Consider the following 72,089-nt stretch of genomic DNA (forward strand, 5'->3'; position numbering starts at 1 on the left):
CACTTATGCTTAGCGCAAGATTTGCTTTAGTTGTTAACTCAAATGAAGTTGCTTTAGTTTTATTAGACTTAGTGATAGTACTTAGTAGAATCTTTACCATGGATTTAATTATGTCTTGCAATACATCTAAGAGTTGGTTTAGATACCTTAGCCTAGTCCAGCGTAGAAATGAACTTGGATTGTATTTTTTGGTATTTAGAAGTGGGTCTTTGACCCATCCTAATCCAAGAATGATGTAGTCCTCTTGAGACCCATAGATGCTTATAAAATTCCTAGAAAATGCCCCTTTGAGGCAATATGAAGGAACCATTATAGTGAATTATTTTGATGATATTAGAACTAATCTTTGTGGTCTAATTGACTAAATTATTAATGATTCTATGAAGAGCTATTGATTATGCTAATAAACAAGCCGATGACTATGTTATTGAATAAGCCATTGGATAGTCTATTATTTGGTCCTTTGAATATGTTATTGCTCATATGTATAATGTTATATTATATGCTTGTAATCATGCTAGTAATATTATTGATTATATGAGAAGTTAGGTTGCAAATTATCTTTAAATCATGAAACTTCTTTACATCTTTGTTTATATTATCGATTTTACCACCGATTATGATCATATATATATATACATATTGATACTCGACATGGTCAGAAGACATTACGGTGATGATATTTATACCCATCAAGGCCGGGGGATATTATGGTGATGATATTGATACCCAAAAAATCCAGAGAATATTATGATAATATGATGATACACAAAAGGGCCGAAGGATGAGTATGATGACATACTCGACATAGACGGAGGATGATTATTTGATGTGTCTATGTGTACATCTACTGGTTTGAATCCAGCTAGCCTTATGTATGGAGATTATATTCTTGTATATACTTTTTATATTTAATTTGGGTATGTCATTGATATTAGAGATATCAGTTGTAGACCACTAGTGGTAAATGGCTACAAAGTGGTATAGTTGATAATTAGAAGGTGATGAATGGTTAGAAGTAAATGATGTTAGCTAACTAATGAGGTTAGTTGATGAATGATGGATCTTAGCTAATACTGCGATGGATAATGATAAAGGATGCCTAATTGATAGATACTGGGTTTACATAAATATTCCATCGTGTAAATTGGTAGGAAATATGGTGGATAGTTTTCTATGTGATGATTAGTAACTTGACAATTTTGTTAATGAGAAAAGATAAACTAATGAATAATGGTTAATGAATTAGTGATGATAAAGTGGTTAATGATGGTAATAGTATGGAATATGGTACATGGTCAATATTGGTAATACATGAAAGTTCAGTAAAATGACCGATTGATGAAAATTGTGGGAAAATGATTAAATAATGATAAGGTTTGGATATGTTGTTGGTTAAATTACTTTATGTTTCTCTTAGGTGTACCCTCTAGTAGTATTGGATGTTGTGTTGAGTTCCTTAATTTATTCACCAGTTGGCGTATGGGAGCCAACTTTGTACTTATGCTTGCTTGTGTCGAAGTTTTATGATGTGTTATGATTTTGAATTATCTATTGCTTATGCCTGGTGATATTGGTATAAGTTGATGCGTTATGTTATATTGTTATCTTAATTTAATTAAACATTGTAAAAAGTAATGATAGTGATGATTCACGTTTGATTTTGTACCTTGACTTTGTTTTGATTATCTGCATTATATCATCTTTATATCATGACTTAGCTCAGTTGGTAGATGATGCCTACTGAGCACCTACTGTTTTGGTAGTCATACAATACTTTTGTACCTTTTGGTACAGAATCGAGTACTAGCTATCATCGTTGACCGTTGTTTGTCCAGTGCTGATCTTTTGGAAATAGGGTAAGCTCTTGGACTTTTTAGTTACCCATTTCTTTTTATCTTATTTTTATTCAGTCTTTTGTATTAAGACAGATGTATTGACTATATTCTATGTCTTTTGGGTTATCCTATTGACATTAATGCTCTTGTACTGACTATAACAGGCTGTGGTATTGGTGTATAGAATATGTTATCTATTTAGAACAATTTTCTAATTGCATGCTGTGTTCTTGAAATTTGGCCTATGTTGGGCATCTCCTACCGAATTAACCCATTTCATTAGCTTTGGGTTATGGTTTGGCTTATCTACTTGGTGGGATTTAGTAGGTGCCATCATGACTCATAAATTGGGTCATGACAAATTTGTATTAGAGCCTAGGTTTCATCGGTATTGTTAGTACAAGAGAAAGTTTCTAGTAGGGTTCTTTAAATTAGAATGTTGACGTCTGTTTCTTATCTTTTTGAGGGTATGGGATATTCTTAGAGTTCTTCACTTATTTCACTCTTATCGTTCTAAGATTTTGAGTTGGTTTGTAGAGTATTCCTTTGACTTTACTCTTTCAGAGATGGCCATGACACGTGCTACCTCAATATAAAATAAGAGTCCCGAGACCAAGCCTAGGGATTCTACTCCTATTCATGGATAGCCTAGAGGTTGTGGATAACCTCGTGGTGTTTCCCCAGCCGTCTTTCCTAGACCCTATTTCCATACCTGAGCCAGAGATTCTTTTGCTATAGCCAGTGGTAGGCCAGAGACCATCCCAGTCTCTACCAGGGTTTATTTTTTTCATTACTCAAAGATGTGTTAATTCAGCTTTTAGGGATAGTTGGTGGTATCCCGTCTGGTGGTGCCCAATCTACTAATCTGAGTGGTACTAAGGCAGGGCAGTAACCTGTACTTGTGGCTCCCAAAGTTAAGGTTCCTCCTTTATCGATAGTTTCTCAGTTGTTAGTTGCTCATCTAGTGGTTTCCCAGCCTGCTATGTCTTCTGAAAAGTAGAAGATGTTGGGTAGATTCTTAATATTGGCTTTACCTAGGTTTTTTGGTGCTCTGGAAGAGGATGCAAATAAGTTGTTTATTTCTTTTGAGGATAGGCTTTGTGGTTTGGGCCTTGTTAAGACTAGTGGTATGGATTACACCATATTCTAGTTGGACTTGTCTACTCATCATTGGTGGAGAGGTTATATGGTTTCTATACCAGCTAGATCTTCTCCCTTAACTTGGACTCAATTCTATATGCCTCACGGCCTTATATATTATTTGAGGGATTAGTTCTCTAGATTGGAGTAGGGCTCCATGGTAGTCATAAAGTATGAGGCTTATTTACACGAGTTGGCTAGGCCCGCAACTTTTATTCTGGACACTGAGTATGAGAGAGTTTAATGCTTTGTCATAGGGTTAAGACTATCTATTTGTATGTCTACTAAAAGTTTAGTTGTTGATGGTAGATCTTTTTTTGAGGTTTTAGATCATGATAGGGTGGTGGAGAAGATGTATTGTGAGGTTTGTGAGGGCTGTAATAAGATGCCTATGTTTCAGGGTAGATTCAGTAGGAGTCACTGTAGTTTCTAACCTAGAGATGGCATTTCTCAGAGTAGGTATCCTTCGCATCCATCCTATTATACTTAGAGTCAGCCTAGTCAGTTGATTTAGGCAGCTCTTTAGATTACTAATGGAGGTTAGTCTAGTGCTAGTGATCGCCCTGGTAAGGGCAGTAGTCGGTCTTTGAGAGGCTCATCTTTAATTTGTTCTAGTTGTGGTGGTTATTTCAGGTGAACTCATGTTTTCTATTTTGCTTATGTACTTTTTGGTCACTATTCGTAGGATTGCCTTAGTCGTGGGGCGATTATTATTTTAGCATAGGGTGATTTCCCTATTAGAGCAGTTCATCCCTCAGCTCAAGGTAGTTCTTATGGTCATAGAGGTAGTTCCCAGGGTACTCGAGGAGGTTCTCAGATAGGTAGTACAGGAGGTCGGTCAGGTGCCCAACTAGGTGGAAGGCGTGGTTAGTTCCATGCAGTACCTATCAGACCTGAGGATGAGACTTTGGATGTAGTTGTTACAGGTACAATTTTGGTGTGCCACCAATTGGACCTTACTTTATTTGATCCAAGATCCACTTATTCTTATATTTTTGCTTATTATGCACCACAATTGGAATTGACTAGTGATTTATTATTTGTGCCTTTGCACATATCCACTTCTATGGGTAATTCTTTAGTAGTGGATTGATTATTTAGATCATGTGTTATGATAGTTAGTGATATCGATACTTATGCTGATCTTATTATTCTGGATATGGTGGATTTTGGTGTGATTCTGGGCATTGAATGGTTATCCCACTATCGTGTGGTGATGGGTTATTTTGCCAAGATTATTACCTTAGCCATGCTTAGGATACTTCCAGTCATATAGAAGAGAGCAGTTAGCCGTAAGATAGTGGGGTATTTCTTATGTTCATGCTAGAAGGCTTATATCGAAGGGTTGTGAGTCTTATCTTACTTATATTTGTGATACCAGTGTGGAGAGTTCGTTGTTCAACTATGTTCCTCTTGTTTGAGAATTTCCTCATGTGTTCCCTACTGACCTGACTGGTATTCCCCCTATCCATGAGATTTAGTTTATTATAGATCTCGAGCCTGGCACCTTACCGTATGGCTCCTACTAAGCTTAAAAAGCTGATTTCTCAACTTCAGAATCTTCTTTGTAAGGGGTTTATTAGGTGAAGTGTGTCCCCGTGGGGAGATCCTGTATTGTTTAAGAAGAAGAAAGATGGTTCCATGCATATGCGCATTGATAACAGGAAGCTTAATAAGGTAATGGTGAAGAACCGTTATCCTATGCCTCATATTGATAATTGTTTGACTAGCTTCAAGATGTGGCAGTGTTTTCTAAGATTGATTTGAGGTCTGGTTGCCATAAGTTGAGGATGTGGGCCGAGGATGTCCCGATGATAGCTTTTAGGACCTCTTATAGTCATTATGAGTTCTTGGTAATGTCTTTAGGGTTGACTAATGCCTCAGCCACATTCATAGATTTGATGAATTGAGTATTAAAGCCTTATTTAGACCCTTTCGTGATCGTGTTTTTTTTATGATATCCTTATGTATTCAAGGAGTAGTGAGGAGCATATGCAGCATTTGAGGATTGTGCTCCAAAATTTAAAGGATTATATGCTTTTTTCCAAGTTCTCTAAGTATGAGTATTAGCTTAAGTCAGTGACATTCCTTGTACATGAGGTGTCTAAGATGGGTATAATAGTGGATCCAACAATAATTGAGATGATTCGTGATTGGGATAGACCTACATCTCTGTTGAGGTTCATAGCTTCATTTGTTTGGCCAATTATTATAGACGTTTCATCATATGTTTTCCTACTATTTCAGTCCCTATGACTAGATTGACTCGGATGGAGGTTCCTTTATGATGGTTTGAGGAGTGTGAGTTTAGCTTTAGAAAGCTCAAGGACTTTCTTACTTCAGCTCCTGTATTAGCTCTTCCTATTTAGGATAAGGAATTCACCATGTTTTGTGATGCTTTTGGTGTTTATCTAGGTTGTGTATTGATGAAGCAGGGTCGTATTATTTCATATGCTTGTAGACATCTTAAGGTGTATGAGCACAACTCCTTACTCTTGACTTAGAGTCGTTAGCGGTAGTTTTCACTCTTAAGATTTGGAGTCATTATCTTTATGGTGTGGTTGTAAGATTTTCATAAATTATCGCATTCTCCAGTATCTTATGACCCAGTCAGATCTTAATGCTCGACATCGTAAATGGATAGAGTCGCTCAAGGACTATGTATTTCCATCTTTTACCATCAAGGCTCTGCAAATGTGTTAGCAGATGCCTTAAGTTAAAAGACGGTGAGTATGGGTAGCTTGGCTTGTATTTCAGTTTCTCAGAGGTCGTTAGCATAAAATATTCAGTCCTTAGCTAGCTTGATGGTTTTCCTTGATATTTCAGCTCCTAGAAGGATTTCGGCTAGTGTAGAGGTGAGGTCCTCACTATTTGAGCAAATTCAGGATCGTCAGTTTGAGGATAACAAGTTTCACTTCCTTTGTGATCAGGTAGTGAGTTCGAGAGGTAAATTATCGATTCTAAGGGTGTTTTAAGTTTTGATGGTCGTATTTTTATTCCTCAGATTGATGACTTAATTCAGTTAATTTTGCATGTGTCTCATAGTTCTAGATATTCCATTCAACCCAGCACAGCCAAGATGTATAGAGATATGAGATAACACTATTGGTGGAGCGGTATGGAGAGAGATATGGTAGACTTCGTAGCTTGTTGTCTTTGTTTTCAGTAGGTAAAGGTCGAGCATCAGCACCTAAGTGGTTTAACTTAGAGGTTACCATTCTCGAGTGGAAATAGAAACAGGTTACTATGGATTTTGTTAGTGGTTTGCCCCATACATCCCGTGGTTTTGATGGTATATGGATTATTATGGATTGTTTGTCTAAGTCAACATATTTCATTCCTATTCAGATGACTTTCAGTGCTGAGAGATAGCCCATATCTATGTTCGGAAGATAGACTATTTTCATAGGGTACCCATTTCAATTATTTCAGGTCATGGTTTTGTGTTTACTTTGAGGTTTTTGAGAGAATTTTAAGAGGAGATGGGTACTCAGGTGGATTTAAGTACAGTCGTTCATCCGCATACCGATGGTCAGTTCGAGCAAACTATTCAGGTTCTTGAGGATATGCTTCGAGCATATGTTATAGATTCTGAAGGACAGTGGGAGCAACACTTAGCCTTGGCAGAGTTCACATATAATACAAATATCATTCGAGTATTGAGATGGTACCTTTTGAGGCTTTTTATTATAGAAGATGTCATTCTTTGATTGGATGGTTTGAAATATCCCTGCGGTACTGATTTGCTTCATTAGTCATCGGACAGAGTCCGGTGATTCAGGAAAAGTTTAGAGCGGCTCAGTGTAGGCGAAATACCTATACAAACCATAAGCTTCGTGCCTTGATATTTGGAGTTAGTGATTGTGTATTCCTCTATATATTGCCCATGAAGGGTAGATGAGGTTTGAGAGGAGGGTTAAGCTCAGTCTGAGGTATATTGGACCTATTGAGATCATTTGCGCTATTGGTAAGGTAGCCAATAAGTTAGATTTACCTCCACATTTTGTCATTTTTCATCCAATTTTCCATGTCTCTATGTTGTGGTGGTACATTCCTGATCCATCTTATGTTCTTATATGGGACTCGATCTAGTTGGATGAGAATTTGACCTTTGCAGAGAAGCCTTTGCTCAATTTGGCTAAGGATGTGAGGTGGTTGTGCACTAGAGAGATTCATGTAGTTAAGGTTCAGTGGAGACACCGCCCAGTGGAGGAGGCCACTAGGGAAATTGATAGGAGATGTGGGCCTAGTATCCTTACATATTCGATACTTCAGGTATTTCCTAATCTTTAACTTTTGGAGATAAAAGTTCCTTTAGTTGTGGATATTGTAATCACCCTTCAGGTTATTTTCCATTTTCCCACTTATTTTTACTATTAGAGATTTTCCATAGCTTCCCCAAGTCATTTATGACTTGCTGGAACTGATAGTCGATTATCGAGTAGCTCATTTGGTTTTGAGATCCAATTCCCTATTTAGAAGTCTTCTCTGGTTCCAAATGTCCAGTGGTCAAAGAACTTTAGTAAAACAATCTTGGATGCAAATTCTGACTACGCCAGCAGTTATGGAATATCAATTTTAGGCTAGATAGATTTTTGGAGTGGGTCCCAAGGAACTCAAGCTCATTTTGACCTATTGGTCGAAAAGATAGAAAATTAGAAATTTGGGTGTGGGATGCACATTTGGTTGAAACGACCTCGGATGAAAAATCCTACTTTACCATTGAATCCGGATCATCAAATTTAGTATGGTTACATAGTCCATCTGCGTATATCGGATACCGAATAAATATCGAGTCCTTAGCGGAAACTTGAAAAAATTCCATTCCAAGTTTTAATAGTCAAATATTGTGGCCCATGATCACACATGATGTGCAAAGGATAGTACGATCTCACTAAGAAGTATGACAATCTCCATATCTTATTCTACACCTAGGTTTTATGATTTCACACTTGGTAGTGCGATTGGAACACCTGGATACCTGAAGGGCTATAGAAAGACCCCTTAGGTCACGAATTTTCCTATTTCCACCCATTGTGTTGAGAGAAAAAACCCTAAAGAGTATGATAACTCTAAATTGAGTTTGGGGGTGACTTAGGAGCTTAATTAACATATATTTTCACAAATATCTTTGGCTTTAAGGTAAGAATCCTTCAAATTCATGCTTGAATTTTTTGATTATTTGACGAAATCCCCACATCCTTTATGGCTTGATTTTAGCCCAAAATTAGCTTGGTTTTCACCTATTTTGAGGGTTTTGATTGCATGATCCTTATATCATGTTGGGTTGGTCTTGGAAATGTGATTTATCATGAGTAGGACCCATATGGAGGTATTGGTATGATTTTTGGATCTGAAGCATAATGGTGCAATATGGGTATTGATATTCTCTTATTGTTGAATAGAATATGTTTTTTTATAGATTGGAATCTTGATGTGGCTACTCAGAAGGGAAAGGAGAAGGTTGAGCGATTCATTGAGCTTTCTTTGGCATTGAGGTAGGTTAGTTCTATCCATTGTTAGATTAATCTATATCATAGTATAATTGTGATAAATTGTTAGATTAGGATGGGTTTTAGGTGTTGGATTGATGATATACAAGACTTAGTATTAGTTGAATATATTAGGTCATCTGGACCCATAGAGTGAAATGCTTAGCTTGTTGCCTTGAACCTTAATGGATTAGACTTAATGTCTTATTTTTAGCATGAGAATGCTTAGAATTACTCTAGTTAGATGGGAGTGACCTCGTCACTTATCCTTAGGGCAAGATTGGCCTTAGTTGTTAACTCAAATAAAGTTGTTATAGTTCCAATGGACTTAGTGATAGTACTTGAATGAAATCTCTACCTTGGATATAATTATGGTTTGCTATACATCTAAGAGTTTATTTAGATACCTCAGCCTAGTCCGGGGTAGGAATGAACTTGGAATGTACTTTGGGGATTTAGAAGTAGGCCCTTGACCCACCTTAAACCATGGTACTGAATTATGGTGATGACATTAGAACTAATGTTAGTGGTCTAATTGAATAAATTATTGATGATGCTATGATGAGCTATTGATTATGCTAATAAACAAGCCTATGACTATGTTATTGATTAAGCCATTGAATAGGCTATTATTTGGGCCTTTGACTATGCTATAACTCATGTGTATAATCTAGTGTGATAAATTATACATGTTTTCATGTTAGAAATCCTTCTTATGGATGACATGGGAAATGATGATATTAATGATTCTAGAAGGTATGCTTATTGATTATATGAGAAGTTAGGTTACAAACTGAAGTTAGGTTACAAACTAAGTTGAAATAATGATACTTCTTTACATCGTTGTTTATATTATTGAGTTTTCCACCTTTTATGATCATATATATACATATTGATACCCAGCAAGGCCGAAAGACATTGTGGTGATGATATTGATACCCAACAAGGCCGGAGGATGAGTATGATGATATATATGGAAAGGCTGGAGGATGATTATTTTAAGTACCTATGTGTATATCTAGCGGTTTGAGTTCGGCTAGCCCTATGTATGGCAATTATATGCTTGTATATACTTGATTATGTGCAATTTGGGTATCTCATTGATATTCGAGATGCCGGTTGTAGACCACTAGTGTTAAATGACTACAAAGTGGTAGAGTTGAAAATTAGATGGTAATGAATGCTTAGAAGTAAATGATGTTAGTTGACAATTGAGGTTAGTTGATGAATGATGGCTTTTAGCTAATTTTGTGATGGCTAGCGATAAATGATACACTTTCTTCAAAGTTGTGGCATTGTAAAAGGCCTTCAGAAGGCTTCCGAAACACTTTCTTCGGAAGTCTTAAATGATACATGAAGGTTGAACAAGCTATATTGAACAACGCTCAAGAAAGTGAGTTGTTCAACTATTGGGACCACTGCTTGAGTGTGCATCAACAATTGATCTAAAACAAACATAGCGACCCTCTATGTATCATTTAAGCCTTCTGAAGAAAGTGTTCTGGAAGCCTTCTGTAGGCCTTTGACAATGCCATAACTTCGAAGGAAGTGTTCCTCATTGACGAGCTCACAAAATACCAAGAACTCTATACTAACCTTAAAGAAGGTAACTACAAGCTTGAATACCGAATCAACAATCTAGAGGCAAGCTTGAAAATTATCGGGATACACATACTACAAAAAGCACCTGATCTTCTCCAAGATATGTTGAAATCATGCTAAGGAAAGAAAACACAATCAATTATATCCATATTGCTAAGTAAGTAATGATACTCAATCTGCCTTTCAATCTTTTTGTGGTTCCGATCAGGTCAATAGTAGTGAACCTAATCGAAACCACAAATAAGAAGGCATAGGATGCAATTTAAAATTCTGAAATTGTCCCCTTCGCTTAGATTCCTTATTTTAACGGCAGTTATTCTTGGTGAAAGTTTTCTTGACTTACTGTACATCATTCCAATCCTCGGTGCCTGTAAAGCTGCTTTCTGGGTGTTCTGTTATTTTCTGTGTAGGTGACCACCCCGACCACGCTACCTAGTCGCAACTCCTTAGCAAAGTGTCCATCTGCATTATTTTTCTTTAAGCGAGACAACAAACGAATTTTCATTACTGGATACACTTTCATATTTGCACTTGATTCAGATTTCTTATGTTTTAATTCAGTTTCATCGGCAAGATTCACTAGAAGTTCCTTGTTATCCTATATTTCCTCTTCAATTAGCTCTCAGATGATATAGTCATTCATCAAATCCCCTTTCCCTAGCAGGCATTCTCCTACGGCTCCTTCTGGCATATAATCATCTTCTCAAACAACTCTTCTATATAAATTTGGGCCAGGGGAATTGCTATTGGTTTTCCGTTCTTGTTTGATGCAGTGCAAGGCTTTGAAGGCCTTCTCATAGTCCAATGCACACTTAAAGCTAAGTTCAATCGCCATTGGATCTCTATAATGACATCAAATATTGATCCTTTCTCAAACCTTGACACGCATAAACATGAGCAACAACCTTCAATAATTTGTAACAGGGTAGCAGCACCATCTTCATGGGCCCCTCAATCCTATCAATTCGAATCTATCAAACTTAATTGTGTAATGCAGGATCTTGTTTGAATGATCAATGCCTAATCGGTTAAAAACTGCATTCACAAAAATATTATACTTTATGTGTGTTGTCCCGATGACCTTATCAGTAATACATAACTCCTACACATGAAAGTGGATCCATCCATCTGCATGCACCTTATTATTCCTAGCCTATCTATGGCTTATTTGAATAAACAGATGACTAACTTGTTGCAACAAATGACATATCTATTAAAATTATCAAACAATTATAGACATTTACGACAGATGATCAATTTGTTGCCACATATGATTTATCTGTTGAAAATAATCAAAAAGATATATGAATCTATTGCAATAGATTGTCGATATATTGTAAATTATCAAACAGATAGAATATATTTTGCAACAGATTAGTCATCTCTTAGATTTATTTTAAAGCATTTTTTTCTTTCCGAAATATAATAAAAGATAAAATAATGTATTTAGATCCTTTTTCTTAATTTACATATTCGAAAATTCACCAGTTTTATTTAATTAAGGGATGTAATTATACAAAACTCATACTTCTAGATATGGCTGATCCAGATTTGGACAAGGTGATTTTGCGTGACTCCTTGTGGGAACTTGAGAGGCAGATGCATGAAGTCCGATGGGAGTTGGGCGACATGAGAGCAAGGCTGAGGAGGGCCCTACTGTTGCCGGATGACGATTGGCTAGTTTACAATAATAATAATAATGATAATGATAAAAATAATATTAAGAATAATAATTAGGTTGTGTTTTTTCTTTAATCGTATGTATTTTCTTTTAATATATAGGATCTACCTAAGGGAGGAACCTAATGTATGGATTCAAAAATCTATGTTTGGTCGACTTTGGATTTTAAATTCTTTTTTGATATTTAATTTTCATTCTATTTATTTCTTATTCTCAACATGTCAACGGTTGGAGGTAGAGATTGAGTGTTTGTGGCAACAGATGCACCATATGTTGCAACAGATGGTTAATCTTTTGTGACAGATGGATCATATGTTGCAACAGATGGTTATTAATAAAAAAAAGAATTATTGTTATTAATAGGGTGAAAAGTCATGACTTTTTGATTATTTGATATGGAAAACGGGTCGTAAATAAATAATAAGGAACTAAATAATAAACCACAATTTATAATCATAAAAAAAATTATTTAATTTTAATAACTGATGTTAATATTAAATAGGCGACAAGTCGTGACTTTTCACCCTTTTTTATTTTTAAATCTATTTTTTAATTTATTTATTAAGTTATATGATGATTGTTAAAAAAAAAAAAAAAAGAGAATAGTCATGACTTTTTGTCTAACACATTCAAAACAGTTGATGAATCAAACTCCCCATCTGTTGCTACTGCTGAAGTAGCTGTTAGAAGAAATCAAAAAAGCTCCTTCAACAGATGGTCGATTTGTTGTAACAGATGGTATATCCATTGCCACAGATGGGTTATCTGATGCAACAGATATACAATCTGTTGCCACAACTCAATAAAATATTTATTATTTTATTAAAAGAAATAGCTATTGGAAAGGTGAGAAGTCTTCGATTATTTAATTGAGAAAAATGTTATTTAATTTAAGAACTAATTAATAATAATAAACTGAAAAATCATGACTTGTCACACTAATCTAAAAGCCACCAGCTTGATTTAATTAAGTCATTTCTTTTCACAGAAAATAATAAGGAAATTGATGATAAGCACAATTTATTTATAACCGTAAAAAATGATTATTTAATTTGACTAATTGTTGTTAATATTAAATAGGCGACAAGTAGTGACTTTTCACCATTTTTATTTTTAAATCTGTTTTTTTAATTTATATTAAAAAAGTCACCAATTTGGATTAGTGAAAGTATATGATTATTAATTAAAAAGATAGATTATATGTTGCAACAGATAGATTATCTGTTGCACAGATGGTTTAATTGAGAAAAGGGTTATTTAAATCTAAGAACTAATTAATAATAATAATCTAAAAAGTCACGACTCATCACAATAATTAAAAAGTCAGTCAGCAACTTTGATTTAATTAAGTCATAAGTTTTCACAGTAATCAAAAAGTCGCCAGTTTGAATGTAATTAATAAATGGAGGTGAACAGTCGCGCCTTTTTGCTTAACTCATTCAAATTCATTCCTCTATAAATAGGTCCCTTCTTACTCGTTCATTCTATTCCACTCTATTTATTTCTTGCATCATGTCTTTCATATTACACCTTCAACCACTTTCTCTTCAAGGACCAGATATTCCCTTCGTTTAAAAAAGAATGACCTACTTTCCTTTTTAGTCCATTTAAAAAAGAATGACCCCTTTCCTTTTTTAGTGACACTTTAATTTCAACTTTTCACATGACATGTTTATGACCACGAGATTAAAGGGCATTTTGGTACATTTGACACTACTTTAATTTAAGGTCACAAGATTCAAAAGTCTTCTTTATTTTCTTAAACTTTGTGCCAAGTCAAAGTAGGTTATTCTTTTTGTAACGGAGGGAGTACCTTTTTCCTGATTCGGGTAAGTTTTTTTCTTATTTTTGGTAAAAATATACCCAATTGGTAGTATACGTTGTATTACATTCGAATTCTTTTCTTTACTTTTGTTTTTACATTTTTTGTCAATTCATGGGTGTTCTAGATATGGTTGATCCAGTTTGGTACGTAGCTCTTCTACAAGACACCGTGCGGGAACTTCAGAGGCAAGTTAATGACCTGCAGTGGGAGTTGGCTGTTGTGAGAGCAAGGATGATCCGGGAGATTCGCAGGCTGAGGAGGGCACTGCTGCTGCCAGTTGAAGATTCGCCGGCTGACAATAATAATAATAATAATAATAATAATAATAAAGATTAATTTTTTTCTCTGAGTCTATATATTTTTATTTGTTTCTGTTTAATAAAAAAATTATGTTTGATCGACTTCGATGTTTTAATTCTTATCTAATTTTTATTCTGTTTATTTTTTCTTCTCAACAAACATGTCGACGATTGGACGTAAGGAATAATTTTAAATCCAGTAAAAATAGCAAGAGTTGAAACATATTGGTTATCTGTTGGGTTTGTGGCAGGAGCTGTATTATGTTGTTCCAAATAGATTACTCATCTGTTGCAACAGATAAATAGTCTGTTGCAACTTATAAATAATTTGTTGCAACAGATAATCAGTCTGATGCAACAGATAATCAGTCTGTTGCAACAGATAACTAGTTTGTTGCAACAGATTACCCATCTGTTAGATTCATGTTACGGGCAATATAGAACCATAAATATGAATCCAACATATGAGTCTTCTGTTACAATAGATTACTCATCTGATGCAACAGATAAGTGATCTGTTTAAATTTTGGGCTCTTATGTTGGATGCATGATCAGGTTTTATCCATTGTTGAAAAAAAAAGCAGTAATTGTGTACCCAGATGACAAATTCGACTAAAAATCAAAATTTAATTTACCAAAGTCACTTATGAAGTAATGCCGAAGTGGAAAGTGATGTACGAAATAAAATTTCACCTAAAAAATTGATCATGTAGCAGCAGTAATGGTATAAACAACAAAAATAGTCGACAAGAAGAAGATGAGGGTGATAATGAAGTAGAAGATGATCATAATGAAGCAGAACATGATGAATAAAGCAGCAGCAACAATGAACAATAAAAATTGTGAAGAGAGAAAAAACAACAATGGATGAGAAGAGAGAGAAATGCTTTTTTCCCCCTCTATTTTCTATTATATTAACTAATATTTTGATCAAAATGTTAAATTAAAAACTTGTGTGTTATTTTCAAACTTTCCCAACTTTCTTAGTCCATAGTAAAAAAATTGTCACCTATACTCAATTATTAAGACTTGAGTTACTTACACTACATTTTCAATTTTTTTTTTTTTTTGTAACTTTTAGCTCAAAGCCCCGGAGAGTAAGTGTAGTGGTATTTAATACTAATATTTATTTTCATATCTACAAAAGCACACGGAAAGGAACTTCCAATATACAACTCAAGACCTAAACAGCTTTTTTGGGTTTTACAAAAAGCAAATCTAGCTAAGACCAAAATTTTACTAGTATAACGCTTCCAAATTCCAACATACAAAAATCCATGCACTGTATATATCCTTCACATGATTGCACAAGCATTAGGATTTTCATCACTGAACATTGAAGTAAATCTCTCAGTAGGAGTATTTGGTGTTTGAAAAGCTTGTGGAACATCTCTCACGTAGCCAGAGGGTGCTTTTTTGTCGTAGGCTCCTGGTGCATATGGATATGACACCAAATTATATTCTACATATGGCCAAAATTCTGCCTTCTTTCCTGTGTTTTGCACCTTCTTTAACACCTTTTTTGGTTCAACATAACCACTCACTGTTACTCGGCTTTGCTTCCTGCTTACGTCCACTGATTTCACACCTAAAATAAACAATTGAATAATAAAAATGATCAAACTCAATATAACGAATTAAGTTATATATTTGAGTCTTGAGATGTGTATTGGAAGAATGTGTTGGAAAATATATATAAGGCTTGCTACCTTTAAATGAATTCATGATAGCGTGAATGAATTAATAAATCTATCCATAATGAAGTTTGAATGAAACTAAGTGGAGGTCAAAATCGTCTAATGCTGAAGAATCAACAAATGAGTTGTGATTAGGGGTAAAATGCTATTACAAATTGTTTTTGAGTTACTAGGAAAAACTTCTGGGATGAGCCCTTCTCAAAGAGGTATCCTTTCATTGGGAGCACAGTGCACCCCAGTTTTACAGCGAACTTCAATTCCTCACTAAAGTAAACCCCTACAAAGATACCAGTCGGGAAGATCAGACTAGAACTTTTCAAAGTCTGAAGCAGGTCAAAATTCTAGCTTCCTCTATTTAGTTAGGAAAGCCAGAAGTCATGATATTTAGTTAACACGACGTTAGGCCTAACTTTCAGTCTTCAAGAAGCAAGTAGATAATCTCCCATCTCTTGATCTGGGGGAACATAGTCAGGAAAGAGAAGCCCATTCCTAATCCCTGCTTCTAAAGCACGTATCTTGCTCAAAATAAAAAAGAATTACGTCTCCAACTACTTAGGGGGAATCCACTCTTTTTAATTCCTTGCGTACGATTAGGCAAATTATTGTTTGGATAATTTTGATGTGTGTGTATATATATAAAAGTTAAATATTTTTCTGTAGTTAGATGAAATATCAACGTCAGTAGTGTAGCAAAGCAATCATGCAAAGTAGTGTACAATAAATATTGAAAAGCCATTTTATGAATAGAGTCAGCTATCCCTTTAAAAAAAAATGATATTGTATGTAAAGAAAATTATACTATATATATGAAAAAATATTCATCTTGACAAAATTTCTGATTTTCTTATTGCTTCAGACTATAATCTGTAATAAGAACGGAAAAAAAAACTAATTAAAAGCCAAGATTACTCTCATGAGACTATAAGTGAACCTTTGATAGAGGACACTGCATTAGTAACCCTCCTTTCACATCCATCACAATCCATTTTTACCTTTATTTCAACTGTCTGAAATGAAGAGATATAAAAGCTAATTAGTTTCAATATAATTAGAAGAAATTAAAATAAACAAAAACAAAAAATTAATTACATGTAGCATGCAGATTACCTGCAATGGTTTACGTTTGCTCTTCCTAGTACTTGTAACCTCAAACATATCTGATATGTGATCTATAATACCCATTCTTTTCTTTCAAAATAATTATTTTATTTTTTTTGTATAAATTATAGGGAAGAAAGAGAGGTTAATGCGAAGAATTTATAAGAAGCATGATTGAATATGCAGGTATATATGGAACTAAAGTTCTGAAAAAAAAAGAACACTCGAGGAGTTGTTAACAAGCTGTTTTTGAAGAAATTATTGTATACTCAAGAAAGTGACTTATGTCGGCTAATCATAACATAATCACAAAAAATATCAAAGTTAACTTGGACAACTGGGCAAATTGGAGGGGTTTTGATTGGACCCCAATTAATTAATCAATAATCAAAAAAAAAAAAAAAAATAGAATTGCTAGCTAAGGTAATTATCTTTCGTTTGTTTATTTATTTGTATGTCTGAAACTGCTATTTTTTTTCGTCCCTATATAGTGTTTGTTCAAATTTGGTGAGTCAAATGATTTGTATTCTATAGTAATTTTTTTATATGCGTTTTAGATATTTTAATTTGTCAGTTGTAATTTAAGTATTTAACCCAAGGATATCGCTTAATGATCAATGAAATGGTTTGTAAACATGACGTCTCATCTTTAAATTTTAACAGAGACAAATACTAGGCGAATTTTTTTCATAGCCTTGATGGGCAAAGTTACAATGTAAACATATATCATATGAAATTGATCGAAATGCATGCATGCTGATCCAAATATCATGATTGTATAAAATTTATAAAATTTAAAAAGTTAAAAAAATGTGTCTTAATTCTCGGTGTATACTATACTGGTTCACAATTCATCAATACTATCTGTCAAAGACCAACGCGTTTCGGCTACTCGGTGTATAACGGTGTAAGTTGTAATAAAATTATGTAGCAATGATTTTATTTCCTTATCAACCCGATGAAGGATGCGGTCAATAGATAAGATTTCTTTATTTTGAACGCCTTTAGCTTATTCGAATTTGAGCTTAGAAAGCTTTATTAGCCGAAACGATAAATTTCAAATACGATACATGAATGAATTTAAAAAAAATTGCTCTCACTTTCCTCATTTTCTCAGGTCTGTTACTTTATAAATAACAATGATATTCAGATTAATTTGTGTATAACTCGATTATTAAAGTAGATTTTTGTTGTCTCTCTAGTCTCCCATACAAATATCAAGTAACTTTATGCATCAAAATCTAGGCAGATAAGGAGAAATCACTCAAATTATATCGTTTTGACTTTGATTACTCACTTTATTATTCGTCAAATCATACTCTTGAATATATACTAGTATTTCTTTTGGGTCAATCTTCAATCAAAGTATTGTTAAAAAGCTAGAGCTACATACTTATAACCTGCTACATTAAATTAAACTAGTAAGGTTTCAATTAATTAATCATACAAGAAATTAGCTGTACACATATAAAATCTTCTAGGCAAAGAGAAATGCTGCTCGACAAGGACATCTCTAATCATAGGACAGTGCCAAGTGTTTGTTTTCTTCTATAAGTTAAGTCAGTTCTAACGGTGATTGTCATTGTTGATTTTATTATACACTTGAGTAGAAAAGGTTCCTACAATGAACCATCCTTTTTCATTACTTTTATGAAGAAATGGCTGCTATGAATTTTCATCAATAGTAGTTGCAAATACTTCAAACAGTAAAGTTGTCACCGCTGTTCTGGATTTCAGACGTGAAAATAATCTTTAGTGTTTGTATTTATGATAAGATGTCTATATCACACCATTTGAGGTGCTATGCTTCTCTGAATCCTGTGTAAACGTATGATTCCTTTTATAAATTGCTGATGTCCATATGCAGTGGCTAATCCGCATTATAACTTACAGATTACCAAAAATTTAGTAGCTTTCACCTGGAAATTTTGATGTATATATATATATATAAAACTTTAAAGTGCGATAGAAACTTATAAATTTTAAATTCTAATTACTCCTTTCCTTTAAATCAAAACCTTTTACCGCACTTTTAACTAACTAGTTTAGTAATATGCGCCTCTCGCGTGTATCTCCCTTCAATGAGTTCACTTTAATATTTAAAAAAATGTCTGAATTAATAAATTGATTGATGATTTTATTAAATATGACAAACACTTAAATAGAACATTAACATACATATAAAGACATTAAAAACAAATTTAAATTATATTAAAAGAAATTACTAAGGCTATAGAACGACACCCGAAACACGAGAAGTAAAGCAATTGAAAATCAAAACATATAAGATAATATATACTACAACTATACGACAACAGATATAACTAATACATTACGTAGAATACGAAATAAATACAATTAGAGAATCACAAAGTTTAACGATTCATATCTAACTCAATTTTTTGAAGTGTTATAATTTTATAGTAAAAAAAATAAAAATAACAAACCTTGTCTAGTTATATTAATTGGTCCACCTTGATAAGAAAGATTTTCCTTCTTTGAAGTCAATAATCTCAGGGATGAAAATCTTCATCTCATTCTAGTATTAAAATTAAGAAGATCAAGATACGGCTAAGGTTATGCATATACTACCCTCCACAAACCCTCTTATTTTTACTATATCTGAAGTCGATAATCTCGTGGATGAAAATCTTCATCTCATTCTAGTACTAAAAGTAAGAAGATCAAGTTACGATGAAGGTTATGTACATACTATCCTCCACAAACCTTAGTATTTTCACTATATTCATAATTTAAAAGAAAAACTTAGGAATAAATAGACAACCAATCTGCTAAATTTAAGTTTGTCCTTATGGCCCCCAAAAGGGGTAGGTCGTGACCGCATTACAGCTTTTCTCAACATGTAGAGGAAATTAATAGCGTGTTTTATTATAAAGGTGAAGAGCCAAAATTAAGTTCAAATTTTTAACAATATTTATGCAGAAAAGAAAAAAAGAACCAAAAGTGCATGCCTTTGTTAGGAGCTTAACAAAGAAATCAACAAACTTATTTTTCTCTATTCTCAATTTTCTCGTCTTAAATAAGTTATAACAATTAATGTATCCTAGTAGTGTTTGCCTTAAATAAACCAACGTCATTTTTCATGTAGGCAAGAAAAGATAAAATTTACCTAAATTAATTTATCATATATTTTATTCTTATTACATGTATCATTTTTGTAGGCAAGAAAAGATAAAATTTACCTACATTAATTTATCATATATTTTATTCTTATTACATGTATATGGTTTTTAGGACTTCTTAATTTTAAATAATTAATTAATAATTAGTGAGATTAGGTAAAAAATAATTTTGTCAATTGCGAATTCTTTTAATGAAGGGTAAAAAGTTCAAATAATTTTTCTAAGGTTTTCATACGTTTAATATATTATAGATATAGATTAATTGTAAGGCATCCTTTAATTTTTCTAATTAATTATTAGTCATTCACCTATCAAATTCACATAAGAGAAATAATAAAAAGGAGGAAGAAATATTTGACACATTTATTTTGCTCAACTTATAGGCTATCTTTTTTCTTTCTCCTCCTTTTTAATTATGTGGACTATACCGTATGAAGTGTAGGATTATACAATATGATGTGGCCATACTTTAATGGGTTGAATGAATTGAATAATTATATGAGATGTTAGATATTGCTGCAAGACATGCAGATATGAAGTGTAGGATTATACAATATGATGTGGCCATACTTTAATGGGTTGAATGAATTGAATAATTATATGAGATGTTAGATATTGCTGCAAGACATGCAGAAGAGAATTTTCTTCTTTAGTCCAATCATTGTATTCCAGCCTCTTTCTCACCAACTCTTAGAAATCTCGTGGCCTAGATTACTCCTATAATTCGAAATCAATTTTTGAAACTTAACACTTGGAACTTTATGAATTCAACAACAACGATATATCTGCCGCTTGTAATTTCATGAGCAGAATACCTTATTTTTATTTATTGTTTTCGATAAATTCTCAAGTCAAAACAACAAAAAAATCAAAGCATGACTTGAGAAATATCAATAGCCAAATAAAAAAAATAAACAAAGGAAATGGAACAACAGTAATAGTAAGAAATGAAGAATACTACTAAATAAGAAGAAGATGAGTAAAGAAAACTATCCTCCCACCCCTCTAACATAAAATTAGTACAACAATAATACTCAACTACCTATATCACTCTAATTCTCGTCCTTCTTATTTTGTGAATTGATAACTAAATAATAGATATGATGCATGACTAAATAATAGATATGATGCATAGTCAAGAAGGATATGCGTTTATAGAAGTTTCAATGCTCAATAATTTGAGTGAGGCAAGCGTGAAAGTAAAGCTTGACATACAGGATATCCCCAAGAGAGAAGTTAATTTTAAGTATTTTGGGTTTATAATCAACGAAAGTGGGGACAATGACGATGATATCACCCATCGTATTGGTGCGGTGTGGATGAAGCGAAGGTTTGCCTCTGGAGTCTTGTGTGATAAAAAAAATTCCATTGAAATTTAAAGAGAAAGTTTATAGAGTGGTTGTTAGATCTAGTTGTTGTGTTGGCTAGTCAAAAACTCACATGTTCAGAAGATAAATGTTGTGCGGAGACGAGTATGTTCAGGTGGACCTGTGGGGTATGGGCACACTAGGTGTGATAAGATTAAGTATGAGGATATTCAAGATAAGGTTGGAGTGACCTTCATGGTCGACAAGATGAGGCAAGACTGAGATGGTTTGGATATGTGAAGAGGTGTGGTGCACACCCCAGTGAGGAGGTAGAGAGGTGATTAGGCAGAATATGCACAATGTCATATTTTTTAGGACATGACCTCAGATAAGAGGGTCGGTGTGGAGGACACATATTAGGGTAAAAGGTTAGGGTAGGAGTATTATCGTGCTTTCGGGGGGGAGGGGGTAGGTATTGTCAAAGGTTCAAGTTTCGGATTGAAGACCTTTTGGAGCCTTTTCAAGTCTTGTTCATGCAAATGAGAGCTTATGAGAGCATGATGCCTTCAACCAACGGAGTGTATTTGCTATAACGTGAAGAAGAGCTTTGAATACTCTCCAAGGCAGCCTTGAATACACTCCAAAGGCGCCTCAACTTAGGGATATTATGGTCTTTTGAGACTCTCTTTTTACACTTCAAAGGAGTGCCCTTCATTAAGGGTATTTTAGATATTTTCTTGTAATAGTATAAATAGATCTTTAGCTTCCATTTTTTTATTGGACTTTGATGAATTGATTGAGTATTACTCAAATTGTATTTTCTTTCCTTAGTGTAGGGCTTGGAAAAGCCATCTTAGTGTAGGTCTTTGAAAAGACATCAAAACTAGGGATTAATACATTTGATGGATTTCACTTGTGTTGATCAATTGGCAAGAAAGGTGTGATTGGGGAGTGTGAATTCCTTTGGTCCGCCTAAGAGTGTGGTGTTATATCTCATTGGTGTTATGTGTCTTGGTGTTTGAGGTGTTTTTCATTGGTGTGAGTGTATATCTTACTACTATCCTTTATATTTTATGCACTTTTATCTTCTTTTGTGTTGAGTCTGTGTCTTCTACTTCATCTCCCTTTCTTGTAGTTGCTCATTTTTAGGTTCTTTAGGAGTAATTTGGTTTTAGTAGTTGATTCTTGTATCATTTGGTATCAAGATCCATATATTAGAGTTGTTCTCACAACTCTAAGTCTTGGATCTAAGAAAATCTTCACAAAAAAAGGAGTCTAGAGTCAAAAATCCACATAAAGAGTCAAAAATTCAAAAAACTCAAAAAAATAGTGTGTTGTCTTGTTGTTTGATAGTAGATCTAAATTTCACAACTTAGTTCTACTAATTTTTAGCTTGTTTTGATAGTTTCTAGTGTTAGATTTTTGTTCTCTAATACTTAAAGGGTCTAGATCTAAGTTTAGAACAAGATTTGGTTGTTTTTTAGCTAGATCCACCATTGTTGTGGCTTGTTTGAAACTTTTGAGGAGGGATTTCATTTCTGATCAACTTGTTTGTGGCGTTTTGTGGCTGGTTTTTTGTTGGTTGTGCTTGGTTTGGCAAAGAGAACCTAGATCTAAAAGAAAAAATAAAGTTAGGGTTCATTTGCCTAGTGGTCAAACCTTGGTCAACCTTGAATATTCATCTTGTTCATCCACCATCTTCAAATCTTGTTGAAGAAGAATATTCAAGTAGCTTGTTTGATCCAAAAAAGAGAGAAGAAAGAGAGTGTACCAAATGTTTGTATAAGAATATTCCTTAGCATATTCTAAGTCTTCCAAAAAGAAAGAGGGGACAAGGGAATAAGCAAGTACAATTGAAAGTACACTTGAGGGGACCAACCCATTTTAAATTCATTTGAAGCTCCAAAAAGGCTTCAAACCTTTATTTTCCCTTAAAACCAAAATTCTTCTTCCCTTTGTTTGGATGAAACAAGATATTTTGAAATTGAAAATTTTGAAAAGTGACGTCCAACCATAAGCTGCCACATCATCACTTTATGAACAACCAAATTGAGTCCTACAATTAGATTTCTTAGTTTCTGATTTTTTTATTCTAGTTTCTTATGTGTTAAACTCTATCTAATTAGCAAGCTAGTAAGTACCTACTAGATTGATAATTAGTTTTGAGTGCGTTTGTTCGTGTCTTCGATTTTTGTATGCTTTTCTTATTTTTAATTCGCAGTAGTTTATTGGTTCAAGTCTGTGAATCATTTTATTTGAGTCATATCAAACAAAAATCAATTTGGGCCAAAGAATATTCACCACTCAATTCACTTGCCAAGTATTGCCAAGTATTCAACACTTGTGAGACCAAGTGGGAGGTGAGATCCGAGTGTGAGAGTGGTGAGGATTATTGAACTAACGTGTTTGTTTGTTTTGTAGGTTTTTGATTGTTTGTTAGGTACTTACTCATAAAACCCATGGGTTCAAGTGCACAATCCATTGGTAATGATATTGGTGGACTCATCATGGCTCAACTTGAGGCCTTGAATCAAAAGATGGCAAGAATGGGTTCGAATTTGAGAGCAATAAAGGGACATATAGGAGATATGAAGGGTTATATGGGATCAATGAGGGGCGACATGATTAAAATAAAAGTGGGGCTTGATATAATATGTCCTCCAAAACCTCCACAAACTCAAATGCCACCTCAAAATCCAAACTACCAAGCTCCAAACTCACTTGACCAAAGGTCTTACCTTCACAAGTCCAAACACCTCTAGTCTAAAGACTCTACACTCCACAAAAGCCAATGCCTCCTTTCCACAAGTTAGAATCTGAAGAAAATAATTCCAAGCCTCAATATGGAGAGAAACTTGATGTTGAGATACAAGAAGAGTGTGAAGAAAAGAAGGTAAGGAAAAGAGAAACCATGGGTAGTGAAGTTGGAAGGGAAAAGAAATGCTTGATTGTGGATCTTGTCTACAAAGAATCCTTATTATTCACTAACCTAAATACTAGAATTTTGCCTAGTATTTTATCTTCTCATGTGCAGGTTCAATACCCTAGAAGTCCCGAGGAGAAGCCCAAGAAAGTTTTCTTTAAGCCCTTGGCCGAAATTCCCAATTTTGGGATAGGTGATGAAGTAGTGAGTTCAAAGGGAAACCTTGACATATTACCTTATAATGTGTATCATGAAGGCTTCCATGATGCAAAACCAAGTGAAGAACACACTTCCCATGATCTACGAGGTAACAAAGCTATCTTCTATACTCCTAAAAACTTGAATTATTGTGATGTGGCTAGTAGTGGCCAAAGTGGTGTAGTTTCAGATTTGCTTAGTGAAGAAGTGTATGAATCTTCCTTTTGTGATACTCTTGGTGTTGTTAGGTTGCATAAGGAGCAAACTCTTATTGTGAGTATGCAAGCACTAGTTGATCATTTAGATGACAAAATCAATTCTTTTCATAAGAATAATTTGTGTCCATCTAGTGCTAGCACTTATAACTTGAATAAGGCTCTATTACCAAGTGACATGAGTATTTACACACTAGTTGACCCTTGTGAAAACAAAGGTAAGTCTACGTTGGTACGTGAGTTGCCAACAACTAGTGAGGGTATGCAAAATGATCAATCGGGTAGAGTTGACCTTGATTTGCTAGAATGTTTAGAAGACCCAAATTATGATTGTACTTGTGCAAATGGTTTTGATTGTGATCCCTTTTCTTCCCGTTATGGTTTGAATATGTGTGCGCGCTACACTCTTGAAAGAGAAGGTGGTATTTGTTTAGGTATCCATATACTTCTTCTTTGTGTGTTTCCTATGGTGAGCTTGAAACTAGTGAGTACATGCATAAGGACACCAAAGTTGACGTTTACTTATGTGACACCTCTCTCAACTCTCTTTTTTCTCATGACATTTCCAATAGTGATAGAGAGGGTGTGCTTAAATTTGTGGATGGAACCTTAGGGGAAAATAAAAGTGGTCGAGACTTAAGACCTTGGTTACTTTTTCAATTTGACCCCAATGATTTGTTGGGTTGTGGAAATTTCACCACAACCAACTTATTGCTTAGTCAAGATGACAAGCATAGGTTGATTGTGGATGTTGGAATTCTTCCCTATAATGCAAAGTCTTTCTTGGAGGTTTACAACCCACTTGATAGACCCAAGTTATGCATGGGAGGAATTTCTAATAATGTTAAGTGCTCACTAAAGAATGGGAGTAATAAAAAGAGTCAAGAGAGCTCATCCTTGAGAGATTCCATTCTTGAACAAAGTATCACTACTTGTAGGTCAAGAAGAGAGTTCCCTCTTGAAAACACTTTAGATGAACTCCATTATTGTGATGCCATTTTTGTGACTTGGTTTTGATGAGAGACCCATTTCTCAAAAGTGGTTTCATGGTTAAGGACCCTAAGGAAAATATGTCATTGCCTCTTTGGGGTATTGCCTATACATGTGTATCTTTGTTTGACACACTTGTGCTGAAGGTGCTTGAATCTCAACGTGTGGATGCGAAGTTTATGTTTCACTTAAGAGGAAGAAGTTGTTTGATTTTAAATGACTTGATTCCATCCTTATATGCTATGTCTTTTGAATCCATTAGCATTCTCATAGATGATAGCAACTTGGATGATTTATTTACACTTGATGCCTTCCTATACTACCTCTTTGCTTATGATGATATCCATGATAGTCTTGGATTTGTTTTATGTAGGGGCAGGATGTTTTTTTATTGGTCCACTTGGAGTTACAATGCTATATGGCTTTTGTGGACCCTTGTAGTTGTCTTATCTCTTGATGTTTGCCTTAGCCGTGTCCTTTGTGATACTTGTGGTAGGTGTTTCATAATCATAACAAATGATAGTTGGTTGTATTCCAAAAGTGTAACCCCTTGGCATGATTAGGTAACTTGTAGTACTAATGCTAACCCTCTTACAATGAAGATTGTGTGCTTGTTTTCTTCTCTATTTGGTGTTGCTAGATGTGAATTTAAGGACAAATTCCTTTCAAGATGGAGAGGATGATACAAGCATGAAGATCACAAAAGATTACAAGGTATTGTCAAAGGTTTAAGTTTTGGATTGAAGACCTTTTGGAGCCTTTTCAAGCCTTGTTCATGCAAATGGGAGCTTATGAGAGCATGATGCCTTCAACCAAGGGAGTGTATTTGCTAAAATGTGAAGAAGATCTTTGAATACACTCCAAGGCATCCTTGAACACACTCCAAAAGCGCCTCAACTTAAGGATATTATGGTCTTTTGAGACTCCCTTTTTACACTCCAAAGGAGCACCCTTCATTAAGGGTATTTTAGACATTTTCTTGTAATAGTATAAATAGATATTTAGCTTTCTTTTTTCATTATACTTTGATGAATTGATTGAGTATTACTCTTAGTGTAGTTTCTTTCCTTAGTGTAGGGCTTGGAAAATCCATCTTAGTGTAGGTCTTGGAAAAGACATCGAAACTAAGGATTAATACATTTTATGGATTTCACTTGTGTTGATCAATTGGCAAGAAAGGTGTGATTGAGGAGTGTGAATTCCTTTGGTCCACCTAAGAGTGTGGTGTTATCTCTTATTTGTGTTGTGTGTCTTGGTGTTTGATAAACACCTTGGTGCTATTCATTGGTGTGAGTGTATGTCTCACTATTATCTCTTTATGTTTATGCATTTTTCTCTTCTTTTGTGTTGAATCCGTGTGTTCTTCTACTTCATCTCCTTTCTTGTAGTTGCTGATTTTTATTTCTTTAGGCCTTAATTTTGGTTTTTAGGTTTATTTTTGTATCGGGGGGGAGGGGGGAGGGGTTAGGTTTGTGGGTGTTAGTTGTTGTACTAGCCATAGTATCGTAATCCTTATTTGTAATATCTAGCATAGTCTATTATTTATTATATTTTAACTATCACATTATTTTGTCATTGCTTTTGTGTATCTCTTACAGAGTTAGCATTGTTTTCCTTGTTAGTTACTGTAGACACGTAATTTTATCCCTCACAAAAAATAATATTTACCTATTTATCTCTCCTTACCCTACTCCGTACCCTATCCCATACCCCACCGAATCCTAACAAGTCACACCTAACACACCCACTACCTAACACACACTAACACATCCTCACAATTCACACATAACAATAATATAACATACACTCACACACAGATTCACGCATACATAAACAACAGTAAACACACAACTACACTCACATATATTTTCCATTCCACTCAGACAGACATACAAAGACACAGAAGAAAGAGAAAAATGGGAAACAGAGAGGAGAAGAGTGAAATTGAGGGGGGAAATAGTAGCAAAGGGAGCAAAAACATAAGTGAAAATCAGAGAAGAAAATAGAGAAAAAATGAGGGTGATCGATAAGGAAAGAGAGAATCGAGAGAGGGAGATAGTGATCGAAAAGAGGGAGAGAGACGCGAGAGAGAGATTGAAAGGGGGAGAATTACGAGAGGAATTAGAGAGGATAAAATCAAGTCACCACCGTAGATCTCACTGGAGCTCCGACGACTCGACCACAATTGCCCAAAAATGTTGGTGAATCGACTTGAGTTCTGGTCGAGCCATTACTGAAAAACAGAGATCAATTCCACTAAAACTCAATTTGGCTGACTCCCCATGCCTGTTTCTCGGGTGAAACCCGCCAGAAAATGATCGAACAGTAGTGGGGTACAAAATTCTTGTCGAAATCAACATGTTCCAGCTCTAAAATAAATTGTGAAGTTCGAGTTTGGTCAAAGTCGGGTTCACTTGAGGTTCCGAATCCACAAAGCTTCTCCATCCAATTGAAAATAAAGTGTCAAATTGAGGTCCAATTTTTCAACTCTATTTCTCTCTATTTTTATCTTATTCTGGTGTATTATGTCGTGATTTGCGTGATTTATGGTGGTTGATGATATAATTTTAATAGTGTGTTTGGGCTCCTCTAATTGTCGCGGCTCGATTGGTGACTTGTATTTTAAAATGGGTTAAGCATTTAGTTGAGAATGGATATAGGGGTGAGAATTGAACAATGGATAAAAATGATTGTGATTAGTTAGTTTTGATTCGTTGATTATCGTTTGATGTGAAATAGGCATTGAATTTGTTAAATTCGATAATATCATGTTTTAGGTCTAAACTAGTAGGCAAATGCTAGGTCAGGTAGGCAAATTTAGGAATTGTGGATTGTTGAATGTTTGACCGTTTGTTGAATGTTTTTGTTTCATGGCATTTAAAAAAATGTATTCATTTTATCGAAAAATGCCCCGAGGCACATTGTACTTATTCACCGGAGAATGCCTTGTAGTATCATGTATGGAAAGAAGGCTCGTGATCAAGGACCAAGCATTGAGTAAAGCATAGCTACGATAATTAGAATAGTTTAGATTTTTATTTCAGCATTTTATTATGGTTTGTAATAAATTGGACTGGACACTATTTTTGGATTATTGATTATTTTAGTTGTTTGTTTTCCTGTTGTGTGTTTAGTTGGTTTATACATTTCATAGTGTCGTACTAGCAGATATACTCCACGAAGTGACCATAGTTGAACCACGAGATGGAGGGTTGCCTAACATCTTCCCCTCGGTCAACAGAATTCCTTAACCGGAATCTCTGTTTGTTGACCAGTTTTAAAAAGTCAAATCATTTTGAAGAGGATTTCCAAAGGGGATTTGGGACACCCAATTTATGTCAAGTGGAGAATCTAAGTTTAAATGTAAAAATAATTCTTTTTAAAATAAAATTCCATTCTTTGTCACTTAATAATAAGAACCCTTTCAAACTTAAAATTTATCTTTTTGATAAAAAAAAAAGGGGGTGTGACATCTCTGGCGAATTTGCTGGGGATTTTTAGAAATTCGAGCTTCATTTTGAGTTGAATCGGCTTAGTTTGACACTTTGGGTGTATAGACGTTGTTTGGTTATCGTTTGTATTTGTTTTATCGTGGTTGCATGCTTATGTGCTACATGTCTTCTTTATATCTATCATTATTTACATAACTCGAGTCATTTCTTTCACAACAAGTCCCATAGAACATATTGTGTACATGACCTCTAGTTGAGTCGCCCTTATTTTAGGAGGGGGAGCCATCGAATGATATGAAGTAGGTGGAAAGAAATCGCAGCCACTATCGACCATGCGCTCCCCCCGAACATCCTTGTTAGTTGAACCCCAGCGTAGGTCGACCTTTAGGTCATTCTTATGTGCATCATATTGAGACCTAGCGGAACTTTTTTGGTCCTCTGTAGGAGACTCCCCTCTAAGCATCCTAACGTGCTAATTGTTGCATCTTTGAGGGTAACAGGATCTCTTGACGGACTGATTTGAGTAAGCATGTGCTATAATTAAGGAAAAGAGTGTATTTAGGCTTAAAAAAAAGAAAAGAGGGAAAGAAAAAGAAAAGCGAGATAAAAACAAGAGTTTCATAGTTTTTAAGAGTTCTTTGTGGCTTTTGCTTTCTCACAAAAAAAAAATTCAAAAAGATTTTTCTTTTAGTGTCTTTGTGTCTCTTTATATCGAAAAATTCAAAAAAAAGAATCCTTTCATAGTTGTTGGTCCTTTGAAATTTCAAACCAAAAAAAAAAGATTTTATCAATTGTTTTTCGTTTTCTGTTTTGGTCATTTCGTTCAAGTTGTGGTTCAGTCTATTAGTTATTGTTTAATTGTTTGGTCTGGACGAACTATGCACACCTGATTCTCCTCTTTTGAGAGTGAGATACATAGGAAGCCTTTCTAGGTTCGGTGATCTTATTTAAAAAATTCAAAAAAAAAAATTCACTCTTTATTTAGAGTAGGTGTTTCATATACATGTCTAAAAGAAAACTACCAAAAGATTTTTCTTTAATAGCTTCAAGATTTATTTTCATATGAAATGCAAAATTGAAAATACAAAAAGATTTTCTCTTGGTAATCACAGGTTTCATCTTGTATAGAGATTTTTTAAAGATGAAAAATCAAAGAGATTTTCGTCAATTATTTTGACAATTTGTTATTTTTTTTTCTTCTAAAAATTTCAAGAAAAAGAAAAAGGGTTTGATTGGCCATTTTGGCCAAGCTTCGCGAACTACGCACACCTAATTCTCCTCTTTTGAGAGTGAGATGCGTAGTCACCCTTCTGGAGTTCAGTGATCTATTCAAAAATAAAGAAGAAGAAAAAGAGTTTTGAATAAGTGTTGTATTCTAACACATTTGTTACCTCTATTTCTTCAGTTAGTTTAAGGTGGTTGGTTTGTGGTATTTTGGTTTGTTCTTCATATTACACCAAGTCCAAGAGAAAGGTAGCTACGGCCAATAAGAACATTGAGTTTGTTATCACTGATTAGACAAGGAGTTCAGAGAATGAGAATTCAGGACCTAATGAAGTGATCTTGAAATTAAGAAGCCAAATGATAGGTCAATCTTAGGCTAATGGTTGCCTTCTCCCCATTTCTCATGGATAATTCAAAAAATCCTTCTAGCTTACCTCCAGAATCACATGCACAATCTCCTATTTCTGTTGACACGCCACAACATACATCAGGATTTACTTTGGGGCATTACAACTCCTCAGAGTTATCCTCCAACTCCACAAACATATCAAAGCCCTTCTAGGCTAAATGTTTGATCCAAGTCAAATAATGGAAAGAGAAAGAAGCCTAGGGATAGTTTCACATCAATTGGAGAATCGTATGCTAGTTTATTCCAGAGATTGAGATATTTGGGTATGATCACTCCTCTCCTTAGGTATACTCCTGACCCACATTTAAGAAATTTTAATCCCATGTATGATGTGCATATCATTCTGATGTTTAAGGTCACAGTATTGAGGGTAGTCGTGCTTTGAAAAGAGAAATAGAAAGGATGATTCGAGAAGATTAATCGTAGTGGAAAACATTGCCACTACGAGTATCACACAGAATCCTTCACCAACACATGGTAATGCATAATAGTGGGAAGCAACGAGTTAAGCATAGGGATCCAGAACTTATTTGTTGAGGGAAATATGTTGGATAGTGGTGGAAGCTTTAGACATTATGATGTGTAAACCATTGGCTAAGATATCAAGAGCAACAATTGGGAAGACACTCCTATCCCTACTAGGAAGGAGTTTTGGTAGTTGGTTTTGCTTTCTTTTCTGTCATCCAAATTATTTCAGGGTTGTAGTTCAGGATCTATCTTGTTTTGTCCCTCTGATGTTTATGTTCAAGACATTCTATATTTTCTTTTAAATAAAATGTGGGGTTATTTTTAGTTTTGTCTTATTTTAAGTTGTTTGTTTATCTTTATTGCACATTTTATGTTGATTCTAGTGTTATGATATGCCTGCAGATTTCATCTAGATCTTAAAATTCAATTAAATCATGAAACATTGAATCAAAGGCTAAAGTTTAAAAAAAACATCTTAGAAATTGGTAGAATGTTGAGACATTTGGTGATAACGTGGAAGCCTTCTTTCAAAATTAAGGCAAATTATTTTGAGAATCACAAGAATAACTTGGTCATCAATTGAAAAGTATATCTAAATTAGGTCAAATAGTGGACGTGTTATCCATATATCAAGAGAAACAAGAAGATAATCAGCTCCACAAAAGCATGAGTCATTCGATGTAAGGGATGTACAACAAAGATGGAGTTGTATGTTAGACAAGTGTAGAAGAAGTGGTGACGCACACACTCAGTTAAAGTTAATGCTGTAAAAAATGTCTCACATGATCTTCATCTCCCACTTTCATAGTGCATGTTATGTACTTGCATTTTTAAGGATTGATACGACTAAGACATTCCTTTCTGCTATTCAAATACCGTGCCATCCTTTGTTTACCTCGTTTGAGCTTTAGTTCTATTTTATTTCATACCCCTCTTTTGAAATCAAGATAGAGTCAACAAAGTTCAAAAGAAAAGTGTCCAGCAAAAAGATAGAATCAAGAGTCAGAAAAGTTTCGAAAAAAAAAAGAGAAGAGAAAAATATGGCAAAAAAAATGAAAAGAGATAAGTGTCAAGGAAAATTGAGTCAGGAAAAGTTCCAAAGAGAAAAACAGACAATAAAAAAAAAGACAAAATAAATCTGAATCAAGCAAAAGAACAAGTTTTTGGAACTACGTGTGACCTGATTCTCCTTTCTCAGGGGTGAGATACGTAGGCAGCCCTACTTTGGGCTCAGTCTAACCAAAATAACAATTTAGAATTACTCTTTTGGGGCGTTGGTTAATTTCTATTGTTTAAGTCGATTTCAAAAGTTGTAAGTCCCACCCCACATCAAGTGTCGTTTGGGCCTCATGTCATCCTTTCTTTCTAACCTTATCCAAAAGCCAAGTTACAACCAAAGAAAGACCTTCAGATCAATCTTTGAGAATGTTAAGGATAAGCATGCAATGAATATGATGATGCATTTTGGGAACTACTTGTCTTCCTTAGCATAAGGAATCGGGAGAGAAATAAGAATAAGAGTCTTATTGGTGAAAATTCTCACGTGCACCGTAAGGCGATGGTAAGTTAAGAGAAATAAAAATGAGAGAGTCTTATTGGTGAAAAATCCTCACGGGCACCATAAGACGATGGTAAGTTGAGAGATACAAGAATAAGAAAGTCTCATTACCTAAGAGAAATTATAAGCTAAGAGAAAGAAAAATGAGAGAGAACTGTTGGTAAAAACCCTTCAAGGTATCACTAGTCGAAGGAGGTCTGTGAGTGCAATTGGCCTATGAAAACAACTCAGTTTCAAGATCATTAACTCAACAACAATTGATGGCAAGTTTGAATGAAAAGATCAGGCAGCTTAATCCAAAATGCATGGCATAATCATTAGAATTGATTGTCATTTTTAGATAAAAATTTTGTTTCTTTATTTTCAAAACGGGACAAACATTGTCGCTTCTTTCTTCTCTATATTTCTATTTTTGTCCTTTTGAGCCTGTCATTCGAACAAAAGAAAAAATTACTTTTCTCATGTCTTAGAGTCAAGTGTATGTCAAAACAAGTGAGAAAAGATTTCAAAACTTGCTATCAACTTCTTCAATTGCATTAAGCACGACAACAGGCCAATACAAGAAAGAAACATGATTGTATATCGAAACAAGACAAGCATGAAATTTTGTCAGAACACAAGCTTGGGGAATCAAGGATATACCAGAGTTCGAAACATTCATCTAAGATACATAGAAAATGGACGTATTGTGCTTGCTTTTGAGTCACTTTTAATGATCTAAGTTTAGGTCAATGGTACAACAAGTCGATGACATATGCCATTAGTTGAAAGCAAAATTAAATATGATAAGTGAAAGCAAAATTTCCTCAAAATCCAAATCCACAAGCCAACCACCATGTTTGAACTTACATGTTTTCTTTGTATGAAATAGGAACACTTGCTATATCAAATCAAAGGCTTCAAAGCGCAAATATCCAAAGGTGCAGTTCCTCATTTCTATAAATGCAAGAGGCAGTGTTGCTATAAAGGTTTGGTAATCACAATTATAGTAAAACGCATTATTTGGTACCCCTAAGAGACACATTCTCTAATTTGGGTCTTTCATGTCTCATGGCTAGAAGGTGCACTTCCTAATTTGAGTAGTTAATCCTAAATAATGCACTTTTAGTCAGGATATCTAACTTTTAATCTTAAGAGATGGACTTGTTGGTCTCGATTATTCAATTTTATCCTTAAAAGGTGCATTTATTGGTCAAAATCTTGATTCATCTTTGCATTATGCATTTTTGCAAGTAGTTGTGATTGGATTTGACAACCGCAAAAGCTTTTATAAACTGGGCAAAAAGAAATTTAATTCCTGTTATTTGGAACTTTCTGTTCAAGACCCTTCTAGAAAATGGAATATTACTTTCTGTTCAGGACCCTCTTAGAAATGGGATATAACTTTCTGTTCAGGACCCTCCTAGAAAATGGGACATTACTTTCTATTCAGCACCCTTATGGAAAATGGGGCATTACTTTTTGTTCAAGACTATAATGCTCCGAGAATACACCCTGGGTGCCACACGGTGCTCATAGACCCAAGGAACCACAAGCTAACCTATGAGCTGGTACCTACTGTGAACACTGAGTAAAGCTAATAATGACATAACATATGCAGAATTTAACTGAGGAATGCCATAAGTTTTTAAGTCATAAATCTGATAAAATCTGTAAGGAATCACTAATAATACTGATAAAACGTCTGACAATGAAAGTTGAAATTTGAGAAACTGGCTAACTGTCTGAAATAGTCTGAAAAGCCTCTACTGACTGACTGCGGAACTGATGGGACAAACCCCCAACTAACTCCGACTGAATAAAAATGACTGAAACTGATAAAGTAATCTGAACTAAATAAATTATGTCCTCGAAATATGAGGACTCACCACTGCTACGACTGATAATCTGGAAAATCTATGCGCGATCCGGGAACTGAGCATCCGAACCTATGATATGATACATCATAGCATAAGAAAAGAGTATGCAATCAGTACTTTGAATATATTGGTATGCTAAATAAGGTAGGCTGATATGCATGGTTTCATGAACATGAATAATAACTGTCTATATATATATATATATGTATATATCTTTAATAATCTCTTCAGCTCTTTCATACTTCAGACGTCGACTCATTTTTCTTAAAAGTCTTAAGAATGCGCAAAAATGAAGGCTTCCTCTACAGTTAATTGTGGAAAAAGCATATCATCTTGTATCATGAAACCCACCTAGCACAACATTGCTCAATTCGGTATGGAAGTTAATACAAAATCATGTACATTGAAAGAAAGACTTTTTAGATTCTTGGTTTTAAGGCAATAGAAAGAGAAAAGGGAAAAAAATTATTGATGGATAGGTAATATACCTCCTATTGATAGTTGTATTATATGGGATGTCATTGTATGTGACAATTCCTTTGACATTTTCTTGTAATCTTCCTCCCAATACCTTTAACAGGATTGTTTTCCCACTTTCAGAAGGCCTCATTAAGGCAAGAATTTCACCATTCCTTCTTTGAATATATATATACATATATATATATATAACATGAAGTATTGAATAGAGTGCATGAAATCTGTAGATACTGATGATACATAAAATTTGTAAGTACTGAGGATGCATAACTAAGCATATAGCATATTCTGAATAAAATCTGTAAATACTAAAATCTGATAACTGAATCACTGATATCTGTATGCTATGGTCAAACATCTGAAACAGAATTACTAAACTGAGACTGTGGGAGGTATCATCTAACCAACATGCCCCAATCTGAGCTAATCGAGGTCCAACCTGTAACCCCAGTTGGAAGAGTATTAGTACCGTGCCACGGGTACTAAGGTTGGCAGTGTGGATATACTGATGTATTGTCTCAAAGGACTAAGGGTGTTAAGCCTAAATTGACGGGTGACCCCTGCAAGGTAGTCAAGCCTAATCTGACAGGAGACTCCTCATATCCTACACTGGCTACGTAGTTCTGGAGTACAAGGACTGCTACTAACGACTCTTCCTATCTAACAGGGAAGTTGTCATCCCTGTACTCGCTCGGTGCTAAATCCTACTCCCAACTGAACTGACTTGGAATGCTGAATTGTTCTAAGTTTAACTGATTATGATGACTGACTGAACTAATAATGCTCATAACATATTCTGAAACTATACTAAGGTTACTGAGACTAGGTAAATAGCTAAGTTTTTGGGTATTCATAAACCCCAGGACTCAATAGCAATAATAGTAAAATAGTACTTAAGCTTGGAGGACATAACATGAAAGCTTTTATCAAATATTCATTCTTGTAGGCATTTTATCAAACACTTGATATTCATAGTTTAAACTATTCATCAGAATAGTATGAAACTTGGAGTAATGGCATGATTTCGATATCAATAACACTTAATCATGATTTCAAATCAGTGAATAACAACATTAGAACATGTGGGGTGTGATAAACAACAACAATTTCATGTAAACATGGTATAGAATTTCAATCCATGGGAGTTCATGGTTAAAATCACAATTTAAAATTATAATAACTTGTAAAGATCACAACTTTAGATTTAAAAGAGGATATTTGGACTTCATGAGGAAGGAACCAATGGATGAACATTTAACATACCTGGGTTGATGAATTCATGAGAATTGATGGTGAATTTCTTGAGATTTGATCTTGAATTTTGAAGGCAAGGGTTTATTCTTTTGAGAGAAAGTGATTTCAATTCAGGAAAAATTATTAAAAGTGATGTAAAAGTGGTATTTAGGGACTTAAATCCCGTGTTTGGACTAAATAAGGTGAAGAAAAAATACTTAAAAGCCCTTGGAAAAATTAAAACTCGGCACTGGAAAATGGAAATCCCGATTTTGACACCCGGCGTGACGCGGTCCAATTGCGTCTGGACACTGGAAAAAGAGAAATCCCCATTTTTTCCAACTGTGCGATACGGTGTTATCGTGTTATGCCACTGAAAAGAATAATTCTGAACTGGCATTTTGGCGCAATGCGGCGTCATTGCGGTGCTTAACTGGAAAAGGATAATTGTGAAATGACCCATCAGCACAACGTGGTGCTTATTACGATGGCACAATAGAAAAGGATGAACACCATTTTTGTGGTCACCGCGATGCGGTGTTGCTCGTATTGAGCTACTTCTTTCACTAAAAGTGTCATAACTTATCACCCGAGTATCAAATTTGGCAGAAATTAGTATCGTTGAAAATCTAATTCAATTTCCTACAACTTGGTGGGTCTTGAGCTGAAAAATTCTGAGTAGAGAAAAATATATGCTCGTTTGAATTTGACTAAGGCAATATTCTTATCAAAATTTCAATCGGTAAGGGTTATTTTGATTCGTCTAATAGATGGGGGTTATTTGAGGCCTTAATATACCTCAAACTAACTCATAAAACTATCAAAGAATGATAATGTACAATTCATGAGCTTGAAACATGACCCTAACATTGGTTTGAATTTTTGGGGTATTACAAGAACCCTCTTGGAAAATAGAGAATTACTTTCTGTTTAGGACCTTCCTGAAAAATGGGTCATTACTTTCTGTTTAGGACCCTCCTAGAAAATGGGACATTACTTTATATTCAGGACCTTCCTAGAAAATGGGGCATTACTTCTATTCAAGACCCTCCTGAAAATGGGACTTTACTTTCTGTTCAGGGCCCTTCTTGAAAATGGGACTTTACTTTCTGCTCAGGACCATCCTGAAAAATGGGACTTTTCTTTTTGTTCAGGACCCTCCTGAAAAATAGGACTTTACTTCCTATTCAGAACCCTCCTAAAAAATTTAACTTAAATAGGACTTTACTTCCTATTCAGAACCCTCCTAAAAAATTTAACTTCATGTTCAGAAAAATGGAATCTCTCTTTATCATAATCTTTATTTGAGATAATTTTCATTCTAGTTTTGATTTTGATTTTAGGAGCCCGCCTAGAGAATAGGGTGATGAAATTGTAAGTCAAGAGCCCACCTAAAAAATAGGGTGAATAAATTGAAAGTCAGGAGCCCGCCTGGAGAATAAGGTGATGAAATTGAAAGTCAGGAGCCCACCTGGAGAATAGGGTGAAGAAATTGAAAGTCAGGAGCCCGCCTGGAGAATAGGGTAAAAAAATTAAAATTTAGGATCCCGCTTGAAGAATAGGGCGATGAAATTGAAAGTCAGGAGCCCGCCTGGAGAATAGGGTGAAGAAATTGAAAGTCAGGACCCTCTTGGAAAATGGGGCATTACTTTCTGTTCTGGGCCTTCCCGAAAAATGAGACATTACTTTCTGTTCAGGACCCTCCTGAAAAATAGGGCTTTACTTTATGTCCAGGACCCTCCTGAAAAATGGGGCATTACTCTCTGTTCAAAACCCTCTTGGAAAATGGGACATTATATTTTGTTCAGGACCCTCCTGGAAAATGGGATATTACTTTCTATTGAGGATCCTCCTGGAAAATAGGACATTACTTTATGTTCAGGACCCTTCTAGAAAATGGAGCTTACTTTCTTGACAAGACCCTCCTAGAAAATGGGGCATTACTTTTTGTTCAGGACATTCCTGGAAAATAGGGCATTACTTCTGTTCAGGACCATCCTGAAAAATAGGACTTTACTTTATGTTCAGGGCTCTCCTGGAAAATGGGATTTTACTTTCTATTCTGGACCCTCCTTGAAAATGGGACTTTACTGTCTATTCAGGACCCTCTTGAAAATGAGACTTTACTTCCTATTTAGGATCCTCCTGGAAAATGAGACTTTATGTTCAGAAAAATAAAATCTCTCTTTCTCATAATTTTTATTTGGGATAGTTTTCGTTCTAAGTTTGATTTTGATTTTGATTTCAGGAGCCCGCCTGAAGAACAGGGTGATAAAATTGCAAGTCATTTGCCCTCTTAAAGAATAGGGTGAAGAAATTGAAAGTTAGGATCCCTCCTGGAGAGTAGGGTGATGAAATTGAAAGTCAGGAGTCCGCCTGGAGAATAGGATGAAAAAATTGAAAGTCAGGAGCCCACCTAGACTATAGGATGGAAAAAATTAAAATTCAGGAGCCCGCCTGGAGAATAGGGTGATGAAATAAAAAGTCAGGATCCTGATTGGAGAATAGGGTGAAGAAATTGAAATTCAAGACCCTACTGAAAAATAAGATTTTACTTTCTATTCAGGACACTCATAGAAAATGGGACTTTACTTTTTGTTCAGGACCCTCCTAAAAAATAGGACTTTACTTCCTATTCAGGACCCTCCTGGAAAATAGGACTTTTTGTTCAAAACAATGGAATCTCTCTTTATCATATTTTTTGTTTGGGATAATTCTCGTTCTAGTTTTGATTTTGATTTCAGGAGCCCGCTTGGAGAACAGGGTGATGAAATTGCAAGTAAGGAATCTGCCGGAAGAATGGGGTGAAGAAATTAAAAGCCAGGAGCCCACCTGAAGAATAGGGTGATGAAATACAAAGTCAGGAGCCCTCCTGGAGAATAGAGTGATGAAATTAAAAGTCAGGAGCCCGCCCAGAGAATAGTGTAAAGAAATTACAAGTCAGGAGCTCTCCTGGAGAATAGGGTGAAAATTGAAAGTCAAGATCCCACCTTGAGAGTAGGGTGAAAGAAAATTAAAAGTCAGGAAGCCGCCTGGAGAATAGGGTAAAGAAATTGAAAGTCAGGAGCTCGCTTGGAGAATAGGGTGAAGAAATTAAAAGTCAGGAGCCTGTCTTGAGAATAGGGTGATGAAATTAAAAATTAGGAGCCAGCTTGGAGAATAGAGTGACGAAATTAAAAGTCAAGAGGCCACCTGGAGAATAGGGTGATGAAATTGAAATTCAGGAGCCAGCCTGAAGAATAGGGTGATGAAATTGAAAGTCAGGAGCCGGCCTAGAGAATAGGATGATGAAATTAAAAGTTAGGAGCCTGCCTGAAGAACAAGGTGATAAAATTTCAAGTCAGGAGCCCGCCTGAAGAACATGGTGAAGAAATGGAAAACCAAGCAACAAGGTGAAAAATTACAAGTCAGGAGCCCGCCTGGAGAATAGGGTGAAAAAATTCAAATTCAGGTTCAATTTCAAAAATACCACAAGTAGAACATGGTCAATTTTGAGTTCATCTCCAACACCAAATTCTGTATAGAGAAAAAATCTATTTTCAAGTTCAACCCAATGAAGATCAGATCTTTTGTCACTTTTGAAAGCATCGGAGACTCGACTCAAGAGTCATGAGAAGCTGTATAGATAGGGCTTTTTTTAATTTTAGTTATCTTTTTAACTTGTAATTTTTATTTTTGATGTAGTGACAGAGCCGCAGACCGAAATCTCAACAGGACCTCACTTGACTCTCCAACTCGGTATAGTCGATCTCCTTGTCAATCCTGGAACTACATGCGACTTGACTCCCATATAACTTGGAATAAGTAGGACGTCCGAAATCAAGACTCGGTTGTACTCCTTTCTTCTGTATCTTTCTTTTGAATAATGGTCAAGTCAAAATTTTATCTTGTTGTCTACTTCTTTGTCTGAAAACATTGTGTGCTTACATCCAAAGAGGGGCATAATGTAGACACGTAATTTTATTCCTCCTAAAAAATAATATTTACCTATTTATCTCTCCCCACCCTACTCCCTACCCTATCCCATACCCCACCTAATCCTAACAACTCACACATAACACACCCACTACTTAATACACACTAACACACCCTCACAGTTTATACACAATAATAATACAGCATACACTCACACACAGATTCAGACACGCACAAACAATAGTAAACACACAACGACACTCTCATATATTTTCCATTCCACTCAGACATACACACACAGACGTAAAAGAGAGAAAGAAAAATGGGAAATGAAAAGGGGAAGAGAGAAAATAAGGGGGGAAACAATAGCAAATAGAGCAAGAACATCAGTGAAAAATAAGAGGAGAAATAGAGGAAAAATTGAGGGTGATCGAAAAAGAAAGAGAGAATCGGCAGAGGGAGATAATGATCAAAAAAAGGGAGAGAGACGTGAGAGAGAGATGGAACAGGGGAAAATTACAAGAGGAATTAGAGAGGAGAAAATTGAGTCTCCACTGTAGAGCTCGCCGGAGCTCCGGAGACGTGACCACAGTTGCCTGAAAATGTTGGTGAACCGACTTGGGTTCCAATCGAGCCATCACTAGAAAAAAGAGACCAATTCCACTAAAACCCAATTCAGACAACTCCTCATTCCTGTTTCTCGATGAAACCCAATAGGAAATTCTTATCAGAATCAACACTGTTCCATCTCCAAAATAGTTTGTGAAGTTCGAGTTTGTTCAAAGTCGGGTTCACTCGAAGTTCTGAATCCGCGAAGCTTCTCCGTCCAATTGAAAATAAAGTGTCAAATTAAGGTCTAATTTTTTCAACTATATTTCTCTCTATTTTTATCTTATTATGGTGTGTTGATGTCATGATTTGCGTGATTTATGGTGGTTGATGATATAATTTTGATAGTGTGTTTGGGCTCCTTGCGGATGTTGCGCTGGATGTGTGGACTGACTAGAGGGGATAGAGTTCGGAATGAGACTATCCGGGAGAAGGTTGGTGTGACTTCAGTGGAGTGCAAGATGCGGGAAGCACGATTGAGATGGTTCGGACACGTGAAAAGGAGGGGCATGGATGCCCCGGTCCGTAGGTGTGAGAGGCTAGCGTTGGATGGTTTTAGACGGGGTAGGGGTAGGCCGAAGAAGTACTGGGGTGAGGTGATTAGGCGGGACATGGAACAGTTACAGCTCACCGAGGACATGACCCTAGATAGGAAGGTTTGGAGGACGCGAATTTCGGCAGAGGATTAGGGCCAGTTTGGGTCGCTAGTGTAGGGAATTACTTGGTGGGGGTTTTATTCCTGCTATGATTCCGTGTTCCGTGTTCCGTGTTCCATGTTTTATTACGAATCTGTGTGCTTTCCTCTGCTTTCCTCTGTTTTATATTACTTATGGGTGCCGTATTTATGTTATGTAATCTGCTTCTGTGTTTTACTATGTGTTTGTGTGGTATCTCGTGCCTTGAGCCGGGGGTCTATCGAAAACAGCCTTTCTACTTCATCAGAGGTAGAGGTATGGACTGCGTACATCTTACCCCACCCCCCCCAGACCCCACTAAGTTGGAATACACTGGGTTTGTTGTTGTTGTTGTTGATTAGGCTCCTCTAATTATTGCGGCTTGATTGGTGATTTCCGTATTGAAATGGGTTAATCATGTGGTTAAGAATAGGTCTGGGGGTGAGAATTGAAAGATGGATGAAAATGAATGTAATTAGTCAGTGTTGATTCGTTGATGATCGTTTGATGCGAAATAGGTATTGAATTTGTTAAATTCGATAATATCATGTTTTAGGTCGTAACTAGTAGGCAAATACTAGGTCGGATAGGCAAATTTAGGAATTGTGGATTGTTGAATGTTTGAGCATTTAATAAATGTTTTTGTTTTATCGCATTTAAAAAAATGTATTCATTTTATCAAAAAATGCCCCGAGACACATCGTATCTATTCACCGGGGAATGCAAGGTCCGAGCAAAGCATAGCTAGGATAATTAGAATAGTTTAGATTTTTATATCAGCATTTTATTATGGTTTGTAATAAATTGGACTGTACGTTATTTTTGGATTTTTGATTGTTTTAGTTGTTTGTTTTCCTGTTGTGTGTTTAGTTGGTTTATATATTTCATAGTGTCGTACTAGCCGATATACTCCACAAAGCGATCGTGGTTGAACCACGGGACCAAGGGGTGCCGAACACCTTCCCCTCAATCAACAGAATTCCTTAACTGGAATCTCTGTCCGTGGACCAGTTTTAAAGAGTCTAATCGTTTTGAAAAGAATTTTCATAGATGACTTGGCACACCCGATTTATCAAGTGGCGACTCTGAATTTAAATGTAAAAAAAAAAAATTTCGAAATAAATTTTCATTCTTTTTCACTTAATAATAAAAATTCTTTCAAACTTAAAATTTATCTTTTTGGTAAAAAAAGGATTTGAAACTCTACCTACATGGGGTAATAATGAGATCTACTTACCGGTAAACTTGTGAAATTTCATTATTGTTGGTGACAGGACTAAAGAGCAAAAAATGAGGATAATGTAAGTGGATAACTATGTATTTTCTCCATCCGTCTGCATTATCTTAGTTCTCAAATAATTCATCAGCCAGCCCATCAAATATAGACACATCATATTGTATAATCCTACACTTCGTTTGGGTATAGCCCACATAATTAAAAGCAGAATAAAAAACAAATATATATAGCCCATAAGGTGGGCAAAGCAAAAGTGGCAGATTATTCTTTTTTCCTTTATTCATCTCTGTGTGTTTGGTCGATGACTTATACTAACGTAAATTAAATGATGTCCTGCAATTAAACAGACAAAAGTGGGGTAATAAGATTTTGATATACGGGAATATCACATCTCTTAATAATGACGAAAGGGGCATATGTACATGAATTGGCACTTGGATATTATACTATGAATTGTCCTCACTGAATGGCAATTAGTGTCTCAAAGCCTATAAGATTTTATCTATTTAACTGCTTTAAAGTATATGAGTAATTGAAACTTTACTTGACTAGTTTAATTTATTGTAATGGTTATAAATAGCTCTTTTAAATACTCCCTCATTTCATTTTACTCGATCCTTTTACTAAAAATAGTTATTTCAATTTACTTGTTTAATTTATAAATTAAGAAAAAAATATTTTTTTTTTATAATACTACTCATATCATTACATGATTATATAAAGTATTAGTAATCCAATTTACATTTTTAAAGTATAATTATCAAGGTTAATTTAGTAAAATAAATTCTTAATAAATATTTAAAAAAAAATATCAAATCAACATGAACCAAGTAAAATGAAACGGAGAAAATATAGTGTAGAATTTTTATATATTTTGAAAACTGACCTCCAAAATAGTAAAATTTAAGAGTAGCATAGCAGTCAATAAAGTGAAGGAAAGTCATTAAAGATGGAAGTTAATTTTCTGCAAAGACGAAATGCTCTAGTTGATTCTTTTAAACTATTTAAAATTTAATTTGTAAAAAATTTGATATCTGTCTAGTAAAAATATTACTGTAGTAGCTAGATAACTAGTAAAATAGCGAAGTTGGGAAATCTTAATAGTTTAATTGGTTAGTTACCTGAACTTCCACCTTATTAGTGAGGGTTCGATTCCCCACATTTCAATCCCCTCCCCCGTTCCTCTTCCCCTACCCCAAATTTAAAAAAAAACAAAAACAAATAGTAAAATAGCGAAGTTATGCTTAAATTGGTCAGAATATCATCATTATTTTAAAGAGATATACCACCTTAACTATAAACCCCTGACTAACACCTGTTATTTAGTGCACATTAAAATTATCTTTGATCGTAATTATACATGACGGATGACTTTGGTCAGGACTCAGAAGGTTGATGATGCCACTCGCTATCAAATTAATATTTTTTATTCATATGTTTTTGTAATGATAAATTAATAATAGGTATAAGTTCAGGAGAATTTCAATATATCAAAGAAGAAAGAAAATAAAAACAAATCTTTACTTTATGCATATCGAAATTTATTATCTCGATTAATTAAAATTTATATAAAATATCCCTAATTAGGGATGAATAAATCTCATCTATATTTTTACAGCCATCATGTACCGAGACCGAGTTGCCGAAACGAGGTGGGCCTCCAAAAAATATATGTCATCGAGGAAAGTCATCAAATGAATCCATGATTATGAAACAGTTCACAGCTAATTCAAACAATTGATAATTCATTTACAAGTCAAAAAGTTCATATTATAATTCATTTACAAGTCAAAAAGTTCATATTAGTATTTTCTTCATTTCATATTAGTTATTATATTTTATTTTTTAAAATTAAATTAAATTAAATTAAATCGTAATTACAACTTTTCTCAAGTCAATTTAAAAAAATTGTATATATTAAAATGTTGATCAAACAACAACAATAACTACTACTACAACATAATAACATATCTAGTGAAATTCATAAAGTAGGACCTAAAAAGGGTAGAGTGTTCAGTGTACACAGACCTTACGACTATTTCTTGAAGGTAGAGATATTGTTTCTGGAAGACCCTCGGCTCGAGTAAAGTAAATCAAAAAGTATTAATTAAAAGAAAAAAAGATAATGAAGAGAAACATGACAACTAATAGCAAATTAATGCAATGAGTATATGTAAGGAGTCATACCATCAAAATAATTAACCCAAACATAGTAATAATAGATGATATCAGATGATACCATAGTCCACAAATCAAAGACTACATGAATAGGCTATTACTACGATAGATACGGTGTTCTAAACTATCATCTGACCTAAAATTACATGAATAGCCTGAAATATTGATCAAAATTTACATAATCTAACTCTCGAGAATTCAAACTTGACAAGTAATACGAGGAGACAGAGGGATTAGTAGTTAATATTAATTGTTAATGAGTCAAAAGAAAATGAGAATATTCCAAAACATTTTGTACCATTTTTTTAAATATAATTACCTTAGCATCTCATTTCCGTTTTGTTATTGATTAATTAGTGTCCAAGAAAACCCTCCAATTTGTCCAGTTGTCCAAGTTAACTTAGATATTTTCCTTATTTATGCTTTGATTAGCCAATATAAGTCACCCTCTTGAATTTAAAATGTTGGCTAGCTTGTAGACAACTCTTCAAGGTGTTTTACCACAACTCTAGTGTTATAAATACTGGCATTTTCAACCAAAGCTTCTTATAAATTCTTCAACATCAATTTAGTAGCTTCTCTTACACGTGAACTTAATATTTTTGAAAGAAAAAGAATGGGTATTATTGATCACATATCAAATATGTGTGAGGTTACAAGTACTAGGAAGAGCAAACGTAAACCATTGCAGGTAATTTGCATGCTAGCAACATATAATTTTTATATTTGTTTATTTTAATTTCTTCTAATTATATTGAAACTAATAAGATTTTTCGTTCTTCATTCAGACAGTGGAAATAAAGGTAAAAATGGATTGTGATGGCTGTGAAAGGAGGGTTACTAATGCAGTTTCCTCTATGAAAGGTTCATTATTTCACCGTAATCTTGGCTTTAAGTAACATAGTATTTTTTTTTCTCCTTATTATAGTATTTTCACAAACAATGCAAAGTCGGGAATTTTATTAAGGATGTTCGCTATGTGTATTTTCATATATGTAGAATAAGTTTCTATATATAAATTATAAAGTATAATTGTTTGATAAAATAATATTCAACTGACTATCCTTCCCTCCCTATGTGGCACCTTTAGTATCCTCAAATCGGCTTTTATATATTTACTGTACACTTTGCATGATTGCTACACTACAACTGCCTTTAATATTTCATCTAACTCGAGAAAAAATAATAAACAAATTATATTTGTAAATTAAAACTGTCTTAAACAATTATTTACACCATCAATGTATTTATTTCTATTGAACTAGGAAAGTACAAGCCGTATATATTTTCCATATTACTAATCTTACTTTATAGACAATAATTATTTTTTAAGGTAATCTGATCGTATTAAAAAGGTTATTCTTTGTATTGATGAGTTTGATCATTTTTATTACTTAATTGTTTGTTGTAGGTGTAAAATCAGTGGATGTAAGCAGAAAGCAAAGCAGAGTAACAGTGAGTGGTTATGTTGAACCAAAAAAGGTGTTAAAGAAGGTGCAAAACACAGGAAAGAAAGCAGATATTGGCCATATGTTGAATACAATTTGGTGTCATATCCATATGCACCAGGAGCCTATGACAAGAAGGCACCATCTGGCTATGTTAGGGCTGTTCCACAAGCTTTTCAAATACCAAATACTCCTACTGAGAAATTTACCTCAATGTTTAGTGATGAAAATCCTAATGCTTGTGAAATCATGTGAGGATATATATAATGCACTAGAATTTTGTATCTTGGAATATATTGGCATGTAGTACTAATGTTTTGGTCTTTTACTATTCTTTTGTGTAAAGAAAACTGCTTAGATATAGAGTTGATTGTGTATTGGAAGTACTTTTGTAGAAAAAAAAAGAAGAGAGAGAAATAGTATGCTGTAGCCTGTAAGTGGTTTCATATTAAATATAGTAAAATCTCGATACACTGACCTCGCTAATTTGAAATTTTTGTCTTAGACTAGTTATAAAACAAAAAAGTTGGTGCTTAGATGTTAAGTTGCGCACCTTTTCAAAAAAAAAAATTATTTTCCTACCCAGCACAATGCTTTTGAATCATCAGAAATTGTCTATTTCTATTTTCAATTAATATTTGGGGTTAAAATCGCTCCAGATGTTACGAAATCGGCCTACGGTTCTTAATGAAAGGGAAAAAAAAACATTTCATACCATTCAAGGGCAATCTGAACCTTCTCCATTACCTCCTCCTATAAATCACCACAAATTTGATATCGACCTCTCGTTGTTACTAAACAAACATAAGAATTGGGTGTGTTTGGACAAAACTTTTGAAAAATATTTTCTCTAGGAAACACAAGTTCTTAAAAATGAAGAAAATGACTTTCTTAATGGAAGTAGGAAAAACAAGTTCTACCAGTGACATTCTATGTTTATTGTATCCTTCCGTCCATCGAACGCCCCCAAACCCTAATCCTTGACCATCCCACCCCATCATCCTTTATCCACCCTTTTATAGTTTTTTTGCTATATTACATTTAAATGATCTTGAGATAATAATTTTTTTACTTCCTTACCACACAGTCGAAAATAAGTAAAAAAAAATAATTTTTTTTCAAGAAAATATTTTCCTTCATACCAAACACACCCTAAAAGATTGCATTTCAATGTTCTCTGGCTACAAAAGGAGAAAAACTACTACTTCTTCTTCTTCCTCTTCCTATCTCTTCTTCTTCCTCTTCTTCTTCCCCTTCCTCCTCCTCTTCTTCTTCCTCTTCCTCCTCCTCCTCCTACTACTACTCCTTCTTCCTCTTCTTCTTCCTCCTCCTCTTCTTTCTCCTCTACTTCTTCTCTTCCTCCTCCTCCCCCTTCTCCTTCTCCTCCTCCTCTGTAATGATTCATTTCTCCGTTACTAAATTATTCGTAATAAATTCATTCATCAATATTAATTTGAGTTCAAATTAGCCAATATTTTATTTATTGTGTCACCTTAAACTTTTCGACGAAGATTTTAGCCTTCAGATGTGTCTAGATAGACTCAAGCCGATGAATTTAATTATTCATGAGTTCTAATATCAATAACTTAGTTTGAAATTTCTTTAGTTATTAATTAAGGTCATACAATATCCTAAACACAAAGTTAAGTATAAAACTTTCTTTTCGATACAGTTTCGATATGGGTTTCTATTAGGGTCTATTTTAAACAATCATATCTCTTAGAATATAAGTAGTTACGAAACCCAACCTATCAAATCAAAGATCTCTAAGTCCTCTTTCAAACGAAACAAACCGTTCCTCAATCCAAATTCGGAGTAAAAAGTTATGACTATTTTACTGAGCACTGTATGGGCTGAAACGGGATTTCGCTGTAGCGAAAAATTCAGATTGTATTTAAAACAACTTTAGCCGTTTTTGAGGCCTAAAAACCTCAAATTTCATTCCCCAACCCTAAGAGGTGATTTCTCAAAGTTTAAGATGAAATTCCTTCATTGACGTAGGTTTGTTTCATTATTTTCTTCGTCTTTTAATCCTTTAACATCTTACAATCCTTAGAAAGACCTTCAATGGTGGAATGCTTTTGAGAAATACCCATGGATAGTTTTAATATGTCCTAGATCTGATTCTATACTATAAATTAATGATTCCTAAATGAATTTCATAAACTAGATTATGAATTTTGATGGTTAGGAACCTTGAATTCCATAAAGATGAGACCTTTAGCATAAAAATCCCATTAATGGAGATGAGTTAAGATTGAAAGAGCTAATTAATGGCTAACTGACATTAAGAATGATATAGACCGTGAATTAAGGATAGAACTAGTGATTTTGAATCCCGAAGATATTTGTTTGAAGAATAATTGTTTAATTACTTTATTATTTTTTGATTTTTAAATGGTTGATTATTCTAAGGCATGAAGGAAAAGAAATAACATTCTTATTGAGGCTTGCTTCATTCAAAAGCTTGGAGTCCAGGTAGGCTAGTTTTAATGAGTAGAAGATCATGTTGCTTCATATTTTCATAATTTAGAATTGATGTGAGAAAGCATGTCTAGGCCTACGGGCATGGAGTTGAGGCTGATAAAGACACGATTACTTAACTTTAATCTCAAAAACTATATTATTGATTGATTATGTGATATTTATGATATTATATGTTATGTGCCCGAAAGGAGATTGTTGTAAATGTGATATATGAACATGATGGTTTTTTAGTTGTTCTAGTGATGAACTTAGTTGAGTTGTAATGGTATTAAGTTGTATGTACTGTGTAATAATAGGATGAGGAGAATTATGCTAAGATCGAATATTGATGAGCATAGTAATATCTAAGGGATAGATTACTAGAATCATTGTGATGATTGTATTATGTAGAAAGAGGTAGAGGATAATGATATGTGTGAACTTGCTAGTTATAGGTGGTGATGTTAGAACCCAACTTGTGGTATTTAAGAAGATAATGATGTTTTTAATAATTAATGAGTAATTAAGGCTTCAATAGTGACTTGTATGCGTAAGAATTAAATAGTGATTTATGTTATGATATTCTTGTTTAGATATTGATAAAAAATACTATATCTATTTGATGCCCATGAGAGGCTAAATTAGTGATAATGATGGTTTATTAAATTGTGCCTATGAGTGGCTTGTTTGATAATGATAACTCCTTAAATTAATGATATGAATACTTGTTGATTGGTATTCGGACATGCTTGATATTGTTGATTTTTGGATTGTTAATGCGTGTATAAAGGATTATTGAAAATTTACTTGATGGAATTGTCTTACGACTTTAAGTGTACTTGTAAACTTGGTACATTGTATTGTATGCTGTGAGGTTGTGCAAATTTGATATTGATAATACTTGTTTATGTTGGATCGGGTACCACACCGGTACGGATGTGTATATATTGGATCGGGTACCACGCCGGTACGGATGTGTATATGTTAGAGCGGGTACCATGCTGGTACGGATGTGTATATGTTAGATCGGGTACCACGCCGGTACGGATGTGTATATGTTAGAGCGGGTACCATGCTGGTACGGATGTGTATATGTTGGATCGAGTACCATGCCGGTACGGATATGTACATGTTGGATCAGGTACCATGCTGGTACGAATATGTATATGTTGGATCGTGTACTACGCCGGTATGGTACATGAACATAGATTGTTCCCTACAGGTCATGACTATTTGGGAAAAAATAAGTCTCATAGCATATGTGTACATATTTGTGTTGAGTTTGTGTATGTTTACAGTATGGTTGATACTCTTGATGGTTATGTGGCTTGTTTGTGAGCAATGTTTGATTTGTTATTGTTGTATTATTGATTCATTGGGTATTTGATTGTGTGATATGTATTTGAAAAGACGAAACTTTGTACTTACTTATATGTTGGTTGACTTGCTTCATTTATACGTGTTTTAATCATAGCTTACCAGAATGGCTAGTTATCATTTTTAATATTATAATAGAGCATTTGGTTATTAGCCCGAGAGTTTAGTGTGGGTTGTGTATGATTACGGGTTTGTTCCTGTGAATATGAGTAATGAAAAAGATAAGGTGAATAAAGAAGAATAGTGATGTAAGATAAGGTGAATAAAAAGGAATAGTGATGTATTAGCATTAAATTGTGGTTGATGGTGTGAACTAATATGTTAGTAGCGGATATAATATTGATGGAGTTGGAAGAGTAGTTGGATGTTGTAACTTATATAGGTAAAGTAATAATATTATTACAACCTTAGTTGAATTATATTCCATTAAAGATGTCATGATTTATTTTCCTTAATTCTATTTTATGATTATATGAACTAACACGGTCGGCCGATGATGCCTACCAATACGTATGTTGTACTGACACTACTCTTTTACATTCCTTCTTGGAGTGTATACTGGATGCAGGTTAGTTGCAGTTACTAGATGGATGACGATATTCAATACTAACTTATGCACTTTCTTCCTGGCAGATATTAGATTCTTTATATTATTTATTTCATTGTAAGTCTATGTTGTAATAGGTAGCTCTTGTATATGTATGGTCAAGTCTTGGGATAGTGAAGGACATTTGTAAGAAGTATTTGTAAAAAGTTTATTTATTAGTATTTAATTTTCTTTGTATTTCCTTAAAAACTTTTAGTTAGGTAGTAAGGGTTCTCCTAGCTACTTAGAATAACGTAGGTGCCCGCACGATCCGTTAATCTGGGTCGTGATATCCTCCTCATCCTCCTTTTACCTCTCCTCCTTTTTCTGCTTCTCCTCCTCCTTCTTCTTCTCCTTCTCTTTCTCCTCCTCCTTCTTCTTCTCCTCCTCCTTCTTCTTCTCCTTCTTCTTCTCCTTCTTCTTCTTCTTCCTCCTCCTCCTCCTCTCTCTTCTTCTTCTCCTTCTCCCCCCTCATCCTCCACCTTCTTCTTATCTTCATTCTTTTTTTTTTCTTCTTTTTCTTCTTCTCCCTCTTCTTCTTCTTTTTCTTCTTCTTCTTCTTCTTCTTCTTCTTCTTCTTCTTCTTCTTCTTCTTCCTCCTCCTCCTCCTTCTTCTTCTAACCCTTTTTAGAAATCGAATGGATTTGGTCTTATACATACGCGAGGAAGGTAATCAAAAATGAAAGAAAATGAGTTCTTCTTTCTTTTATCACTTAGGAGCCATGTGAGATAAAAGTCTCATGTACGGTTTTGAATGAGAGAAAGAAGTTCCTTATTCACGAAGATCCATGAAAAGAACTTGACCTCTTTAGCTTCTAGATCAGCACCTTGATGAAAACCCTAGCCAACCTTTCAAAATTATTATTATTATTATTTAATAATAATAATAATAATAATAATAATAATAATAATAAGGTCGACATGCCTACTTGTACTGCCTGGTTTAGCTGCTTCAATCGTGATTTATACTATATCACCCCTAATTAATTGTTATAAGTCATTTAAGTATTAAAAATTAATAATATTCAATATAAAAAGTAAAATAGATATTTCTGACATGTCTGTTTTAGCTGCTTCAACCATAATTATCGCCCCTATTTAATTATTATAAGTCATTTAAGTATTAAAAAATTAATAATATTTAATAAAAAATAAAATAGACATAAAAGGATAAATTAACTCTTGATGTTAAAAATTAACTTGACGTCTTATATGAGGCTCACTTACATTTTTTTCAAAAGTATTTTTTATGGTAATTTTGTTATATCGCTTCTAATTAGTAATTAGAAGTCATTTAAGACATGTCTGATTCATTGTTTCAATCGTGATTTTAGTATATCACCCCTAATTAATTATTGTGGTCATCTAAGCATTAAAAAGTTAATAATATTTCATAAAAAAGATAAATTATACACAAAACAATATAAAAAATTTGATTGCATATCAACATTATATTAGGGTCACATAAATTGAGATGAGACAAAGGAAGATATAAAGTAACATATATTATTTGAAAATGAGATCAAAAGTATTATAAATCACAATAATTAAGAACTTAATATAAAAAATAAAAAATTTTGATTGACTGTTCAAATTTTATCTTTGCAACATAAACTGGAACGGAGTGAGTATTCATATCTTATTGAAAAATTATTATGTAAAAAAACATTATAAATTGCATAATTAACAACTTAAAAAAAATTAAAAGATATAAAATATTTGGCTGACTGTCGAAACTACAACAGTGTCACTTAAATTGGACTAGATGAAAAAATATTATAAATCATAATAATTAAAAACTTAAATTATTTTAATGATTGATTATTTAATTCTATTTGTGTCACATAAATTGTGAATATAAATATTCATTGCTGAAGTAGGCAGCAAGTCAACATATTTGCTTATGCTGCCTACTTTATTAACTTCAATCGTTTTTACTGTAGCACTCCTAATTAATTATTATAAGTCATTAATGTATTAAAAATTAATAATATTTAATAAAAATAAGTAAAATAGATATTTCTGACATGTCTGCTTCAGTTGTTTTAACTGTAATTTTACTATATGTCTCCTCCAGTTGTTTCAATCGTGATTTTACTGTATCACCCTTAATTAATTATTATAAGTCATTTAGGTATTAAAAATTAATAATATTTGATAAAAACAAGTAAAATAGACATTTCTGGCATGTCTACTTCAGTTGCTTCAACCACAATTACTATATCATCCCTAATTAATTATTATAAGCCATCTAAATATTAAAAAATTAATAATATTTAATAAATAAAGTAAAATGGACATAAAATAATAAATTAACTAAATTAAATTGTCATCTTATATGGGACTTACTTAATTTTTTTTCACAAGTATTTTTTATGGTAATTTTGATATGTCACTTCTGATTAGTTATTGTAAGTCATATAAGACATGTTTGTTTCATTGCTTCTATCGTGATTTTACCATATCACCCCTAATTAATTATTATGGTCATCTAAGCATTAAAAAATTATTAATATTTCATAAAAAGGTAAAGTGGACACAAAATAATATGTCAACATAAAAAATTTGATTGACTATCGAAATTATAAGAGGGAGTTTCACTGTGGAAGTAGGCAGCAGGTCAACATGTTTGCTTGTATTGGCTGCTTCAGTTGTTTCACTCATGATTTTCTGTATTAATTATTATAAGGTTGTAATACCCCGAAGTTTTTTAACTAAATTAGTCCCAAGAATGTCTAGTATTATCTTCTAAAGTGAATGATGTTTATTCCATGAGAAATTTTAAGATTTTTACTTTTTGTTATGTGAAAAATTCAATAAGTTTTCCATCGATATAAGATTAGCCCAAATCCGATAACCAGGTAAGAAGTGGTGACTATTTCAAGTTCCCATCGTAAAACAACGCAATATTGGTCAGTGGCGCGCCGCGCCACAAGCTAAAATGGCAATTGTCCTTTTCCAGTGTCTCAGCGTGATTCCCACCGCGTCGCACCAAAGTTCCAGGTCGCAAAAGAAGTAGCAACGTGATGGCTCCGAGTCACGCTAGTCCCTAATTTCTCAATTGTCAAATTCCAGTGACACGACGCGATAGCGCCGCGTCGCGCCAGGGTCCAATTTGGAAAATTTTTACTGAAATTAAAAGACGCGTCCAGGGTTAAAAGGGTCAATTTTCCACCCCTATTTAAACCCAATAACACGTGATTTAGCCATTCTTCACCCAAAATATACTAGTTTCTCTCAATTTTCTCTCAAGAACAAGCTAGGGTTTCAATTGGGGATTCAATTTCAAGAAAGTCTCTCCATCAATCCTTCCAAGTTCATTAACTAAGGTATGTCATGTATTGATTCATCAGTCTCTTTCACCCATGAAGCTCAAGAATCTCTTTTCAAAATCCAAGATTTGTATATTTATAAATGTTCATGATTTGATTGAATTGAAAATTGGTGTTCATGCTATTGGTTGGTTTTATTCCATATTACAGACTATTAATTACAAGAATTGATTCTAATATGTGATGAATTAAATGGTATTCATGATAAACCCTTCAATTTACACGTTGATTGATGTATCCTTGATTACTAGATGTGTTGATGATTGTATAACCAAAGCATTCTCCCCATATGTTTGATTAAATGCCTATGTGAAGGAAAAGTGTCATACTAGTATGATAATACGAAATCTCCATTCATATACAAGTTATATATGTCAAGTGTTTGATGAATTGCCTTAGTCAATGGATTATGTATTGTTAGTATTGGTCCTATACTCCAGAAAGTCATACTTTGTCAGTTTCTTTCCATCGAGTCCTGGGGGTACTTGTACCCGAAAAATGTAGCTGTGTGCCTGGAATCAGTGTCATGTTTTTAAGATACTCTCAGTCAAGCCATATTTAGTAGAATTCAGTCAGTCTCATGACTCAAGAAAAACTCAGTAATCTCAGTTAGTTATCAGATCTCAGTAATATCCTGCCAGTCAACAGAATTAGTTAATTCAGTTCAGTAATCCATGTTCAGTGTCTATTTAGATGGGAGTAGGAATTAGCACCGAGTGAACCCAAGGATGGGAACACACACTGTTAGATGAGGATGTGATTCTTAGAAGTCATCCTTGCGTTCCATCTCTATGTAGCCAGCATAGGTTAAGACATCAACACTGTCAAATGAGGGTTGATGAGGTGGATAAACACTATCAGATGAGGGACCAACCGTTCTCTTTTAGGGGACACTATCAGATGAGGTTCACCCACAGCTTGTCCTTACCAGTGGCGCAGTATTGACACTCGTCCAATTAGGGTTATAGATTGGACCCCAACTCAGCTATAATGCATTATTAGAGGCATGTCGGTTAGATAACTACTTCCCACAGTTTCAGTTACAGAATTCAGGACTGTCAGATATAGTTATTTAGTCTTAGTAATCGAACTCAGATAGTTCTACAGAATTCAGGACTATCAGATACAGTCAACTCAGATACAATACGGAACTCAGCTAGTTCCATTAAATTCAGGACTGTCAGATACAGTCACTCATGTTATTAGTTATATCAGTCATCAGTATATCATGCTATCAGTACTCAGACTAAGTAATTATATTATCACGACCTCAATTACAGTTACTATGTATTCATGCATGCATTCTCACGTTCATATTAGCCAGTTAGCCAATATTGTTCATGCATATGAACCCCATGCATTCAGCCTACCTCACATGCATACCAGTATATTCAAAGTACTGACGCATTTGCGCTATGGTGTCTTATACCATAGGTTCAGAGACACGAGCTCCAGAGCATCGGTAGATTCTAGATATCCGCACACAGAGTTAACAGTGAGTCTTCATCTTTTGAGGACATGATCATTTCTTATTTATCTTATTACTTAGTTTATTAGTTGGAGTTAGTTGGGGATATGTCCCATCAACTCCTTATTCAGACAGTCATGTTTAAAGGCTTTTCAGACTATAGTATGTTCAGATAGTTTATTTCAGTTGTTTTGGGTATTTCATACACTACCCAGATGTTATATTTTTATCAGATATCATGTCTCAGTTTTGAACCTTATGGCCTTTCAGTTCATATTTCCGCATTATACAGTATATTATGCAGTATACAGGTACAGATATCAGTTATGAGTTAGCTTGTGGTCCTTCGGGGTCATGAGAACCGTGTAGCATTTCGGGTACCAAATTCGAGGCGTTACAAAGGTATTGACGTATTAGAAAATTAATAATATTTTATAAAAATAAGTAAAATTAGACATTGTTGATATGTCTGTTTTAGCTGCTTCAATCGTAATTTTACTATATCATCCCTAATTAATTATAATAAGTCATCTAATTATTAAAAAATAATAATATTTAATAAAAAATATAAACTAGACATAAAATGATAAATTAACTCTTGATGTGTTAAATTAACTTGATGTCTTATATGAAACCCACTTAGAAAAAAATTTCACAAGCATTTTTTGTAGTAATTTTGCTATATCACTTCTAATTAGTTATTATAAGTCATATAAGCTATATCTGCTTCGTTGCTTCAATCGTAATTTTACTATATCGACTCGTAATTAATTATTATGGTCATCTAAGCACTACAAAATTAATAATATTTCATAAAAAGGTAAAATAAACACAAAATGATATGTCAACATACAAAATTTGGTTTACTATCGAAATTATATTAGTGCTGCATAAATTGAGATGGGACAAAAGAAGAAATAAAAGTAACATACATTATTTAAAAATGATATAAAATATATTGTAAATCTGTCACAATCCAAAAACGAGGGTCATGATAGCACTTGTCGCGGGTGTACCTTGACAATGCCTATCTTCCAAACTGATATAAAAAGAGGAAAAGACAGAAATACCCCAGGTAAGGCTTCTGGAACGAAATCGAACCATACAAGTAATTATAACAATGCAGAAAGAACATATCCAAATACCATACATTTCCAAAACCAGGTGTCAATAATATAAGAACTACTAATACAAACCATGAGTCAAATACATTAGAAATATCCACACAGGGTCAACATCTGTCTATGAATACAAATAAAGATATAACTATTGTAGAAAGATAGAGGTGAACTCTGGATGCATGAAGGTATAATCACTACTTTGAGTAATCTGAAGGCGCTCGAAATCAACCAATATGAGGCGCACTCGAGCTAGGACCTGCACCAAAAGGGTGCAGCAGGAGTGAGTACGGTCCACTTGTACTCAGTAGGTATCATAGGCCGACCAAGTAAAGTAGTAAATGAATCATACAAAATATACACTAAGGGCACGTAACCTGCAATCAAAAAATTTCCCATACCAGTAGCCCACACCTCTTGCACTAACAGTTCTACAATATTCACACATAATACAACAACACATCAGATAGAGATACAAATATACATAATATCACATACAAGTAGAACAAAGAGGAACATGTATACTCAATACCATCAAGTATAAATGATGGAAGATAGAACAATTACACATTAACAAGTTAAGATATATAACAAATAAATAGATGACAAGTCAGTATGGTAATACAAGCACAACATAACACAATAAAGCAAGTACAATAAATATGATAAAGATAATTATGATGCGCGAGGTCTTTGCACAATTTTTGAGATCGTTACACAATCTCCATATACATCCACGGAGGCAAGCCTCCCGCCGTGACACCTACGGGGGTTTCGTCAATCCATGTACAATTCATATATCAATATCTCCTCCCTAGAACATCCCTCAGGAGGATTTATAAAATTTAATGTTCCCAATATTTTCAGAATTTCCAGTATTTACTGAGCACCTAAGACAAAAATCAAGTATGACAAAGAACAACAAGAAGTACATACAAAACATACAACAAACAAGTGAATTTTGTGTATGATGCGATGAGGATGAGGATGCAATATTCACAAACAATCATAATGAGTATTTCCACAACCAACCATAATGATATATTTTCACAACCAACCACAATGATATATTTCAAAAACCACCCACAATGATGTATTTCCATAACCATGTGAGCCAATTTTCACTTTCTCACAATATTTTAGGGTTTAACACTCAAGAGTAAAGGTGAAAGAATGGGCAAAATAGGCAAAAAGAAGGGTATTTATACTTGCACCAGATGACCAGCTAAATAAGGCATAAAACCTTGGTGAGTGCACTTTATGCTTTATTTTCCAGGTTGCACCAGCAACCTGGAAAACCAGATTTTAAAAGTCCAACACAGACTTCGATGGGGGTGTCCGAGATTCGTTTGGAGTCTGATATACACTAACGAACTATGTAACCATACTAAATTCGATGCTCCGAACTCAATACAGATACCATATTCTTGGAAAAATATCATTTTCACAGTGTTGACCTCCAAAATTCAAAATCATAATTTTTCAAATTGAGGATCGAAATAAAATTTAAAAGCCATAAAATTACACCAAATTTGTTACCAACCTAAAATCGATGTTTTGGTCCTGTTGGAGAAGTCGTATTTTTCATCCGAGGTTGCTTCGACCAAATGTGAGTCCCACACCCATAGTTTTGATTTTCTAACTTTCTGACCAATCGGTCAAAATGAACTCGGGTGCATCGGGACCCAAACCAAAGGTCTACCTAGCCTAGAATAGATATTCTAGAGCTGCTGGCATAGTCCGTTCAGCCATCCATCAGACGGATCAAAAGATAACCATACAAGTCCATAATAAGGCTCTCGAAGCCACCAAAAACTACAATTTCGCACAAATGGTACCAAAATGCATCAGAAATCGTGCCACTCACCCCTACACTCTAGAAATGTCATAATGCAACTATGAAGAGGGGTAAAACAATTAAATCACATAAAATCATAAATTTCTCATATTTCATCAAATTTTCAGGTTGTTACATCACAATAATTAAGAACTTAATAAAATATAAAAAATAATTGAATATTAAAATTTTATTTGTGCCACATAAATTGGGACAGAGAGAGTATTTATATCTTATTGAAAAATTATGTAAAAACATTAAAAATCACATAATTAACAACTTAAAATATTTAAAAGATATAAAATATTTGACCGACTCTCGAAATCATATCAGACACTTACACTAAAATAGAAGAAAAAGTATTCTAAATTACAATAATTAAAATTTTAAATTATTTTAATGATTGATTTTCTAAATCTTATTTGTGTCACATAAATTGAGATAAATAATAATATATATTAGGTCCGTACTAGCACAGGCCGTCGACATCTAGTAATAATAATAAAAGCAAAAATAATATTAACCAAATAAACCTAGTAAAAAGACTATATTATAAATAGGATAAACATTCCATTAACTAGAAGAAATTATATTGGGAGCTAAAAATATGCATGAAACAAAATCTAAAAGCTCCATAGAAGTTTTGCCTCTTAACTTTTTGCAAAGGACACCACAAGCATCAACTTCATTGCCTCGGACATAATTCTAATCCTCTTACATACTGTTTGGGTGATTGTTTTCCATGGTATGATATAATATAGTTATTAAGATAATCATGTTTGATTTGATTGTTTCATAAAATGTATGATATGGTATGGTATGATTTAATTTCATGGTTTGATAATCATAAAAATCCCCCACTTCATGTAAATAGCGATTTGGTGGTATCCATGTTTGCTTATTTTTTTCAATTATCTCCTTATTTAATATTATATAATTATATTTTACCCTTTACTCTATATTATTAACTCCACCTCCTACCCGCCTCCTCCCCCACCAGACACCTCCCCCCCTAAGAGAAATTATTTTTAAAATTTTATTTTTAGAAACTTTTAATTTTTTTCTTATCTCATCCCATCCCTAACAAACCCCCGCCCCACAATTTTTTTAAATGTATTTTTAAAAAATTCAAAACTTTTTCTTACCCCCTCCTCCCCACCTCCTACCTGCCCCACCACTTACCAGTCCTCATTCCCCCACTAATTTTTTTTAAAAAATAATTTAATTTTTTAAATGTTTCACAAAAATTTCTTACCACAACACTCCCTCCCACTCACCCACCCCCCATCCACCCACCACAAAAAAATAATTTTTTAAATTTATATTTTTAAAAAATTTAAAACTTTATTTACCCCACCCTTACCCCTACCCTTACCCTTGACCCCTCCATCCACTACCCCACTCCCAAATAATACTTTTTGAGAAAAAAATTATATTCTTTCATACCCCACCTCCCTTATCTTATTTGTTCTTATCGTTTTGTGTTAAATATATACAAATATTTTTTTATTTGCGTAAGGAACACAAGAAAAAAGTAAGAAATAATTTTTTTCTATTTTTTTTTTGTATTTCATATCGCACACACCCATAGAATATACAAAAGATACATTCAAACTTTGTACTTGTCATTGGTGGTCACATTTTAAAACATCAAAAGGAAACGAATTTTGTTACTATCAAAAAAATAAATCTAATTACTGATGTGTGAGCAGATGCTAACACATTTGAGGCTTTTAACTGAGAATAATTGCAAAGTCTTAAGCAACTTTTGTCATTTTTGATTGTTTTCTCTTTGATATTGCAGTAAAAGTTAAGATGTAAGAGAACCAGCAATAATTAAAGTAAAAGAGTTAATTTTAGAGCAAAATAAGAAGGGAAGTGTAGTTGACAACTTGTCTGATAAGTCGTCAACTCCCTGATAAGTTATCAGACTCACCGTCAGCCTTAGACAGAGAATAAGATTTAGCTGGAAGAAGTGACGACAACCTATGATAGGCTGTCAGAGTTGTGATAAGCCGTCAGGCTTGGGCAGTGCTTGAGAAATTAAAGTGAAGATATGATGACATCCGTGATAAGTCGCCATATGTCTGATAAGCCATCAGGATTCAATGTCAGCTGAAGACAGAACTTGGTCAAATGTGAAGAAGAGTTGATGACGTTCCTGATAAGTTGTGAGATTCATGATAAACCGTCACACATGTCGTCACCTAAGGGGCGAAAATCTGAATTTTGAATTTTGAATTTTTATTAAGTTACGGATATAAATAGCAGCTTTTATGATTTCATTCATCATCCGGAGAGGTATCTTGAAACGGCAGAAAACTTATTCCAAAGGAGTTCACCACTCTTTGGGGGCTCTGAACTTAGAATTTAATTTTTAACTCTTTGATATGGTTGTGGAAATTTTCTCTTGAACTTTGAAGAGAATCAACTTCATACTTCATCTTTTGTAAATTTAATTACTTTGAATGATGAATATAATTGTTTCCATCTTTCTTTCTCATGTGGAACTAAAACCCACAACTAGGGTTGTGGTATCTATGATTATTCCTCCATGGATTTAATAGTTGGTTAGGATTTGAGTGATTGTGGGAACATTTTGATAATTCCATTGTAATGATTGTTTTCTATTGGTTGCAAACAATGGATCTAGCCTTATGTTAATTTGCTCGAACTAAGAAATAAACTAAAGGTAGTGAATTATCAGCGAGGATTTAGGAAAATTAAGTTCTTATCTAATGATTAATGTTGTAACAAGATTGATCAACTCGAGATAAAATCAGTATGAATAGAATGATTTCCTAAGTTTGAGAGAATTAGGGAGTTCAACATCTAAGTAGGTTGAGAAACACTTAGATGGACTGTCGAAACTAATAATTTGGTATTTCCCACAAGTCATGAGAATCCAATACTACATTTATTATTTAATGGGGATTAATAATCATAGTGATCATAACCTTAGTTTCTCTATATCATTGATTTGAAATATTGCAGTTTAAGATTTGAGTTCTAAGGCGAATTGAAGTGTTAATAACTTTTGTTCAATCATTGAAAACCCCCATCTTATCTTTCCGTATCATTTGTTTGAATTCAACTTACAGTTGTAGTTTTAAATTAGTTTAATCGCAACTCACATTGTTCCCTGTGGATTCGACCCCGACTTCAAAGTTGGGTAAATATATTTACAATGACCGCCTTGCACTAAATTGACGTATAAGTTGAGCGTTATCAAAAATGGCGCCGTTGCCGGGGAACAATTTGGCGTATTGAGTTGGTTTGGAATTTTAGTCCACTTGCTTGAATTCAAACTTATAAATATTTGTTTTTAGTTTTCTTTTATTTCTTGTGTTAGGTAGATTTTTATTTTAGTTTACTTATTACTATGGCATCGTCGAATGAACATGAGCTTGGTGGTTGGAAATCTTATCTTGATGATCCATATCCGTATTATGATGGACCTCACTTTTGGCAAGATTGTAGATATGCTCCCTGGAGAGAGATATGTGCACCATCTCCATCCTACCAGGAGTATGATTGTTCTTATGTGGTGGTAAAGATGGATATTGGAGTGATTTCCCAAATGCCCCCTCCCCTATTGTGCTAACCTAAATTCTAGTTTTTTTTATAAGTTTGATAAGTCTTATGGTCAAGAAAAAGAAGAACGAAACATCAAAAAGAGTGTTGTTGAAGCTATGTTTCAACAAATGTTAGATCTCCAGAAAGAAACGTATGATATCATAAATGAGATGCATCAAGATATGAAGCCAATCATTCATGAGGAGATGGATATAGAGATCAATCATTCAAAGCATTCTTCTATATTATGTTTAGATGATATCTTGTCTGTGGAATCATTTAACATAATGGAAGAGTGTGAAGATGAGAAGCAAGAACCCTATATTGATGTTGAGCTTGATGTTGAGCAACCCTCGGTGATTTCCCAACCAACCGAACCAACCATGAGAGATCATTCCAAGATTGAGGACATGGTGCTAGAGGAAAAAGAAGAAACCAAGAAAATCTCTAATAAAGACTCTAGCCCAATTCAAAGTGAAGATGTCGGGAAGGTGAATAAAAGTGAGTGTGTAGTAGATAGTGTAAATTTTGAAGTAAGATTGATTGGGCCTTATTCAAAGAACTTTTCTACATTATGTTTAGATGATATCTTGTCTGTGGAATCATTTAAAATAGTAGAAGAGTGTGAAGATGAGGAACAAGAATCCTATATTCTTGATTTTACATTAGACAAGCAACATAAAAATACACCTCACTTTAAGGCCGAGTGGTTTACCACGCTCAATCCATTACTCGACTTCTTAATTTTTGTACCAACCCCCTATGATCGAGGAAAGAAGATGGACTCTAAGTTGGGGGTGAAATTCATATCCTCAAGTTGGAGGGAAAAGCTGAGTTGGGTCGTGCCGGCGCTTCTTGGGAGGAAACCCAAGTTATTTTGTTGTTTGTATTTGTATTATGTGATTGACATCAAATCTTCGCACCCATAGTGCCACAGGTATGTTTCTAACTCTCTTGTTTTGTCTTGATGCATTGGGAACATTGTATGATTTTAAGTTGAGGGTGAGGCTACTTATGGGTTTTGATGTCCTCTTGGGTTTTTTGTTGCTATGCCTCTTTTCCCCGGAGTCTTGTTCCTAGTAGAGCCAGCATGTTTAGGTGTATTGTGTTTTGTTTTGTAATATGTTATGGTTAACTGGGAGAAAAATAAGTATCTACGGCAGTTGACATATTTTTGTGGATTTTTGGGAATGATAAATACCGCTCCAATTATCTATTTTGTAAATGTGTGATGTGCATCTATATGTGACTACTGTGAATCTTTTTATGGAATTGGTATTAGGTACATAATAATCACTACTAACATTGCATAAACTAAATGGGTAGCAGCTTGTGATCTACCTGTGTGCTATGTGCGTGTGAGATATTACTTAGTTCCCATTGTATGATAAATTTAGAACTTGTCCGGTTACTCTTGCCTTGGTTGTAGGATAGGAGTTAGGAAAGGATCATAGGCCATTTTGAGATTAGTCCACTTCTAGCCTAAATGACCTTCCCTGTATGCATAATATCCCTTGATCCCTATTTTGAGCCTGAATAGTCTATTTCTTTTTATGACACCTATCACCATTTCATTTATATCATAATGAACCTGTTTTAGCCCTAGTCCTCCGTGGACACTGTGCACCTTGACTTAGGCAAATGGCCTAAGTTAAGGGTGGCTATCATAGTGGTGCGAGATGTAAAATGAGTATCAAGAAAGGTAGAATAAAAGAAAAGAATAAAAAGTTGGGTGCAGTGGAAAAGAACAAGAAAAGAAAAGTTTTGAAAAAAAAGAAGTGATTGTAGAAAAGACCGCACCCATCCTGAATATGTGTGATCAAGAAAAGAGAAGAATAAAAAAAGGTTAATAAATGAGACCCCATAAGCTAGTGTAGTGTCAAGGAGGCTTAGTCACTTTAAATATCATCAGGTATCATACCAGCCCCTAGCCTACATTACAAGCCAAAGAGAAGACCTATAGTGATCCTAGCTGACCTGTCTGAAAATCTTGGTAATAAAAATAAGGGCAAGCCTATGGTATTTGAAATACATTGATTGGAAATTCTTTTTGAGAGTGAGTGGCTCTTGACCGTCCCCTCATTGACATACTTGATTTCATATATGAGTGAAGAGGGACTTCTTTTTTGGAAGGGCACATTGGTGGCATTGCTAGCAGCTTACATGTTTGGGTAGTGTAACTTGTATATAGGCATGTTTATTGTTGCTAAGTTGATGCCATATCTTGATTCCCTTATATCACATTATTGATCTTCATTGATATACACAGTTGGGTTTAAAGTGATTGAAAATAGAGAGGGTAATGTGTTTTGAGCTAAACTTGATAATCAACTGTCATAGGTATCTTATGTGTCTCCTGGTTAAGTATCATAGTATGGTGTCATGTAGTTGCTTGATAACAAGAAATTGTTTTTAAGTTGAGGGTGTTGATGTGTGAGCAGATGATAACACATTTGAGGCTTTTAACTGAGAATAATTGCAAAGTCTCAAGCAACTTTTGTTATTTTTGATTGTTTTCTCTTTGATATTGCAGTAAAAGTCAAGATGTAAGAGAACCAGCAATAATGGAAGTAAAAGAGTTGATTTTTTAGCAAAATAAGAAGGGAAGTGTAGTTGACGACTTTTCTGATAAGTCGTCAACTCCCTGATAAGTTATTAGACTCACCGTCATTCTTAGACAGAGAATGAAATTCAGCTGGAAGAAGTGACGACAACCTATGATAGGCCGTCAGAGTTGTGATTATCCATCAGGCTCGTCGACAGGCTTGGTCAATGCTTGAGAAATTAGAGTGAAGATGTGATGACATCCATGATAAGTTGTCATATATCTAATAAGCCGCCAGGCTTCATCGCTAGCTGAAGACAGAACTTGTTCAAATGTGAAGAGAAGATGATGACATTCCTAATAAGTTATTAGATTTGTGATAAGCCGTCACACATGTCGTCACCTGAGGAGCGAAAATCTGAATTTTTAATTTCAAATTTTTCTTAAGTTACGGATATAAATAGCAGCTTTTATGGTTTCATTCATCATCCGGGAGGTATCTTGAAACAGTGGAAAACTTATTCCAAAGGAGTTCACCTCTCTTATTCCAAAACAGTGGAAAACTTGTTACTAGTTATACCCCAATCCCCGTGGAAACTAGCATCAAGGGAAAAAACCCAATGGATCCTCCCTGTCTGAATCCCCCAGTTCCAATCATCTTCACCACAAAGCCTCTAAAAATAAGCCATTATTCAATATCTTGGTTGGAACTCTGTCTGTCTCAACAAGTGATTCCCCTGAAACTATCATGGAATGGGCAACCATTCATATTGCTAATTCAATACCCCCATTACCTGGCATAACTAGTGATAAAAGGTCTGAAGCAGGGCTTACTCTAATACGGCCAGAATTTATGGATGACAAATCTCATGAGCATTGTCAACTAGAGTCATTAGACCACCATCAACCCTACCATAATCTCGAAGAAGCTAAAAAACATAGCCGTGAGTCTCTCATTCTTCCCTCTGAGAAGGCCAGAACTGCTGAAGGAAATCCCATCTTTTGTAAGGTCCTCTGGGGATCACCCCCTATTGCCAATACTCTTTCCCTCCTAGGCCCTTTCTTCTCTCCAAATAGAGATAGAAATACTAGAGAGAGTTAAAACTATGAAGGCCCTACAAGAGAACAATAGGGAGATGGAAAAGTTGTTAGATCCTTAAAGGTGCCAAAAGTAAGGTTGGTATTACTAAGGAATCCCATCACTCAAACATTCGAGGACCTTATTAGTGAGCTATTGATAGTTCTCCTGTCTCCGGAACTAACTAAGTTTGGCTTAGAGAACAAAATACCATGTCTAGGCAACTTCTGCTCCTCCAAAGTAACCCCAACCTCCAAGAAGAGGAAGAAACTAATGAATCTCCCACCCCATCCAATGGATAAGGGGAAAAGCATCTTATAGACACCTCACCATCTAAATCTTCCCCCGATGGTAACAATAATAATATGGAATATTATAAGATCTAACAACCCTGAGTTTAGAAAACACTATCAATCCATGATAAACATCCACAAGCTTTCTATCCTTGCTTTGTTAGAGACCAGAATGGCCAACCACAAGGCCATTGCTGAGACTCTTGGTTTCAATTGTCAAATTTAGTTCCCTGCCACTGGCACCTCTAGAGGTATAGTCATTATGTGGGATAACTCTGATTTAGGCATCCAGGACATTGCTATTCTCCCCCAAGCCATTCATGTGGCTGTAAAGGTAAATAACCCATCTTCCTCTTGGTATTTTACTGCCATTTAAGCTAGCAATAGTTATGAGTTTAGGAAAAGCCTCTGGACTAACTTGGTTTATTTCTTTAAGTCCATTGGTGACTCCCCTTTGTTTATTGGTGGGGACTTTATTGAAGTACTTAAAGCCTTAGAGAGGATTGGTGGTAACTGCATTAATATCACCAGAGCCAACTCCTTCTCTGATTGCCTTAATCACTGTAAGTTGATTGACCTGGGCTTTAAAAGTAGTAAATATATTTATACTAACAAGAGATACAGGATTAGGAAAGACCTCATTCTTGAAAGACTTGACAGATGCCTGGCCAATGAGTCTTGGATCTACTTGTTCCCTGAAGCCACTGTCACCCGTCTGCCCAGGACCCATTCAGATCATTGCCCTCTACTCATTAGTCTAGATAGGACTCCCTCTACTCTGGATAGACCCTTTAGAATTTAGTCTATTTGGTGTTCTCATCCAATCTTCCCTCTGGTAATCTCAGATACATTTGTCCAGAGTAGCCCTCTCTATGGCTATTCCCCAATTTGAGAGTACTATAAAAGTTTGGAACAAGGAAGTGTTTGGAAATATTTTTCACCACAAACAGAAGATTTTATCTAAATTAGATGGTATCCAGAAATCCAAATCTTACCCATCTAGCTTCTTCCTACAAGACCTAGAAAAAATTCTCACGAAAGAATTTATCTCTATCCTTAGGCAAGAGCATGAATTTTGGAGACTCAAATCTAGGATTACCTGGCTAGCTGAGGGTGATGCCACTACTAAGTTTTTTCATAACTCTACTCTAAACAAGAGGATAAGGAATAGATTTAATGCTATTAACGATAATAGTGGTAATTAGATCTATTCCTATCAAGATATCAGTAACCATATCTTCTCATTCTACAGAAATCTTTTCCATACTGAACACCAGTTCTCTCACATAGCCCTTCAAAGAAACCCTTCCTCCAGGGGTTCCATTATTATTGAGGACCATACCCTCTTGGATAGCATTCCTTCTCCTCAAGAGATCAAAGATATTATTTCTCCTTCAAACCCTATAAATCTCCAAGACCTGATAGTCTGCATCCTTTCTTCTACCAAAAGTACTGGGGCACTCTGAGCTATATTGTTACCCAGTTTTGTATCAACACATTCACTTCTGGCCACATGGAGCTTAAAGTAAATTACACTTACCTCTGCCTTATCCCTAAGTGCCTCATTGCTAGTAATCTTAAAAACTTCAGACCCATTGTTCTTTGCAACACTAATATAAGATTATCACTAAAATTATAGCCAGGAGATTGAAGCCTTTCCGAGTCTGTATCATTGCTCACAGCCAAAGTAGCTTCCTCCTAAATAGAAGAACCTCTGACAATACAATTATTATTTCGGAGGTTATCAATCACTTCCAAAGAATGAAAGGGAAGAAATCCATCATGGTCTTAAAGATTGACCTGCAAAAAGCCTTTGATAGACTAGAATGGTCCTTCATAAGACAGGCTCTTCATTTCTTTAACATTCCCCCTAAACTTACTTCTCTTATCATGTCTTGTGTCTCATCCTCCTCTATATCTGTTCTGGTTAATGGGAATAAAATTGGATTCTTCTATCCCACCAAGGGTATCAGACAGGGGGACCCTATCTCCCCATACCTCTTCATTATGTGTATGGAACTTCTGTCTAAGAGGATTTATTATGGAGTTGATACCCTTAACTGACTCCCTATTTTTATCAGCAAGGGAGGTCCTAAACTTCCCCATCTTTTCATTCCAGATGATCTCACCCTCTTCTCTGAAGCCAATTCTAATAGTGCTTCCACCATTAATAGAGTCCTCAACTCCTTTAATATCCACTCTGGTCAGAAGATCAACCATAGCAAATCTAAAGTGGTCTTTTCTAGTAACTTCAAAACTCAAGTCAAGGACCAAATGGTTTCCATCCTTTTTATCCAAGCTAGAGAAACCTTTGGGAAGTATCTTGGCTTTCCAATCTTCCACTTCAAGCCCTGTAATAATGACTTTCACTTTACTTTTGATAATTTAAACAACAAGATGGCTGGGTGAAAAACAAAGTTCATAAATCTTTCTGGTAGGGTCACCCTTTCCATGTTTTCTCTCAGTAGTATCCCTACTCATGTCATGCAGTTCATAGGGATTTAGAGTAGAATCCTTAAACTTATTGAAAGAGTTCAAAGAAAATTCATTTGAGGATCCACTCTAGAAAAGAAAAGAATGCATATGGTTAGTTGGGACATCATAACCAAGCCTAAGAAAATAGGTGGATTATGCCTTCATAAAGCTAAGCTTAGGAATAATACTATGCTTATTGGGATGGACTGTAGATTTTCCCTACGTAATGACAGCCTCTGGAGGCAGCTGTTGAGGTGTAAATATGGGGACCTCTCTTCCCTTTGTAGACCCACTTTCTCTAGGACCTGGAGAAATATTTCTCAAGGTTGGAAAAAATATCTCTTAGGAGCCAAGTGGATAGTTCATAAGGGAACCAAAATTAGCTTCTTGTTTGATAGATGGATTCATAATCTTGAACCTCTGAGGAATTTAATTGAGGGCCCCCAATGCTTGGACCAATCTAGACTCAAGGTCTCTGAAGTCTGGAAGGAAGGCGCCTGGAATTTCTCCAAACTTTCTCTCCAACACCCCACTCATATTGTTAATGGTATCAAAAACTCCTTTAAGCACAAATCCAAGCTGTAAAAGGACAAAATGATCTGGAGTCTTACTAGTAATAAGATGTACTGTAGCAGAAGTGCCTACAACTTTATCTCAAATCTATCCAATGCTCTTGTGTCCAACCTGGGCATCAACTTTGGTTGGATTTGGAAAATTTAGTTCCCCCTAAGATTAAATCCTTCTTCTGGTTAACCCACCATAATAGACTACCTACCAAAGATGTTCTGTATAGAAGGGGCATCCAGGTCTCCCCCCATTGTGATATTTGCAATCATCCCTTGGAGGACATCACTCATCTTTTTTATGAATACCTCGTCACTAAGGAGTTCTGGATCAATATCCTTTCAAAAAACTATGGGGGTTTCTCAATTTCCATCAACGATCTTTATCCTGAGCACTGGTGCAATACCTGGACAAAACTTGGCCATAAAAAGTTTGACCCTATGCTAGATTGACATACCTTTTTACCCTTCTGTCTCTGGTCTATCTGGAAGAACAAAAACCACAACTCCTTTGTCAAGAAAAGGGATAAACCCTATTTCTCCCAAACTTATATTGAAGCTGTTAAATATAACCTTGCAGTGTGTAGCCCCTCGGCTCACACCACTACCTCTCATATATAGGTAGGTTGGACTCCCTCACCCCATAACTATTATAAGATCAACACAGATAGTTCTTGTCTCATCAATACTAGAAAAGATAGGATAATTCATAATACTTTAGAAGGATGGGTTCTAGGTTTTTCCAAAAGTTTTCAATGGGCTACAAACAATCAGATGGAGTTGTTAGTCCCTAGGGAAGGCCTTCAAATTATTGAGGAACACCACCTTACCCCTATTAAAATCAACATTGACTCCACTGAAGTTATCTCTATGCTATAGTCGGGAAACTTACATTATAATTCTATCATTGATGAATGCAGGACAAGACTAGGAAGAATCAGAAACCCACCGTTGGTCCACTATTTTAGAGAGCATAATGGAGTTGCGGATGCAATGGAAAGAAAAAAAAAGAGGCATCTACAGTGGATTTGAATACAAGTATTTTTGAAGTTCCACCAATATGTGCACAACAGCTACTTTGGGCAGACATCGCCAGAACTCTTTTTGCTAGGAAATGTAGAATTTCTACAAACTCTATTGAGGGGAATGCCCCCAAATATTTTGTACTTAATCCGAATTAATCTTTTAAATTTGGTTTTTTGTTAGCTAATTCATCTTCTTAACCAAAAAAAAGGATCAAAAAGACCTAGAAAAAATAATACAAGCTTTAGATGAATTATAAATAATTGGAGAAAAACCCTTGAAGCATTGGAACTCCAACCAAATAACTTGTAAATTCAAAATAATTAATCCAGAATATACAATAAAAACAGCATCAATAGAATCAACTAATCAAGATCTATAATATTTTGAAGAATAATTTAACGAATTATTAGAATTAGGAGTACAAGTCAAAATCAAGACATGGGTCATCAGCTTTCATGGTGAGAAACCATAGTAAAATAGTAAGAGGAAAACTGTAACGCCCCAAAAATGGGTCCCAAGACGTCACACGATGCTTAGGGCCACAAGTAACCCTAAGCTAACCCTTCTACATGCATAACTTATAAGCAACTGAATAGAATACATAGATCTGAATGAAATAAGCAAAAGATGACTCTTTTCTGAATCTAATCAACACAGAACTAAATTAAAATGATTACAACTCTTCTTTAAAAAACAACACTGGAATCAATATATTAACTCTATTGACTGTCTATGAAGCCTCTATTAGTATTGACTATAGGTAGTCGGGACATGACCCCCAACTATCCCTAATCAATACGACTGAATAAAGAAAAATAAATTACTTCTAAAACTATATGACTGACTTGATCCCTTGAATCAAGAAGACTCATCACCTACTAACTGGAAACTGCTAACTGTTTGAATATGGTATGCATTCTACAACTGAACTAATACCTACATTATGAGATAATGTAGCACATAGACATATATGTGGATCAGTACTTTGAGGATATACTGAGTATATGTGGTGAATGCATAAGTAAATCATCATCTAATCAGGATAATTTATAAAATAATGCATGCTAAATGTAAATAACTCACATAAGATGGAATATCTAAAATACTGAAACAATAAGAAGCAAATCATACTTTATAAATCTAGTGGGTTATAACATTTAGTTTTGAAAGTTGTTCTTGTATTCTCTCTTTAAATCATACTGTCTAAGTGTAGAAAGGACTCACTCTTAATTCTAAAATCTGAAAGCTGAAAACTATAGCTAAAGTCTTTCTGTAAAGCATAGTCTGAATAAATTCGTGAGCCTTTACACATAGTTTTCTAAAAGCTTTTTGGTTATTCTTTTCTATTAGAGAAAGACTTTATCTTAAGGGAATTCTTTCAAAGATTTTCTTTACTAGTAGGGAAAATACTTTAAAACTATTCTAAAAATCTTCATTGGTAGGGAGTTAGGAACCTTGGGAGGTTCTTCTAACCGACATAATCCATGTTAGCATTCATAGAGTCCAACGTCTTGCCCACGTTGGGGAGAGCTATTCTACCCTTGCCATTGGAATAGAACTTATTATCTTAAGTGATCATAATCTTAGTCATCCACATAGAAGTGGGAATAATCTTAATGTTGTGGGGGTACGTAGTTCTGGGGCATGAAACCTTGATAACATACGCATCTCGGTGCTAAATACTACTCTCATTCTTATGCTCAGGATCTTATGAAATTCACTTCAAAATAGCACAAAGGCTTACAAAAAAGATCAATTATGCTCTTTCTTTTCTTTAAATCTCAAGTCATATGAACAATGTAGATTATTTATCTTAGCATAGGACCAAAAGGTCAAATCTCTATCAAAAATCTGAGAATAATCTTATCATAGGGTGCTCATAGCACAAACAATCTTGAAATAACAATTTTTAACTAGGGCTTAATGACACATGCATCAAACTCACGTTAAAACATCATAATATTCATGCTTGGTAATGTAAATATTTATAAATCAACTTAAAATCTAGAAATTACTGCAATATTCATGAAAATATGAACATAAACATGCATCTCCTAAATCACTTGAAATCTCATAATCTTATAAATAGTAATATTGGGTATAAACCCTATCTTCAATTTCATCGGAAATCTCATAAAATTCAGTAAGTTTGTAATTAAA

The 72,089-nt window shown here is 34.5% G+C and overlaps 1 protein-coding gene and 1 pseudogene across 1 annotated transcript; one reads left to right on the forward strand and one right to left on the reverse strand.

Moving 5' to 3' along the window:
- Positions 1-14,981: 14,981 nt before the first annotated feature.
- On the reverse strand, positions 14,982-16,869 carry LOC107866643 (heavy metal-associated isoprenylated plant protein 20). The gene is made up of 3 exons (XM_016712668.2): positions 16,682-16,869; positions 16,506-16,581; positions 14,982-15,465 (listed from the first exon to the last, which is right to left on the reverse strand). Exons 1-3 carry the CDS (start codon positions 16,754-16,756, stop codon positions 15,173-15,175), a joined length of 444 nt encoding a protein of 147 aa, XP_016568154.2. The 5' UTR covers positions 16,757-16,869; the 3' UTR covers positions 14,982-15,172.
- Positions 16,870-45,283: 28,414 nt separating this feature from the next.
- On the forward strand, positions 45,284-46,656 carry LOC107866644 (annotated as a pseudogene).
- Positions 46,657-72,089: the final 25,433 nt, after the last annotated feature.

Source organism: Capsicum annuum, chromosome 3 (assembly GCF_002878395.1).
Source record: "Capsicum annuum cultivar UCD-10X-F1 chromosome 3, UCD10Xv1.1, whole genome shotgun sequence".
Lineage (NCBI taxonomy): Eukaryota > Viridiplantae > Streptophyta > Magnoliopsida > Solanales > Solanaceae > Capsicum > Capsicum annuum.

Bases quoted from the DNA above. Each gene is read 5' to 3' on its own strand.
- LOC107866643 (XM_016712668.2), bottom strand. From the start codon at position 16,756: ATGGGTATTATAGATCACATATCAGATATGTTTGAGGTTACAAGTACT. The intron at 16,582-16,681 runs GTAATCTGCATG...TCTTCATTTCAG, and splicing joins GCAAACGTAAACCATTGCAG to ACAGTTGAAATAAAGGTAAA. The intron at 15,466-16,505 runs GTTCACTTATAG...TGTTTATTTTAG, and splicing joins TGCAGTGTCCTCTATCAAAG to GTGTGAAATCAGTGGACGTA.